General features: G+C 35.6%; 1 protein-coding gene across 1 annotated transcript; it reads right to left on the bottom strand.

The window, feature by feature from the left end:
• Window positions 1–61,948: 61,948 nt before the first annotated feature.
• Window positions 61,949–65,518, bottom strand: LOC131611900 (VAN3-binding protein-like). Its single transcript, XM_058883736.1, has 7 exons — window positions 65,117–65,518; window positions 64,888–65,004; window positions 63,531–63,942; window positions 63,223–63,444; window positions 62,978–63,027; window positions 62,775–62,832; window positions 61,949–62,623 (listed from the first exon to the last, which is right to left on the bottom strand). The coding sequence occupies exons 1-7, from the start codon at window positions 65,390–65,392 to the stop codon at window positions 62,409–62,411; spliced, it is 1,350 nt and encodes a 449-aa protein (XP_058739719.1). The 5' UTR covers window positions 65,393–65,518; the 3' UTR covers window positions 61,949–62,408.
• Window positions 65,519–72,089: the final 6,571 nt, after the last annotated feature.

Below are 72,089 nucleotides of genomic sequence, written 5' to 3'. Positions count from 1 at the left end.
TAGTTATGGAAGGAGAGTTACCAATACTTATGATTCCAGAGCCAATAATCTTGCCCTTCTGATCTCCTCCAAACTTGACTTCTCCACCAGATTTAAGCACCAGGTCTTGGAACATAGACCTTCTTCCCGTCATGTGTCGCGAGCACCCAGAGTCCAGGTACCATGACATTTTGTGCTTTGTCTTCTTTGCTGCTAAGGATATATGCAACAAAAATTATCTTCTCCTTAGGTACCCACAGTTTCTTGGGTCCTTTCTTGTTAGTTTTCCTCAAGTTCTGATTGAACTTCGGTTTAGCATGATAAGTAACAGGAGGAACAACATGATATTCTTTAGGTTTGGCAGCCTGATATTTTTAGGTTGTGTCACATGCTTCTTGGTGTGTGTGGACCGTCCTTTCGGGCCATACCCCTCCGTGGGTGGGATACGTGAACTGACTCTTTTTTGTCGATCGGACGCTTTCGCGTCACTTTTGAAAAAGTTTACAGAGTCGCCACCGACCTTTTATTTTATCCAATGAAGGAAAGGTTTATAAAAGAAACAGAAAAAAGACCTTTGAGAGATTCTGGGTAAGGGGGTAGGTTATACAAAGGGAAGGTGTTAGCACCCTTTGTATCCATGGTTATCCATGGGCTCTTTAGTTTGCTTAGCTCATTTGCTTTACTTTTCAATTGATTCGGAATGCTTTACCTGTGTTTTTGAAATACCTTTGCAAATAGAATTTGTAATGATCCTTGTGCGGATATATACAAATGCTTGTTTATCTTTCGAAAGATGTTTTGAAAAGATCGTTAATTTTGTAATGATCCGTGTTTGGATGTATACAAAATATTGTCTTTTGGAAAATTCGTTTTAAAAAAACAACAGTGTATGAGAATTTTGTTTGTTTTGATTTTGAGCAAGCAAACTAGGAGGTCTACCCTGAGTTAGGAGGTCTTTATCCTTGTTCCCTTTAAAAATCTATCCATTCGTCGGATATAAACAAAAGGTTCGATTTTGTACTCGAAACAGTAGAAATGTAACTTTGATTTTGAAAAGAGTGAAAAGGGGTTACCCTAGGAGGTGCAAATGTGATTGTGATTGAATTCAGATATTTATCTTTGAAGTTAATGATCTGACGGTTCAGTTTTATCTTTGACATACACGCAGTTTATAGGTGTGCTGGAAATTAAAATGCGGAAATGTAAAGTGCGGAAAGTAAATCTACGCTATTACATCGATTGTGCGGGAAATGTAAACTAGCCTATTTACATGAATTTGACATCCTATACATTTATCTAGGAATTTTAAATTGCAAGAAATAAAAGGCATATTTTTTGGATTTTTATGATTTATTTTAAATATAATTAATGCATGATTAATTAATTTTAAAATAAAGAAAAGATGAAAAAAAAGATCAAACTTAGAAAATAAGTTTAGAATATGTACAAAATGTTTGTTAATTGATTTTAGAACAAAACTAATTTTTTTGGAATTTTTGAAATTGTTTTTGGATTTTTTAAGTTAATTAAAACATAATTATATAAATAATTACACAAATAATTAAGACTTAATGATAAAATTATCCTAAATATGTACAAAATTAGTTTATGATATATAAACAATATTTAACACAAAGAACAATTTTTTTATGATTTTTTGACTAATTAAAATAATTAATAAGCAAATATATAAATACATACTAATTAATTATGAAAAATATTGAAATTTTGAAGAAAAATAAAATATTTTTATTTCAGAAAATAATATATTATTTTAGAAGTTTAAAATATTTTTTGGGGAATTTTTTGAATTTTTAAACTATTTTTAATTAATTTATCAAAGAAATTAAAATAAAATAGAAAATAAAAAAGGATACTTATTCAGTGTGGAAGTTGACTGAGGGAGCATGGTGTAGCTGCGTGTGTGAGGCGTTGGATTGGGGATTGAATTGATCCAAGGGTTCAGATCTGAGGTCACATGAAGCACATGATTAAAGCAAGGCATGGGATTAGTGGGAGACCAAAGTCAGACTGGTCCCCACCCTCGCCTGCATGGACCAATGGAAACAGAGGAGAGAAGGTTGAAAAGTTGACTGACGAACCACGCTCGGACGCGTGGTCGTCTTCAACCTCCGTCCCATGCACTTTTTCAGACAGATAGCGGGGGTTTTTAACCCCCTCTATTTTACAATAAGAAAACGTTATTTTTGGTAGCTTCCCAAACCTGCAAGAACACACGTTAGCAACACATGAAAGCAACCCAGATCCACTAAACATGATGCCCTGAATCCAAATATGTCATTAGTTTCGTGATTTGAGGCTCGTAGCTATAGGTTCGAAGATGTTAAAGTATGAACACTCATAAGCTTATGTTAATGGCATATGGCTATCCTCACGTGGGAGTTGGCATGTTAAGACCCAGATCACTTATGTAGGACCTCATAAACATGTTAGGGTGGTTAGTTCATATGGAAATTAATTGCAAATATGAAAACGAAAGTTAATGCATATATACATGAAGAACACTTGTATGCACTATACGACTCTCATGGGCCTATATTTAGAGTTCAATCTTACTCTATGATGTTTGATAAGATGATTAGAAAGCTTGGTATGTATTAATATTGATTGGAGAATTGAATTTGAAATTTTACAAAGTTATGGAAATTTGAGAGAATTTTTGATATTTCTTGGCTATACTCTTGCTATATTTTGTGTGTCCCCTATTGTGGATGTATGATGCTTCTTTTATAGCCCAAAGGCTGCTTGGAAGTGAAGCAAGAAGCCTTGTTGCCTTTGTTGAAAGTTTGGTTCTTAAAATATTAAAAACCTTGAATTTTTGACCAATCCTTGACTCCATTCAATGCTCTTGCCTTGGGCATCAATTTTCTGCAGAAAAATGAAGACTTTGGAGGTGTGTCATACTTGGAGATCAAGCCATCAATTATCCATGCAATTTCCTTTAATTTTAATCTTAAAATAAGATAAAATTATGTCAAAAATGGATAATATAGATGTGGGCTTTGTCTTGGTCGTGGGAGGCCCATAGTAACATGGCAAAGATGTTTGGACCACAAAAACTTGGCATCTTTTGGAAAAAAAACATTTTTGAGCAATGTTGATTTCATGCATTTTCCCAAAATTTAGCCAACTTCAACAAGGTGTAAATCCTTCAATTTTTGTCATATGAAGGAGATCTTGCACTTTTTGGAAACCTCAAAGAGTCCTCTAACCAATGTCTTTGGTCTCATATCAAAATGATTTTTGGTTCTCCTTGTGTGTCCATTTGAAAAAAGTGTCTTTTTGTTGACTTTGAAAATGACCTGTAATGTCTTTGGCCATATTTTTCAAATGGTGAATGCTATGACCATGGGATCAATTGCATTTGAAAGATAATTGAATTTCCTTCAAAATGAGCTTTGGTTGACATTTTTTTGGATGAAGGATGAGAGAGTTATGATCAGTCAAAGTTGAGTTGACTTTTCAGGCAAAAACCCTAATTTTGAATCTTAGGGTTTTGTTGATTTTTGATCTTTCCTTGATGAATTGTGATCATCCAATGATCAAATGTTGAATCCTTTGACAAAATATGGACTTTGACAAAAAATTTCATTTTTGACTGTCAGTTGACTTTTTTGGTCAAACGGGTCGTCTGTTGACTGTTTGAGCTGCTGACGGTGCGTCTGAGTGAATTGAAGTTTGAAAATTTGTATGATGGTACTTTGAGATGTATGGATGTATATGAAATCCATTTGAGCTCTCAAAACTTGTTGCTCCTGTTAAAACAAGAAAAACCCTGATTAGGGACTGTCTGTATAGGAGGCAGTTAAGCGTACCTGATTTTTGTGCAGTGCTGAGTTTCTGCTAATCGTGTGATATTCAGAAGACTTCTAACACAAAAATCTTTGAAAATTTGAATTGTGAATGATTGATTTGATTGATTGTACAAAACACTGAGAGTTGTACTGTCTGTAGTTTGTCTGTCAACTGACTGTTCGTGTACTGAAGCAGCAGTTAAAGTGAAAAAGTCAACTGTCAAAGTTAATTTTCTTTTCTTTTTTGTTGTTATTTTTGTCTTTGTTTTGTGTGAAGCATGAAAATTTATTTACATGACTTGTTAGAAACAGAAACATAATAAATAACTGATATTTACGGTATGCGGGCAAAATTACCGATAATAACCTGAAAATTGTTTACTGCACAGAAATAGAAATATTTGACTGGCAGAAAACACACAAGTTAAGATTTGATTTTTGAAAAAGAGATTTGAAAAGATTTTGAAAATAATGGAATATAGTACAAAAGTTAGTGGGAAACCAAAAACAATTGTTACCAGTATAGTGTGAGTTTCCTGCTTCTGCGCCTGCAAAAAGAGTTAACTCTGCATGATTGTGTTAGTACTATTTATCTGTAAATAAATAAATAGTATTTGTGATGTAATGAACAGTATTTGGCGTTTGCGTAAGAATAAATTCCTCTGTAAGCCAAGCTACTGTATAAGAAAAGTTTCTGAAATTTAAGTACTTCATATGCTAGGATATTTGAAATAAAAATCCATGATTATATGAAACTCTTAATTTTCAGATTGGAGTTTTCTTGAAAAAAGATGTGGGCAAATTTTGGGGTATAACAGTTGCCCCTATTCAATCTTCTTAAACCTGAAGAGATTGTCTGAAATCTGAAGGTAGAAGATGATTGAATAATTAGATGCCCTGAAAATTTGCACTTACCTTGATCAGAAGAGATGTTGGAAGCTGCATTTGAATGTTGTCTGCGAAATGTTGTTGGCAGATTGAAACATTACCTGAGATGGGCTTTTCAGATGCCATCTGGAAAATGTGTTGAGGGTTTGTTCATCAGAATGAATCCATTGATTATATCTTGATGAAGGACTTGAAAGTTGATCATTGTGGAACCGTCTGAGGTATCACTTTAGATCTGCAAGATTAGATCGTTCTGGAACCGTCAGAGGTATCGCCTTAGATCTGAAATGCTAGATCGTTCTGGAACCGTCGGAGGTATCGCCTTAGATCTGAAATGCTAGATCGTTCTGGAACCGTCTGAGGTATCGCCTTAGACTAGCAATGTTAGATGATAAATGAGTTGAGAATGAGAGTTCTTCAGAGTGAATCTTTGGTTTGATTGTATCTGAAAGGACTGCTTGTCTGAATAAGATTCAGGATGAACACTGCATGTGAGTGAGAACATCTTTGCTGAAGACATCTGTCTACCTGAAAAATCAAGTTAATAATATGCGATGTCTATGATGCATGTATGATATGAGATCCTCGAGCTAGAGGAGAAATATGCAAGTTATGTTGTGTATGAATATGCGTATGATGCATGATTGTGAATGTGAATATGAGTGTGAATGTGATGCATGGTTTATGCAGCTTAGAGCGTGTCAAGCTCCTGATTGGGAAAATAAATCCCAGCTTAGTCGTCAAGAAATGAAGGCATTGTGATTGGGAAAATAAATCCCTGCTAGCCATTTGGAAGTGAAGGCATCGTGGTTGTTGATGATCTTCTGTCTCGCTTGAGTACCCTGGGTTGGGGAAATTCTTTGAGAACCAGGATGTTCTATTGAAGGATCTTTGATTACTGCTCGGGGATGAACAGTAGTTTTGAGAGTTCGGACTGTGACGCCCTTTGGAGTGGGAATGAGGAAGATGCATAATCCTCCGATGCACTATCTGACCAAGTTTGGGTGCGGAGATCACACCTTCTGAAGACAGTAATCTGGAACAACCCTGCTGGGGAATAAGACTTCTTTCGAAAGAAAAATCTTTTTGAGGGATTTGTTGAGGAATGTGTCTCCATTGGGGAAACTTCCTTCTGATGCTGGTTTAGGATAATGTCCAAATAATTGGGACATGTCCGGAATGCTATTCCTGTTTTTCCTGGTAAACATCAATCATATTCAAATGCATATGTTCATTCAAAATATCATTGGGATGCTCGCGTATTCAAAACAGAAAAAATGAAAATGTTAGTTATAAGCTGCATTGATTTTTGAAAAGGTGCCGTGATAGGCGGATTAGTATAGGGAGACAACAATCCTAGAAGTAGGAAATTGTCAGATAGTTTTGAAAAGTATTTATGAAAAGAAATAGCTATGTGAGAACGATCCAGTCAAGTTTCAATTCTGCTATTGCCAATCTGTCTTCGAGCATCTCATCCCTCACTTGTTGGAAGAAAGTGATTGGACTGATCGGTGTCTTTGAGGTGTTGAACCTTGTCGGTGAGTAGGCAGCTGAGCGGGACATAGTTGTATGCTTTATTCCCTAATTTTTGCCTAGGCTGCCCTTTCAGGTTTTCAGCCTACCGGGATTGTATTTGTTTTGTCTCTAATTTTTGCCTGGATCGCCCTTTCGGGTTTTCAATCCACCGAGACGCTCATTTTTGCCTAAGTTGCCCTTTCAGGTTTTCAACTTAGCGAGCTGTATTTTTTTTTTTTTTTAAGCAAAGTACTTTTTGACTATGTCCGCATTCACAGGGTGTGGGAAATCCTCGCCATCCATGGTGGTAAGCAACATGGCACCGCCGGAGAATATTTTCTTGATTATGAATGGTCCCTCGTAGGTGGGGGTCCATTTGCCTCTGGGATCACCTTGTGGTAAGATGATGCGTTTGATAACCAAGCCACCAGTTTGGTATGCTTGACTTTTGACTTTCTTGTTGAATGCTTTGATCATGCGCTTTTGGTATAGCTGGCCATGACAGATAGCTGCAAGTCTTTTCTCATCGATCAAGTGTATTTGGTCGAATCGAGTTTGAATCCAATCGTCTTCGTCTAGATCGGCTTCTTTCATGATCCTTAAGGAAGGAATCTGGATTTCGATTGGGAGAACTGCTTCCATACCGTAGACTAACGAGAATGGAGTTGCCCCTGTTGAAGTACGCGCAGATGTGCGATAACCATGAAGAGCAAAAGGTAACATCTCATGCCAGTCTTTGTAGGTTACTGTCATCTTTTGTATGATTTTCTTGATGTTTTTGTTGGCGGCTTCGACAGCGCCGTTCATCTTTGGTCGATATGGAGAAGAATTATGATGTTTGATCTGGAACTGCGTGCAGAGTTCAGTAATCATTTTGTTGTTTAGATTCGTGCCATTGTCAGTGATGATCCTTTCGGGGATGCCGTACCGACAAATGAGATTGTGCTTGATAAACTTGGCTACCACATTCTTGGTGACAGAAGCATATGAAGCTGCCTCTACCCACTTTGTGAAGTAGTCAATAGCGACCAGGATAAAGCGATGTCCGTTGGAAGCAGTAGGTTTGATTTCTCCAATCATATCAATACCCCACATTGCGAAAGGCCAAGGAGCCGTCAGAACGTTTAATGGAACTGGAGGTACATGCACTTTGTCGGCATATATCTGGCATTTGTGACAAGTTTTGGAATGATGATGGCAATCTGTCTCCATGGTAGACCAGTAGTAACCTGCTCTCAAGATCTTTTTAGCCATTGTATGTCCGTTGGAATGAGTACCGAAGGTACCATTGTGTATGTCTTCCATGATTTGTTCTGCTTCCTTCTTGTTTACGCAACGAAGTAAAGTCGAGTCATGGTTGCGCTTGTACAAAGTTCCATTGCTTAGGAAGAATTTGGAGGCAAATCTCCTTAGAAACTTTCTGTCGTTAATAGATGCCCCTTCAGGGTACTCCTGGGTTTCGAGATACCTTTGTATTTCATGGAACCATGATTTGTCTTCCATTTGTTTGGTATCGATCTCATTGCAATAGGCTGGTTCGTCTTGCCTGTAAATGGTGATCATAGGAGCTTCGTCGTCCCAATTGACTTTGAACATGGATGACATGGTAGCTAAGGCATCAGCTAGTTGATTTTCTTCGCGTGGGATGTGTTCGAAAGTGATCTCCTCGAAGTAAGGAATCAAACTCAACACATGTTCTTTGTATGGAATTAGATTTGGGTGCTTTGTGTCCCATTCCCCTTTGACTTGGTAGATTACCAAGGCCGAGTCTCCGTAGACTTCAAGGAATTTGATTTTTAGATCAATTGCAGCTTTGAGACCCAGAATGCATGCTTCGTATTCGGCTATATTGTTGGTGCAATTGAAACACAATCTGGCGGTGAAGGGTGTATGACCTCCTGTGGGGGAAATGATCACAGCTCCGATGCCATTGCCGAGCGCATTAGAAGCTCCGTCAAAAACCATAGTCCACCGGGATCCTGGCCCGGGTCCTTCTTCTGGTCCTGATTGTTTGTAGTCATTGACTAGCATAATGTCTTCGTCTGGGAAGTCAAAGTTCAATGCCTGATAATCATCTACTGCTTGATGAGCTAAATGATCAGCTACCACACTTCCTTTGATTGCTTTTTGCGAAGTGTATTGAATGTCATATTCTGTTAGGATCATTTGCCATCTTGCAATCCTTCCAGAGAGAGCAGGTTTTTCGAACACGTATTTGATTGGATCCATCTTGGAGATCAGGAAAGTGGTGTGATTTAGCATATACTGTCTTAGTCGACGAGCCGCCCATGCTAAGGCACAGCAAGTTTTTTCGAGTAGTGAGTATCTTGTTTCACAATCGGTAAACTTTTTGCTAAGATAGTAGATTGCGTGCTCCTTTCGACCGGAATCGTCATGTTGTCCGAGTACACACCCCATTGAATCTTCTAACACAGTTAGGTACATTATCAGAGGTCTGCCTTCCACAGGAGGTAACAAGATTGGCGGTTTTTGAAGGTATTCTTTGATTTTATCAAAGGCTAACTGGCATTTGTCATTCCATCTTTCCACTTGATCTTTCTTCAGTAATTTGAAGATTGGCACACAAGTAGGAGTCATATGGGCAATGAATCTGGCTATGTAGTTTAGACGTCCCAAGAATCCTCTGACTTGTTTCTCGGTACGGGGTATAGGCATTTCTTGAACGGCTTTGACCTTGGCAGGATCAACCTCAATACCTTTACTGCTGACGATGAAACCTAAGAGTTTACCGGATCTTACTCCAAAGGTACACTTGTTCGGGTTCAGTCGCAATCTGTATTTCTTGAGTCTGTCAAACAGCTTGTGTAAATGACTCAAATGTTCTTCTTCGGTGTTGGATTTTGCGATCATGTCATCGACATACACCTCTATTTCCTGATGAATCATATCATGAAATAGTGTTACCATTGCTCGTTGGTAGGTAGCTCCAGCATTTTTTAGACCAAAGGGCATTACTTTGTAACAAAAGGTTCCCCAGGGAGTTGTGAAGGTTGTTTTTTCCATGTCTTCGGGTGCCATCTTGATTTGATTGTACCCTGAGAATCCGTCCATAAAGGAGAATACCTTGCATTGTGCGGTATTGTCAACTAGTACATCGATGTGCGGTAAAGGGAAATCATCTTTAGGGCTTGCCCGGTTCAGATCTCTGTAGTCTACACACATTCTGACTTTCCCGTCTTTTTTGGGTACAGGCACGATGTTAGCTATCCAAGGAGGATAACTTACAACTTTTAGGAATCCGGCATTGAATTGTTTTTCAACCTCGTCTTTGATCTTTTTTGACATATCAGGCTTACTCCTTCGCAGTCTCTGTTTGACCGGAGTGCTTCCTTCTTTGATTGGCAGGCGATGAACTACAATGTCCGTGTCAAGGCCAGGCATATCTTGATAAGACCAGGCGAATATCTCGGCGTAGTCTTGCAACAATTGAATCAGTCTTTGCTTGACACTGTTTTCTAAGTCAGCCCCAATTCTGACCTCTTTCTTTTCTTCGTCACTGCCCAAGTTGATGACCTCAATCGGCTCCTCATGAGGCTGTATGGCTTTTTCTTCTTGTTCTAGAAGTCTTGCAATTTCTCTTGGCACTTCACAATCTTCCTCACTTTCGTCCTCAGTTTGGTAGATCGGATTTTCAAAGTCATGACGGGCAATAGCAGAGTCGTTATTGACTGGATCCAGCGTGTATGTGAATCTGCATGGTAGATATGTGAGTGTGTATGAAGAGAAAAACATAGCTATTTGAAAGCGAATAAAGAAAGAAAAAGGATCACAAAATTTTGAACATGCAAGCATCCCATGATTTTATTGAATGCACATAATCATGATATGACAAACCCTTTTTATAGAAGGACCGTTGTGCTAAGGCACACGGCTTTCAAGCTCATGGTTCGATTGTTCAGGAACCACTTTTATCTTTGCACAATATACACAAAGAAAACAGGAAATGGCATTTACTCCTGATCAAAGGAGATCACATCCTCTGCTTTCCAGTTGTTCAATCCACCGTTGTTAGCAGGGAGCACCCAGCTGTTCCAGTTGCAGTTGTTCTTTTCGTCTTCCGTAGCATTGATTCCGCTAGTGGGAAAATGCGTAGGTAATTCCTCAGGATAAGTTGGATGATTTGTTGGATATGAGAATCCAGGTGGAGGTCCCTCTATTGGCTGAGCGAGATGCTCGATAAGGCCGTCCCATGCAGTAGGAATGATGTTTTGAATAGAGACTTGTGCATCCTGATAAGGAGTGTACTGTGACAGAAAATAACCTTCGTTGTTTGGCATCTTCCTGGCTTCTTCAAGAGCGAAGTTGTCGTCGTACTGTTCGTCCCATCCAGTCGGGACAATGTCTTTGATGGGAGTTGAAAAGCTCGGAGGAGCGGAATATTTCACCATATAGTCGTATTTGCCGCTGGGTTCTCCTAGCGTGTCCCATACTTCTTTGGGTGGATTTTGATATTGCTGAGTGACGGGACTTGTGATACTTCCGTCATTTTGATTACCCTCTTCTGTTGGAGTAAGATCTTCCAGAGCAATGTAAGAATTCTGAGGTGTGATATACTGGTAGTTGTAACCGTCATTTGGTCCTCCCACAGCATCCCACATTCCCATGGTAATGGGTGGAATTTCGTCTGGATATGGCTGAATGATGTGGTTCAAGTATGTCCCTTCATCATCAATGGCGTTTACTTCTTGGCTGGCGAAGTGTGATATTAACCCTTCAGAGCGAGGATTTTGATCATTCTTTTGATTTTCACCATTATAGCCCAGACCTAGCTTGTCGGACTTGTAGGGTATATCAGGGAGTTGTCCCCATACTGTGCGATCACCCTGTTCAATCATGGCTTTGGCATCTTTGAGAGAAGCCATAGTTGTAGCAGGAATATGCTTGGTGGTAGAGATATCTGGAGATACAACCTCAAAAGCTTGATACGGAGTTTCGATGGATTCGCCCTCCATCTCAACATACTTGTCGTTGCTCAAGTGACTGACCATATATTCTTCTTCGCCATAGACTGTGACAACCTTTCCTTTTACTGGGTATTTTAACTTCTGATGCAGGGTAGAAGTTACAGCGTTTGCCCCATGTATCCAAGGGCGTCCTAGTAAACAGGAGTATGTTGGAAGAACGTCTATTACGGAAAAGATAACATCGAAAGTTTGAGAGCCCACTCTGATTGGGAGCTTAACTTCTCCGTACACCGTTCTTGTTGACCCATCGAAGGCTCTTACAACCACATCACTTGGTTGTAGCACAACTCCTTTGAAGTCAAGTTTTTCCAGTATTACCTTTGGTAACACGTTTAGAGAGGAACCATTGTCTATTAGCACATGAGACAGAGTGGTGCCGTTGCATTCGATAGAGATGTGCAGGGCCTTGTTGTGATTTCTTCCAGCAGGAGTTAGATCCACATCAGAGAAACCAAGACCATTGGGCACTGTAAGACTGGCGACACAATTCTCAAATTGGTCGATTGGGATTTCTTGAGGCACATGCGCAGCTTGAAGGAACTTCATTAGAGCTTTAGCATGAGCTTCTGAATATTTTAGCAGAGATAACATTGAGATTTTTGAAGCAGTATGCCCCAGTTGTTCGACAATATTGTAATCACTTTTGCAGATGATTTTCAATATTTCGTCCATCTCTTGCTTTGATGGATCCTCAGCAGTGATCTCTACCGGATTTTGAACTGGTTCGATCAGTGGCTCTTTGCCTCGAGTGTTGATATCTGGAATAGGAATTGGAACCTGGATTGGACTAGCAGCAATATTTGGAGAAATTTCTGGTGAAAAGATTCTTCCACTTCTCGTGATCTTGCTAGTGCCTGCAATGTTACTTACAGCTGAAGTAGTTAGTGTTGCGTCCTCTTTAGTCGAGGGATCCTGCTTAACTCCATGAATGTAAACATTAGTGTCATATCCCCATGGGACAGCTTTGTCTGAGGAGTATGGAAATGGAGTTGGTCTAGCAATGACTACTGATGCCACTTTGAGTGTAGCAGAAAGTTTGAATGGAGCCTTGGTAGAGATTTTGAATGGTAAGCTGGAGATCACTGAGACGTCTTCCATTCTTATCCCGTTGGCAAAGACTTTGCCCAACATGTCCATAGAAGGGAGCCTCTCAAACATAATGATACGGCGATCCATGTGTTTTTGAATTCCCATCTTTAGATTTTCACAACCATTGGGCAGGCAAGTGCAATAAAAGCAGTCGGGGTCACACCCTGGAAAGTAACCAGCTCGGATTAGCTTTCCTTTGACTTCGCAGAGTGGAGTTGATAATTCGTTCACATCATAGATGTAAACAGTGTCCAGGATAGCGTTGACAGTTTTGTCATGCTTTGGCATAGGTGCTGTGATGACATTTGGAGTTTCTGGAGGATCGAACTCAATTTCTCCAGCATCTATCATGTCTTGGATTTTATTTTTCAGGGCCCAGCAGTGATCTGCGTCATGTCCTGGACAGTTTGAATGATAGGCACATGTTGCATCAGGGCGATAATTCAGAGAAGAAGTATTGACATTCTTCGGAGGACCCCTTAATGTGATCAGATCCGCTTTAAGCAAGTGCTGCAATGCCTGAGAGATTGGCATGTTGATTTTGGTGAAAGTTCTTCTTGGTGCATCTGGTCGATGCGTATATTTTGGCTGTTGATCTTTTTGAGGTGCAGATGCGGAGATCATAACTGCCCCTACAGATTGATGCTGATCACTTTTGTGACTTGTCTGAATTTGCGCTGTATTGACCTCATTTCTGATGGGCCTTTTTGTAGTACCAGAGGAGGATCCTACTTGAATTTTTCCATTTCGAATGCCACTTTCGACACGTTCTCCGGTCAGTATTAGGTCAGTGAAACCTGATGATGAACTTCCCAGCAAATGGCTATAGAATGGGCCAGTTAAAGTGCCCATGAACATGTCGACTAGTTCGCGATCAGATAAGGGTGGTTGAACCCTTCCAGCCATATCTCTCCACTTTTGTGCATACTCTTTGAAACTTTCTTTTGGTCCCATAGACATGCCTCGCAATTGAGTACGAGTGGGTGTAAGATCAGCATTGTATTGGTACTGTTTGTAAAAAGCAGCAGCTAATTCTTCCCAAGTATGAACCTTGGTATTTTCTAGCTGGTAGTACCATTCGAGTTGTGTACCTGACAGACTTTCTTGGAAAAAGTGAATCCACAATTTGTTATCTGTTGTATGAGGTTGTATCTTCCTCACATAAGATCTCAAATGTAGTTTTGGACAAGAAACTCCATCATACTTTGCAAAGGTTGGAACTTTGAATTTTGGAGGGATGACAACATCCGACCCAGATCATTGAAATCTAAGCCAGGTATTTTTTGTATTTCCATAGCTTTCATACGATCCTCCAACTGTTGGTATTTGTCATCATCCTGTTCGTCTCCAGAATGATCTTCTTCTTCATTTGAAGAGAGAGAGGGTTTAGCAGAACCCTGGTTGCTTTGATTGTCTTCTTGTTCATCATCACCGACTGTTTCAGGGATTGGTGGCTTTTTGATCTTTTTGACAGGGATCTTGATCTTCCTTCTCAGGTAACTCAAGCCTGCAGATTCTTTGGGCTTCTTCTTCTTCTTGAGTATCAGGGCTTTCAGCTCTTGTTGCCCCTTTGCCAGTTCCAGAATTGCCACTTGAACTTGGGCATTCTGTACTTCGAGATTCTTGATGCTTGCCTCAGATTCCATCTCTTCTGACTGAAATAAACAGCGAAGAGATGAGAAACCCGTCATGAGAACCTGTTATGAAATGTGTATGACTGGATGCCATGTATGCAATGTGTATGCAATGTATATGAATGCAATGTATGAAATGCAATGTATGAAATGCAATGTGTATGCAATGCATGTGAATGCATGTGTGCAATGTTTTCAAGGATCATAGAGTCTAGATTTGTTAAAGAAGCAACAAACGTTAGTTAATCAATTTATTCTTTTTTCTTTTTTCTTTGCCTCATTTGGGCTTACAAGACAGAAAATAAAATAAATGATCTTTCAGGTCTCCCGTGGGCGCTTTTTCTTTGTCCCCAGGAATGCGTTGATTCTTTGTTCTTCTTGAAGCTGTCTGGTGAGCTCGAATAGCCTTCTCTCATAGTCCTGACAGTGTTCTTTGAAGGTGTCTCTTTCCTCTTTGAGTTGAACCCAGGATTTTTGCAACTCTTCCAAGTCAGTTGGCATATCCGGGTGTAAAGTAACTTGAGGTTCGTATCCTTCGACCTCTGGCTCAATAGTCACAGGTAGAACAGCAGGATATGGCATAAGGAGTTTCTGAGCATGAATACGGACCCATCTGAGGTAGGGTTCCATAGGAATAGAATTCCATTGCCCCAGAGTTTTGCTTTCTATTCTATAGACACTGCCCCATGCATGTATGAACCTTCGTCGGTGTCTATGAGAATCATTCTCGTAATCAAACACAATGCTACGGATAATCATGTCATGAGGACCATTGCTCCTTGCATATCCGAATTGGCGTAGAGCTAAAGAGGGATTGTAAGTGATGCCTCCTTTGATGCCAAGGAGTGGCACATTAGGGTACTCTCCACAATGATCAATGATAGTAATGTCTCTTTGAAAGAAGTTGTTCCACCGGATATCTGAATGAGACAAAGACATAATCCTGTGAGACCATTGCATTCTTTGTTCATTTCTCAACACTGATCGGGGAAGATGAAATGTAAACCACCTAGCCAGTAGTGGTATACAGCACATGAGAGTTCCTCGCTTCTTCGTGGTACGAGTGTGTAGAGAGTGTAGGATGTCTCCCAGCAATGTTGGTACCGGGTTGCGAATTAGGAAAAGGTTGATGATGTGTACACTTATGAACTGGTCGGAATTAGGGAACAAAACCAACCCATAGATCAAAAGAGCCATAACTTCTTCAAAAGCTGGATAACTTTTGTTTTCTAGCAGTAGTCGAGCCTTTTCCAGTAAGAATTTGGCAAGCAAACCCTCAACTCCACTCTTTGTTTCCCAATTGGATTTGATTTCTGACTTTTGCAGATGTAAAGCAGCAGCAATGACTTCAGGTTTTGGTTTTCTTTCTAAACCAGTGAAAGGTAATTGATCTCGGATTGGTAATCCAATTAATTCAGAGAATTCTTCCAAAGTGGGTACCAACTGGTAATCAGGAAATGTGAAGCAATGATGTTCAGGGTCGAAGAACTGGAACAGGACCCGTATCATGTCTTCTTCAAACTTTGAGGTAACCAAATGGAGTAGGTGACCATGCTTTTCAGTGAATTGAGCATTCCTGGGGAATTCTGCTACCAAGACTTTGAGTTCAGATGGCACCGTTGAGATATTGATTCGGATGTAATCTCTGGTGGCGGGAGCCATTACCTGCAAAAACAAAAGTAAACTCTTTGATCCTTGAAATGTGTAGTGAAAAATGATGTGTTTATGATGCAAACATGTGGCACACAAAAACAAATCAAACAATAGCCTTAGGTTTAAAGGCTTGCATGAGGTTGATAGGTGATACCCTCCCCTCTGAAGTTGAGTTGGTTGAAAACCTGTCCTAGAATAGTATTCGGGTTCTATGATCCTTGGAGACAACATCTCAATACGGCGCTCGGACGGCCGATCAAGAATATTCCTCGAGGATAACTAGCTTCGATCAATTTCAAAGCTAGCCACTTAATAGGCCACAAGTCAAGTTCAACTAAAAGGTTCTAAGACAAATTAGTGTTAATGACACTTCGGAAGCCTAATATACTCCTTGATCGCTTTCAAGGGACATCAGTATAAACCAAAGTATCACACTAACGATGACTACCAGATCAACCGTATCGGTACATGCCGTACAGTTTCCTTGGTCTATTGTCATATACTTAAGGTATCTCGAGATTCGGGTTAGAATCTTTCACACAAGCAAAGTACCCAAGCAAACCTGTGAAAAGTAAAGCAATCAGATCAAACAATTGAAAACATCGAAATGATCTATACTCTAAAGGTAACCCCTTTTGAAAACATTTTGAATTTTGAAAGTATCTCCCCAGCAGAGTCGCCAGTTCTGTGGACCGTCCTTTCGGGCCATACCCCTCCGTGGGTGGGATACGTGAACTGACTCTTTTTTGTCGATCGGACGCTTTCGCGTCACTTTTGAAAAAGTTTACAGAGTCGCCACCGACCTTTTATTTTATCCAATGAAGGAAAGGTTTATAAAAGAAACAGAAAAAAGACCTTTGAGAGATTCTGGGTAAGGGGGTAGGTTATACAAAGGGAAGGTGTTAGCACCCTTTGTATCCATGGTTATCCATGGGCTCTTTAGTTTGCTTAGCTCATTTGCTTTACTTTTCAATTGATTCGGAATGCTTTACCTGTGTTTTTGAAATACCTTTGCAAATAGAATTTGTAATGATCCTTGTGCGGATATATACAAATGCTTGTTTATCTTTCGAAAGATGTTTTGAAAAGATCGTTAATTTTGTAATGATCCGTGTTTGGATGTATACAAAATATTGTCTTTTGGAAAATTCGTTTTAAAAAAACAACAGTGTATGAGAATTTTGTTTGTTTTGATTTTGAGCAAGCAAACTAGGAGGTCTACCCTGAGTTAGGAGGTCTTTATCCTTGTTCCCTTTAAAAATCTATCCATTCGTCGGATATAAACAAAAGGTTCGATTTTGTACTCGAAACAGTAGAAATGTAACTTTGATTTTGAAAAGAGTGAAAAGGGGTTACCCTAGGAGGTGCAAATGTGATTGTGATTGAATTCAGATATTTATCTTTGAAGTTAATGATCTGACGGTTCAGTTTTATCTTTGACATACACGCAGTTTATAGGTGTGCTGGAAATTAAAATGCGGAAATGTAAAGTGCGGAAAGTAAATCTACGCTATTACATCGATTGTGCGGGAAATGTAAACTAGCCTATTTACATGAATTTGACATCCTATACATTTATCTAGGAATTTTAAATTGCAAGAAATAAAAGGCATATTTTTTGGATTTTTATGATTTATTTTAAATATAATTAATGCATGATTAATTAATTTTAAAATAAAGAAAAGATGAAAAAAAAGATCAAACTTAGAAAATAAGTTTAGAATATGTACAAAATGTTTGTTAATTGATTTTAGAACAAAACTAATTTTTTTGGAATTTTTGAAATTGTTTTTGGATTTTTTAAGTTAATTAAAACATAATTATATAAATAATTACACAAATAATTAAGACTTAATGATAAAATTATCCTAAATATGTACAAAATTAGTTTATGATATATAAACAATATTTAACACAAAGAACAATTTTTTTATGATTTTTTGACTAATTAAAATAATTAATAAGCAAATATATAAATACATACTAATTAATTATGAAAAATATTGAAATTTTGAAGAAAAATAAAATATTTTTATTTCAGAAAATAATATATTATTTTAGAAGTTTAAAATATTTTTTGGGGAATTTTTTGAATTTTTAAACTATTTTTAATTAATTTATCAAAGAAATTAAAATAAAATAGAAAATAAAAAAGGATACTTATTCAGTGTGGAAGTTGACTGAGGGAGCATGGTGTAGCTGCGTGTGTGAGGCGTTGGATTGGGGATTGAATTGATCCAAGGGTTCAGATCTGAGGTCACATGAAGCACATGATTAAAGCAAGGCATGGGATTAGTGGGAGACCAAAGTCAGACTGGTCCCCACCCTCGCCTGCATGGACCAATGGAAACAGAGGAGAGAAGGTTGAAAAGTTGACTGACGAACCACGCTCGGACGCGTGGTCGTCTTCAACCTCCGTCCCATGCACTTTTTCAGACAGATAGCGGGGGTTTTTAACCCCCTCTATTTTACAATAAGAAAACGTTATTTTTGGTAGCTTCCCAAACCTGCAAGAACACACGTTAGCAACACATGAAAGCAACCCAGATCCACTAAACATGATGCCCTGAATCCAAATATGTCATTAGTTTCGTGATTTGAGGCTCGTAGCTATAGGTTCGAAGATGTTAAAGTATGAACACTCATAAGCTTATGTTAATGGCATATGGCTATCCTCACGTGGGAGTTGGCATGTTAAGACCCAGATCACTTATGTAGGACCTCATAAACATGTTAGGGTGGTTAGTTCATATGGAAATTAATTGCAAATATGAAAACGAAAGTTAATGCATATATACATGAAGAACACTTGTATGCACTATACGACTCTCATGGGCCTATATTTAGAGTTCAATCTTACTCTATGATGTTTGATAAGATGATTAGAAAGCTTGGTATGTATTAATATTGATTGGAGAATTGAATTTGAAATTTTACAAAGTTATGGAAATTTGAGAGAATTTTTGATATTTCTTGGCTATACTCTTGCTATATTTTGTGTGTCCCCTATTGTGGATGTATGATGCTTCTTTTATAGCCCAAAGGCTGCTTGGAAGTGAAGCAAGAAGCCTTGTTGCCTTTGTTGAAAGTTTGGTTCTTAAAATATTAAAAACCTTGAATTTTTGACCAATCCTTGACTCCATTCAATGCTCTTGCCTTGGGCATCAATTTTCTGCAGAAAAATGAAGACTTTGGAGGTGTGTCATACTTGGAGATCAAGCCATCAATTATCCATGCAATTTCCTTTAATTTTAATCTTAAAATAAGATAAAATTATGTCAAAAATGGATAATATAGATGTGGGCTTTGTCTTGGTCGTGGGAGGCCCATAGTAACATGGCAAAGATGTTTGGACCACAAAAACTTGGCATCTTTTGGAAAAAAAACATTTTTGAGCAATGTTGATTTCATGCATTTTCCCAAAATTTAGCCAACTTCAACAAGGTGTAAATCCTTCAATTTTTGTCATATGAAGGAGATCTTGCACTTTTTGGAAACCTCAAAGAGTCCTCTAACCAATGTCTTTGGTCTCATATCAAAATGATTTTTGGTTCTCCTTGTGTGTCCATTTGAAAAAAGTGTCTTTTTGTTGACTTTGAAAATGACCTGTAATGTCTTTGGCCATATTTTTCAAATGGTGAATGCTATGACCATGGGATCAATTGCATTTGAAAGATAATTGAATTTCCTTCAAAATGAGCTTTGGTTGACATTTTTTTGGATGAAGGATGAGAGAGTTATGATCAGTCAAAGTTGAGTTGACTTTTCAGGCAAAAACCCTAATTTTGAATCTTAGGGTTTTGTTGATTTTTGATCTTTCCTTGATGAATTGTGATCATCCAATGATCAAATGTTGAATCCTTTGACAAAATATGGACTTTGACAAAAAATTTCATTTTTGACTGTCAGTTGACTTTTTTGGTCAAACGGGTCGTCTGTTGACTGTTTGAGCTGCTGACGGTGCGTCTGAGTGAATTGAAGTTTGAAAATTTGTATGATGGTACTTTGAGATGTATGGATGTATATGAAATCCATTTGAGCTCTCAAAACTTGTTGCTCCTGTTAAAACAAGAAAAACCCTGATTAGGGACTGTCTGTATAGGAGGCAGTTAAGCGTACCTGATTTTTGTGCAGTGCTGAGTTTCTGCTAATCGTGTGATATTCAGAAGACTTCTAACACAAAAATCTTTGAAAATTTGAATTGTGAATGATTGATTTGATTGATTGTACAAAACACTGAGAGTTGTACTGTCTGTAGTTTGTCTGTCAACTGACTGTTCGTGTACTGAAGCAGCAGTTAAAGTGAAAAAGTCAACTGTCAAAGTTAATTTTCTTTTCTTTTTTGTTGTTATTTTTGTCTTTGTTTTGTGTGAAGCATGAAAATTTATTTACATGACTTGTTAGAAACAGAAACATAATAAATAACTGATATTTACGGTATGCGGGCAAAATTACCGATAATAACCTGAAAATTGTTTACTGCACAGAAATAGAAATATTTGACTGGCAGAAAACACACAAGTTAAGATTTGATTTTTGAAAAAGAGATTTGAAAAGATTTTGAAAATAATGGAATATAGTACAAAAGTTAGTGGGAAACCAAAAACAATTGTTACCAGTATAGTGTGAGTTTCCTGCTTCTGCGCCTGCAAAAAGAGTTAACTCTGCATGATTGTGTTAGTACTATTTATCTGTAAATAAATAAATAGTATTTGTGATGTAATGAACAGTATTTGGCGTTTGCGTAAGAATAAATTCCTCTGTAAGCCAAGCTACTGTATAAGAAAAGTTTCTGAAATTTAAGTACTTCATATGCTAGGATATTTGAAATAAAAATCCATGATTATATGAAACTCTTAATTTTCAGATTGGAGTTTTCTTGAAAAAAGATGTGGGCAAATTTTGGGGTATAACAGTGTGTGTAGTGTTAAAGCTTTTGGCATGTGAAGTGAGCCTAATATCATGTGAGTGGCCATATTTGAACTGATCATACAATGGCTTGTATGTGATTTTCAAATCATCTACAGGTTCAAATTTACGTGGATATCACCCTCATAGCCAATGCCAATCCTTTTGTTTCCAGAAACACCATATATTATAGAAGCAAGATGACTTCTGCCAATACTTCTAGATAGAAACTTTCTGAAGCTCGAGTCATATTCTTTCAGAATATGATTGAGACTAGGAATGGATTTTTCTGATTCAGAAGGGGACCCAATATCTTTGGATAATTTTAAAACTTTTTCCTTCAGTTCAGAATTTTCCACTTCCAGCTTCTTAGTTTCAAATTCAAATAGCTTTTTCAGCTTTTTGTATTTGATACTAAGATGAGCCTTGAGTTCCAGAAGTTCAGTTAAACTGGAAACTAACTCTTCTCTAGATAGTTCAGAAAATACCTCTTCAGAATCTGATTCTGATGTAGATTCTGATCCGTCATCCACTGTGGCCATCAGTGCAAGGTTTGCCTGCTCGCCTTCAGAGTCTGATTCTGATTCTGAATCATCCCATGTTGCCATAAGACCTTTCTTCTTATGAAACTTCTTCTTGGGATTTTCCTTCTGAAGTTTTGGACATTCATTCTTGAAGTGTCCTAGCTCATTGCATTCATAGTAGATGACCTTCTTCTTGTCAGATCTGCTGCTTCCAAAAGATTCTCCTCTTTCAGGCTTCTTTGAACTTCTGAAGCTCTTGAACTTTCTTTGCTTGCTCTTCCAGAGTTGGTTTACCCTTCTGGAGATCATGGACAGTTCATCTTCTTCTTCTGAATCTGATTCTTCAGAATCTACTTCTTCAGCCTGAAAAGCGTTAGTGCATTTTTTATAATTAGATTTTAATGCAATAGACTTACCTTTCTTCTGAGGTTCATTAGCATCCAGCTCAATTTCATGACTCCTCAGAGCACTGATCAATTCTTCAAGAGAGACTTCATTCAGATTCTTGGCAATTTTGAAAGCAGTCATCATAGGACACCATCTTCTTGGCAAGCTTCTGATGATCTTCTTGACATGATCAGCCCTTGTGTATCCCTTGTCAAGAACTCTCAATCCAGCAGCTAGCGTTTGAAATCTTGAGAACATCTTCTCAATATTTTCATCATCCTCCATCTTGAAGGCTTCATATTTCTGGATCAAGGCAAGAGCTTTAGTCTCCTTGACTTGGGCATTTCCTTCATGGGTCATTTTCAATGACTCATATATATCATAGGCAGTTTCCCTGTTAGATATCTTCTCATATTCAGCATGAGAGATAGCATTCAGCAAAACAGTCCTACACTTATGATGATTTTTGAATTGCTTCTTTTGATCATCATTCATTTCTTGTCTTGTAAGCTTTACAACAGTAGCTTTCACTGGATGTTTGTAACCATCCATCAGCAGATCCCATAAGTCACCATCTAGACCAAGGAAGTAACTTTCAAGTTTATCTTTCCAGCATTCAAAGTTTTCACCATCAAATACTGGTGGTCTAGTATAACCATTGTTACCATTTCCATTGTATTGCTCAGCAGAGCCAGATGTAGATGTATTTGTTGGATTTTCACCAGCCATCTTGACTTAAGCGTTTTTCTCTTCCTGAATCTTTTCTAAACACGGTTAAGTGCTTGCACCTTAGAACCGGCGATCTGATGCCAATTAAAGGATAGAAAAACACTTAGAAAGGGGGGGGGGGGGGGTTGAATAAGTGTAGCTTTTAAAACTTGTAAGATAAAAACAATTTGCACAATGATTTTTATCTTGGTTCGTTGTTAACTAAACTACTCCAGTCCACCCCCTTGGAGTGATTTACCTCACCTGAGGATTTAATCCACTAACCACACAAGATTACAATAGTTTTCCACTTAGACAACTTCTAAGTCTTCTAGAGTATACTGATCAAAATCTGGTCACTCTAGGAACAAACTGCTTAAATACCCTCTAAGACTTTCTAGAGTATTCTGATCAACAACCTGATCACTCTAGTTCTTACAAATAAATGTAAACAAATTCTTTTAAGAGTTACAATGCTTCTTATAAAGCTATTATTGTGATTTTCTCTTAAGTTTAAGCTTAATCTCACTAATATATTACAATAGCAATGTAGTGAGGTTGAAGATGAAGTTTGAGAGCTTTTTGAATTTGACAGTGTTTCTGTATATTTGCGAAAGTGTTGTATTCAGCTTCTCATCAGAACTTCTATTTATAGGCGTTTGAGAAGATGACCGTTGGGAGCATTTAGTGCTTTGCGTGATCCGTACAGCATTGCATTTAATGTTTCACTCTTTTGTCAACTACCTCGAGCCTTGCTTTCGCTGTGTCTACTAACGTTGCCTTTAATAGCTACTAACGTTCCTTTTGTCAGTCAGTGTAGCCTGCCATCTTGTACTTGCTTCTGATCTGATGTTTGTGTAAACAATGTTTGAATATCATCAGAGTCAAACAGCTTGGTGCAGAGCATCTTCTTGTCTTCTGACCTTGAAGTGCTTCTTAGCGTGATACCATGAGAACTTCAGTGCTTCTGCTTCTGATCTCAAGTCCTTCTGATGCTTCCATAGACCATGTTCTGATTCTGCTTGACCATCTTCTGATGTCTTGCCAGACCATGTTCTGATGTTGCATGCTGAACCTTCTGAGTTACTGCTTCTTGCGCTGATTTTGTGCATACTCTTTATGTGATTCCTGAAATGGAAATTGCATAGGATTAGAGTACCACATTATCTCATACAAAATTCATATACATTGTTATCATCAAAACTAAGAATATTGATCAGAACAAATCTTGTTCTAACAGACTTAAGCAGGAACTGCGTCAATGGTACAAGAAATTTGACTCCTTCTGGAGATTTAGAAGAAAAATTTACATGGAGCAACCATAGGGATTAAAAGTCAAAGACAAAGAAGACTTAATGTGTCAAGTGAAAAAAGAGTTTGTATGGACTTGAGCAGGAACTGCGTCAATGGTACAAGAAATTTGACTCCTTCATGATTTATCAAGGATATCAAAGGACTACTTCTGATCATTGTGTTTTTATGAAGAGATTTGTTTATATTGATTTCATCATACTACTCTTGTATGTTGATGATATGTTGACGGTGGGACAAAATAGTGAGAAGATAAGTAAGTTGAAAAATGAAATGAAGAAGTATTTTTCAGTGAAAGATTTCGGACCAAACACCGGTTGTGGTTATCACAAGAAAAATATATCGAAAAGGTATTGGAGCAGTTTCATATGGAAAAGGCAAAGTCTGTTAATACTCCACTTGCTAGTCACTTTAATCTTAGTTCAAAGCAGAGTCCTAAAGGTGAAATTTAAAAAGGAGATATGCACAAGGTGTCATATGCTTCAGTTGTTGGTAGCTTAATGTATGTGACGATATGCACACGAGCAGATATAATACATGCAAATAGTGTTGTTAGCAAATCCAGGAAAGGAGCACTGGAATGTTGTGAAGTGGATCTTGTGATATCTCAAAGTAACTTCCAAAATGTGTTTGTTCTTTGGAAGTAGAAAATCTGAACTCATTGGCTACATAGATGCAGATATGGTAAGAGATATTTGAAGGATAGAAAAACACAATAAGGACTTAAATCCACTAAATCAAACTTGATAACAACTTAATAACACGTTTGATTATCCTGGTTCGTTTGAACTCAAACTACTCCAGTCCATCCGCCAAGGTGATTTTGCCTCTCTCTTATGAGGACTTAATCCACTAAATCAAACTTGATTACAACTTTCACAATGACAACCGTCAATGTCTTCTTGAGACTCAAACCACAACCCGGTTTCTCAAGGAACAACAATTATAAACTTAAAACTAGAAAGTGTTTAAGAATTGCTTCTAGAAAGCTATATCACAACTATGATGTATACACAATGTTCAAGAACAATGCATAAAAAATAAAATAATGAATAATAATTTGAGAGCTCTTCGTAATTGTTTGTGCGTGAGAATTCTTGTTTCAAACTTCAGTAGTGTCTTCAATATATAGTGAAGCTTTGGATCCGTTGAGAGACACACTTCTTCGTTTTTGGAAGGTTGATATAATTTGTTTTAAGTTCTTTCCAAAAATAAGGATTGTGTCCATAGAATTAAAGTTCCAGTCGTTACAAGAAGATCTTGAATTATGACTTGTAACGGAACAAAGTATCAGATTATTATGTATCAGAGCATTACGTCAGCGTTTGGTGCAATAAGCGTTTTTCTTATCAGAGCTTGATCAGAATTTCTGCTTCTGAGAAATCACAGTCAAAACCTGAGCAATCGACAAACTCATTACTTTGATCTTGGAGAGCTTGTTGTAGTGACTTTTAGAACATGATCTTCTTAGAACGGAGATCAAGTGGCAAATACTTCTTGTTCTTGTGCTTCTTTCAGAATTTGTTTCTTATTCTTTGATCTGGGTAAGCATAAGAGCTTCTGTAACATAAATAAAGGATTAGGGATCATATATTTTCTTATTAAAATTATGTGTTTGTTATCATCAAAATGACTTCAAAGATGTAGAACCAAACTTTGTTCTAACAATATTGATTCTAGAAAATCAACTTCTGGATTTTTGATTACATTTTCAAGGGGAGCTATATCATGGCAGTCTAATCTACAAAAGTGTGTTGCTTTGTCTACCACATAGGCAGAATTCATTGCAATAACATAAGCTTGCAAGGAAGTGTTATGGATGAAGTGGTTCTTGCATGAATTAGAGCACGAATAACTAAAGTACGTCGTGCATTGTGATAGTCAGAGGGTTATCCACTTGATCAAGAATTTGAGTTTTCACTCGAGATCAAAACATATCAATGTGAGATATAATTGGATACATGATATGTTGGATTCCAAGCAATTAGAGCTTGAGAAAATTCATATTGATGACAATTGCTCATATATGATGACCAAGTCCTTGTCGAAGGATAAGTACAGGTTCTACAAGAGAAGTGATGGACTGATGGAGCCCTCCACCTAAATCGGAAGGGAGATTGAAAGGATTTCCTCTTTAGGTTGAGAGAAAGAAAAAAAAGGAGTAATCAATAACAAATATAGAAAATGAATTATAGTACGAGAGAATTTTTTTGAATTGATGGAAGGAAGAAAGGGAAAATGTATGCTTATGTTATATCCGTCAATTGTATGCATGCATTCGCTATAAATCATTTCTTGTGTTTTCAACACTATATCATCAATAACATCATCAGTAGGGATGGCAGAATAGGCGGTGGCCCGTCGGATCGGCCCGTGCACCCGCCTTAAAATGGCGGGTTGGGTTGGGATTTTGGGCCCGCCGCCCATCAAAGCTCGCCCCGCCAAAACCCGCTGCCCGCCTAAGCTCGCCCCGCTAAAGCCCGCATCACCTATTTGTTAAACTCGTTTCGCCTTAAGTCCGTCATTTTTTAGTTATTTCTAGTAATTCAAATTTTTTATGGTTTTGTTTTATACATTTATTAGTAAATATATGCAATTTTTTTTAGGTAAAATTTATTTAAAAGATGCTTTATAAAAAATTGTTATAAAAAATAAGTGAAAAATTTAATTGAAAGGTTAAAAAAGACTATTAATCTATTAAAAAAATGAAAGATAAATAAATTAAAAAATAGGCGGGTAAGCCCGCCGCCCGCCAACCCGCCACCTTAGCGGGGCGGACATGATTTTTATGCCCATTTAACTTGGCGGACATTAGGCGGGGCGAGCGCGGGACGGACGGCCCGTTTTGCCACCCCTAATCATCAGAGTATAATTCATTTAAGAGATAAAAAACCATAAGAGTGTGTAAACCACCATTTGTGTTGGTGAGAATTGTGATAATAATATTTGTATTCTCATTCATTTTTTACAAAGAAGCTATTATTGTTACTCCATTTTTACTATTGTTATTATAGTGTGGGAAAACTTTGATCCTGGGATAATCATCCGCTGGCCTTGTATTAAGCGTTTTAAGTGTTATCTTTCCCAAAAAAAATCAACAAAACTAAGGATTTGACTCCATGCATGACTTCTACATATACATATTTTAATATTCATATTTATGAAACTAAATGTAATATAAAGTGAACAGCTTATTCCATTTTGTTACTATACTTGTATGATAAACATATCAGCTTCTTTCATTTCAAATCCAAAAAAAAAAGTTTGTTGAGTTTAAACATATCATCATCACCTACATCATTTCACTATACTAACTAATGAAACTTTATACCAGTAAAATATAGACATGTGAATAAAAATTAAATTCGATGAAATTTACTTCCATAATATTGACATATTCGATACAAAAATTAATTTCAATGAAATTTACTTTTTTTTTTTTTGATAAGCAAAGAAGGTATATTAAAAAAGCACAAGGGGTGCTAACCCATGGTTACACAAGAGAAAGGTCTAGACCCTTCCACAAAACAACAAAACGAAACAAAAGAAAAGCCGGAGCCAAAACTACAACCGACCCTTACCACCATCAAAAGCAAAGTGTCGGGTTTGCACACCAATCATCCCAACTAGAGGCATCTTTCACATTATAAGATGAGAGAAACCATTCCCACGAAACAAATTTCAACAACCCCATCATATCAAAACTACTCACTACCCCTCTATTAAAAACAACCTCATTTCTACAAATCCAAATTCCCCAACAAAAAGCCATACCGAAAAGCCACCTAGTGTGGATTGTAAACTTTAATCTACAAATAGATTCTAAGCAACAAAGGCGAGTAAAAATATTACCCGAAGAGGAGGGGATGTCAATGCGAAGCCAATCACAAAAGATAGTCCACCAACGGAGAGAGACCGTGCATGAAGCAAAAAGATGGTCCGCATTCTCTTCGTCTAAGCCACACAACGGACACAATAAAAGAGTCGGATCGACCAAAATATTCCTCCTAGCCAAGTTCATCTTTGTGGGAATTCTATTCAATAAAAGCCTCCAACCAAAGATTAACACCTTACTCGGTATTTTGGTTTTCCAAAGACCCATCAAAGCCTTCACAAGATTTTCATCCATAATTGGCTCACGAACCTTACCCTCCACAATCATTTGATAAGCGGCCTTAACCGAATATCCCGATGAGTTCCTCCACCAAACGAAAGAGTCTTCCTCCTCCTCCACCGGCGCTTTCCCTTCTAGAACCGACAAAAGAGACCCGACGGTAACATCCTCCGCTTCCCTACTAAAAGCTTCGGAAAAATTGATGCGCCATTCCCACTTTCCGGAAATCCAAAAACCATTATCATTCACTTTTGAACAACCATAATCGGCCAAGAGAAAAAGAGAAGGGAACCGATCACAAAGTGGAATTCCACCCAACCAACGATCTTGCCAAAAATCAATATTATCTCCGTTACCAAGCTTGCACAAAATTGAAGACGGGAACCAATTATCCAAGGGGCTATCTCCACCGGAACCAATCATACAAATGTCTTTCCACCAAAGAGAGACCTTTTTCCTTCCGTGATGCACCGTATTTGAAAGCATTATCCTAATTATGTCACCGTACCTGCAAGAAAGAAGGTTAGTCCATAAAGAATGTTTCTCACTCAAAATCCTCCATCTCCATTTACTAAGCAGAGCTTCATTAAATAACCCACAATGTTTCACCCCTAATCCTCCCTCCTTCTTCGGACGACACACCGTCTTCCACCCGATCCAACTCACCTTCTTCTCCCCATTCAACCCACCCCAATGAAATTTACTTAATTATTGTTGACATGTCCAACACAAAGTTTCTCACTTTAATAAAATTAAACACCACCATGAACTAACACAAAATACACTTTTTATTTTATTTTAATAAAGATCAATTATATTGAAAAATATAAAGGAATACAAAAAGAAGAAGGGGCTAGGCCAAGATCCTCTCAAGAAATACAAATCCAGTCACAAAATCACTTATAATAGCCAAAGGAATGGAGTCATAAAAAGTTATAGAAGTGGAGGTGCAGTCTATAGAAGTAAAAAAATTCACATAAGAGTTGTCTTTCTTGTAAATGTGAGTAATAGAAATGAAATATTTGCAACGATATTTTATAATTGATCTATTTGTTTCTTAGTTGGCAAGGCACCATATATTCCTTCGGTAAAGCTTGGACTATAAGTAACGAGTCATTTTCTATCCAAAGCTTAAGTCATGCTTTGTCCCTAACAATTTCAATAGCTCAAAAAACTTCTGAGAATTTTGCATGTAAGGAATTGACATTGAAAGTTGGTTCCGCAAAGGCAAGAATAAAGCTACATGTAGAATCTCTAAATATACCATTAGAACCACTAGATTGAGAAGTTAAGGTACATTCACAGTTTCATTTGAACCAATTAGTTTAAGAGGGTTGCCAAATGACTTCAACAATATCAAGAGGCTTCGGGGGATGAATATTGAAATTTACAGATTTAGGAGGATTGAAGTTTGCCAATTGCCATATAAGAAGTGGACACGTGTCGGACACCTTGTTTTAAATAAATGACACACCTAGCTCAAAAAAATTTAGATTTTTTTTATAAAGAAAAAAAAGCCCAACTCAATAATTATCAAATTTTAATTTATAAAAATAATAGAATTTTTTTACCTTTCATATTTCACTTCTCCACTATAAAAATAACACAATTAGGTTTTCTTATTTTTTTTCTTATTCCATGATTTAGAGGCTAGTTTTATCAATATGGAGTGACTATGATATGATTTGTATTATTTTGTTTTGGTAGATTTATGTCTTTTTTTTTAATTAAAAGTACTAAGTCCAAATATATATAAATTTTGCATCTCGTTTTAAACTCTATAAATTGTGCTCATATATTACATTATTATATTAATATATAAAATATATATAGCCATGTCTGTGTTCTATGTTTTTTATATTAGCGGTGTCCTTGTATCCGTATCCGTGTCATGTCTCGTGTCGTGTCCCGTGTCCCGTGTTCGGGCTTCATAGCTTGGTCGGAATGAGATTGTATTCATATTTGATGTTATACCAAATGGTTGAAAAAAATATGGTGTTTGATTGCCTCGTGCTTCCTTAATACTCTACTCCATCCAAATTATAGCTGCTTTGATGAGACACCATTTTTTTTTATTTTTCGCAACGTTAAGGCATTATAGTATTTCATTATTCTGATATATCTCTCTATTTCATCATTAACATAATTGTAAATGGACTCACCATTCTTGCACCAGTGGACTCTCCAAGCACAGATGGAATAAATCTCGGTAACATAAGCAGAATTTCACAATATTTTTATGGAAAAGAGAGCATGAACAATTGATGATTTTTCTAAACAGATTAGGATTGAAAACAAATTGTATCTGGTGAGGATTGTATTGAGATAAAAAGTGGATTGGAAGAGTATTTTTTTTTTATAATCAATGAATATATATTAACAGAGCACAGAACATGCTCTTAAACATTTAAGTTACATATTTCAGCCACCATATCCTCTGGCCTTCACCCCCTCATATTACATATATTACATATATTCTATAGGTCTATGTGACCATTCATAGAAATTACACAAAACCTTCCGATTGTTTCCAATCTCCAGCCACCACCACGATAACATTTTCACACTGTGCAGAATTTCATCCATGTCCGCCACCGCGTTATTGAAAATTATGTCATTCCGCTGCTTCCATATGATAAGTAGCCATCCATATGCACCCCACTCTTTTCCTAGAGCACTTGAACCTCAATGAATTCAGCATATGCAGAAAGTTAGAGATGCAGTCAGATCCAACCGGGTATGCAATTCCTAACCAGTCATATATGCTTCCCCACAGCCTCCTTAAAACATCACAATTAGTATATAGATGTTGGATGTCTTCAATTTGACTGCAACCAAAAACACAGCAGGCTGCATCATTTTGTTCTAAAATTCCTCTTTTGATCAGTTGAGATTTAGTGGCCAGTCTGTCTTGAATTAATCTCCACCCGAAAATTTTAACTTTTGTTGGCATCCTTAATTCCCAAAGGAGTTGCACCGCTTCTAGGCTTCTAGCTCCCATCCTCCGTGGTTCTGCAACTCTATCAGCCCGCCCTTGCATCAACTTCTTATAGCATGAAGAGACATTGAAAACACCATCTTCGTTTAAAGGCCAGACAAAGCTATCATGCTCATTTTTCCTTGGCTCTATCCCCAACAGTATTTCCTTCAATTCTTCCAGTTCCACACTTGCCTCCAAGCTTAGCTCTAATTCCGTTTCTGCTAAATTCCAGACCCACCTATTGTTGTCCCACCTCCCCATTGATTTCACAGAGACTTCGTTGCCCTCCAATACCTGAAAAAGAAGAGGAAATAATAAACAGAACGGTCTGCTCCCCAGCCATCTTTGCGTCCAAAACGGTACGCACGCTCCATCTCCCAATTTAATTGCCAAATTCTGGACAAAACCTGCATCTTCGTTGTCATCACCAAACTTCATTATATCTCTCCACCATAGAGATTCTAATGATTTACTTCCCTTGATTCTTTTGAAAAGAATCCTGTCAGAAAGTCTACCATATCGATCCTCCATAATTCCTCTCCATATAGCATTCTCATCAGTTAAAAAACGCCATAGCCATTTAGAGAGTAGTGCCCTGTTAAAAACCCCCCATTTCCTTTACCCCCTAACCCTCCCTCTCTCTTTGGTAAACATATTTGGTTCCACCCTATCCAGTCGATCCCTTTTTTCTCAGCCGCATTATGCCATAGGAATCTCCTCTGTATTTTAATCATCTATGCCTTCACCTTGCTTGGTAGCTTGAAAAAGGACAAGAAGAAGACAGGGAGATTGACAATAACTGAATTTAAAAGTGTGAGTCTCCCCCCAATTGACAATAATCTCCCTATCCAGGGCGAAAGTTTTGCTCTCATTTTGACGAGGATCGGATTCCAGAAAATAGCCCTTCTATGATTGCCTCCAACAGTAATGCCTAGAAACTTAAATGGGATTTTGTCCAATTTGCAACATAAGAATTGACTTCTATGCCTATACCGTAAAGCTTACTCTTCCACATATTGACCCGCAATCCAGACACCATTTCGAAGCCTCGTAGCATTACTTTGATTTCCCACAGATTACTCCACGATCCCTCACCTACAAGAATTGTATCATCGGCAAATTGTAACAGGTCATAAGACAATTCCTCGTTAATGCTGAATCCTTTGAATAATCCGCTCGAAGTAGCTTGACGCATCAACCCAGCAAAACCCTCGGCCACAATTGTGAATAAGAAAGGGGATTAGAGGGTCCCCTTGCCTCAATCCTCTAAATGCTTTGAATTCTTCAGTCGGACTTCCATTAACCAAAATAGACAAGTTGCTGTTGAAAACCCCAGCCTCCATCCACTTCATCCACCTCCTACCAAATCCCATTTTTATCATCATCTCTTTCAAGAAAGCCCAATCCACACAGTCGTATGCTTTAGCAAAATCAACTTTGAACAATAAACAGCTCCTTTTCTTTCTTTTGGCTAGGTCAAGAAGTTCATTGGTAACTAAGACGCCATCAAGGATCTGCCTACCAGGTACAAAAGCTGTTTGGGATTTAGAAATCGGCTTTCCAATAACTTTCCCTAACCTTGCTGCTAACAGTTTTGCTATTATTTTGTAAACGCAACCTATAAGGCATATAGGTCTGTATTCCTCCTGGCATTGAGGGTTCTCTACCTTCGGTATAATTGCAATAAATGCCGCCGTCATTGCTCTCGGTAAGGTTCCTTTAAGGTAAAAGTCTTGTATGCACTGAATAATGTCTTCCCCAACCACATCCCAACAGTCTTGTATGAAATCCAAGTTAAAACCGTCCGACCCTGGGCTTCTATCGCCTTCGCAACTGAAAATCACCTCTTTTATCTCTTCCACTGTAAATACTTCCTCTAGACCACTACATTCTTCAGGGGACAGTTTGTTGAATTCTATTCCACCAAGCGACGGCCTCGGAGATAACTTCGCCTGAAAACTCTTCTCAAAAAATTCCTTAACCTTCGATTTTACCTCTACCACTCCTTCCAGAAAACCTTGCTCAGTTTTGATCCCCACCACAGTGTTTCTTCTAATTCTATCTTTCATCATTGAGTGGAAATATCTAGAATTACTATCTCCTTCCATGATCCATTTTGCTCTAGATTTTTGTTTTATCATGCTTTCTTTTTGGTACAGCTTACTCCATATGTTGGCTTGAATTTGTTTTCTGCTAGCAGCTATATCATCACTTTGTTGAGAATGGGAAGATTCATCTACTGCCTCCTCGTCTTCTATTCTATTAAGCTCCACCACTTCTTCTTCCAGCCTCAAGTCCAGTAAGCCAAATACACTATGGTTGCACCACCTCAATCTATCTCTCAATCTTTTGAACTTTTCTTTTAGGATAAAAGCACTAGTTCCCTTCACTTCCATTGAGTTCCATTCTCTCTTTACAAAGCTAAGGAACTCTTCATGATCATACCAACACCGAAAAACCTTAAATGGTTTGGGTCCCCAGTCCAGTTTACTGGTTTTAATCGAAATAGGTCTATGATCAGAAATATCTATGTTCCCTGCCACTTGAGCCACTGCATTCCACGAGTCAATGATCCCCTCTGACAATAAAAATCTATCTATCATGCTCCTTGCTTTACCACTAGAGTTGATCCAAGTGAATTTGTTCCCCAATAATGGTAAATCCACTAGCTCCATCAGCTCAATAAACTTTGAAAACTCCTCCAATTCAATTCTGTTTGCCTGCACCTTCCCCTTCCTTTCCTCCCTTAATTTAATAGCATTAAAGTCACCCCCTATAACCCACTCCCCTCCTGGCATACTGTATTTCCAGTCTAATAGTTGTTTCCACAGAATTCTCTTTTCCACTAGATTGCAAGGAGAATACACATTTATGAAGTAACAGTTTATTCCTGCCCACTCTGCATTGACACCCAAGATCCCTTTGGCACTGAAGTTGTACACAGGTCTGATGCTCCCCTTTCTCCAGATAGTAACCATCCCCCCCGGTTGTCCCACCGAATTAGCCGCAGACCACTCACATTCATCTTGACCCCACAGACTTCGAGCTAGACCATCTTCCATCCTTTTCAATTTTGTTTCCTGGATAAAGCAGATGTCGGCCTTCTCCCTTGAAATTACCTGGCAAACTCTTCTTCTCTTCATAGAGTTGCCACCCCCTCTTATATTAAAGGAAACTAGATTCATGGTGCACAGAATTTTGTTTCCCTCCCTGCTTCAAAACAGCCATGTTCCCTATCTTCAATATCTCGGACAATCCTTTCAAAAACTTCATCATCTTCTTCGCCTTCAATTCCTAATGCTTTAATTGATCTCCACACTTTGGCCGGTAATCTTTCTATGTTCTTCCACACTCTATTGTTTCCTTGATTGATCCCTGAATCTGCTACAGAATCCCCACCAAGAACCGATCCAATTGAGCACCTAAAATTATCCCCTTTCAGAATTTCCGCTGAATTTTGTAAAAGATGAAGATTAGGGTTCCCTTGGGATTGCAAGAGAGATGAAAAATACGAAGGTTCGAACGGGATTTTTGTGTTCTCATAAACTTCCACAATTGGTTTCCTCTTTTTGGGCTTTACAATTGGGATTGGAAGAGTATGGAATCAAAGCCAGAAAGCCATCTCAACACATTATTATAAGAAGGTTAACATGTATATCGCCCGATAGTGCTATAATTATGTTAGGAAGTGAAATGTCAGGTGGAATCCAAGATGTAAGAGCTGAAGACATAAATGCTATTACAACAGAATCAGCTGTTAGAGTCAAAATCGTTATCGGTAAAGGCACATTTGTGAATGACATATTAGTTAAAGGAATGAAACTGAACACAATGAAGTATGTGTTTTGGATGACAGGGAGTCCCTGTCAGGAACTTATGGACAACACCTTGATAAAGGTTTTGATCCAAAGGCACTGCCTAAAGTTAGTGGAATAAATTAGAGATTTTACTGCTAAGAATGTGACAATTGCAAATAAACTTAAAGTAATTTCTAGTGATCCTTTTACTAGAATATGTGTTTCTAATGTGACTATTGAAATGAGTGAAAAAAAAGTCAAAGAAGAAACTTCCATGGAGTTGTACTAAAGTTGCTGGAATTTCAAGCAACGTGAGTCCTTAGAATTGCTGCAAGAAAAGAAAGAAAAATTGGATTGTCGTTATCCAAGTGACAAATTGCCTATTGAAAATTTTCAGTTCAAGACTTGTTCTTTTTAAGAGTAGTGTGTTTTGATAGTATTATGGATGATGTATTTAAACTTTATCACTATTATAGTGTTATATATTGTTATGAAAGAAAATGTTGTTTTCTTTCAAAAGATATGTTTGCAAGGAAATGTTTAAAAAGAATGAATAATATAAATAAGGATAAAGCTAATGTGTCCTTAGGACATATGTTAGAAAACACATTAATAGAAGGTTTTTCTTGAATCAAAATAATGAAAATAATAATTATAAATTTTTAATAAAAATATTACACAATTTTTAATAAAAATATAAACTATTCCCTTTCTCAATGATAAGTCTTTTTGCCCAAGGTGTTTTATCAAGATAAAAAAAATATTCTCGATTAAAACGTCTTTTGCAACAAGATCAGTCTTCAAGAGAGACACTATCAATTTTAATTTGTTTATGGAAAAACGGAAAAAGATCTAATATAGTTTATCTCGATTCAGAAATTAGATTCGTCCGTCAATTATGAATAGTCGTGTTCACATGAAGAACACTAGTTGAATAACTCCTTCTATGCTAGTTAGATAAGGCCTTGATGTCTAATCAACAAAGTTTATAGGAGATAGTCCTTCTTGTAGATGATAGTGATACCATGGATATGATTAACTCAAATGGTCAGAATTATGATAACATAACGTGTATTTCCCGTCAAGCTCATGTTAGTCCCGCTTAAACATATACTTAGTACAGTATATGACTTGTTATTTAATAACTTGTTGTTTGATTATATATAGATATATAGTTGGTTTGATGTATTGGAACAAATTTTATTTTATTATTTGTTTTCCAAAATTTTCATAACATATATAACATAAACATAATCATGAAATTACCAACATCAACAGACATAATATTCACAAATATAACATTGACAAAATATAAAATAAATGACATAGTTTAAATATGACATAACATGAAGAAGATATTTCTAACAAATGCTAGTTATAATTTCAACATCAGTAAAAATGTTAGGATGTTTCATCATTTTAAGAATATCGTTTGTCGATATTGCAATTATTGTATCAACCTTTATCAAATCCTTAGTAACGATGAAATTTGTGAACCATAATTTTTTTACATTTTCACATGTCTAAAGATGAAAATTATTGGTCAATTTTTTTCCATCAACATCAATTAAGATGACTGATACTCGATCTTAACCATCTTTCTATTGTCATTGAGGTAAGAAATTTTTGAATTTGAAATTCATATATAGTAAAGTGGTACTCTCACTAACCTTAAAATTAAATGGAGGACAAACATTATTATAAACAAATGAAAGGTAAAAATATTGACCATATAAAAGTGCAATCTCGATCATATAAAAATTTTATTTTAATTTTGACCATATAAAGGTGTCAGTTCAATCTTGACCATACAAAAGTGTTAGTCACAATTAAGTCCTACTATTGATTCTTGTTGATCTACATATGGCCTCGATGGTGCGTGTACTCGGACTGCGTGTTCATAATTCTTATACAACATATATATGCTACTTCCCATTTTCTTGCACTGTATATACCATTCTCTCTCCAACAGACAGGGACTAGAGGAAATGGATAGTTTGGCTCTAACTTCAACTGAACTCAGTGACAATTTTTAACAAAGGTTATTTCAAGGAAATCGAAAAATACTTTACCCATAAAATATGTTTGTCAAGTAACTATTTTAATCTTAATATGAGAATTATTTTCCTTAGAATATTATTCGATTATTTCTAACGTAAAATACAAAGATACATACAACTACTTAGTACATATGAGTCTAAACTTTCCATTATTCAAGATTCAGCTACTTGAAATCCATATATTTATTTTGTCTCGTCATCATTCTTTTTGTCCTCGTAAGAAGCCTATTTAATTAGATATGTACCCTTTTAGTCTTGGATAAACCAGATCCTCTAAATGTTTCTGGCCTTACCTTAAATATTAGTCTTTGCACCTTAAAGTTTGCCACATCACCCTCCTTTTGCAAATTCTTACTCCTCTTGGCCTTTCATTTGGACATTAATTTTACAGTTGATGAACACATTAAAGTTGTACAAGGATATATAAGCTCACTGCTCACATACATTTTTCTTTATCACCCTCTAAGCAACAATACTTAAGGTGTTGAATCATTTCACCAAATCTTCACATTCTTTATTCAAGTTCAATTGTGCCCTAGATTCTTCTTTAAAAAATGCATGCTCTTTAATATTTATTTTTCTCCAAAATATATGAATGACAACTAATGGAATAGAATTACCTTGTACTTAAAATATGCGAGTTCACATGCACAAGGAAAACAATGAGTTGTTCTAATGTAGCATGCATCCACATGCAACATTATTAATGCCTACTCGTTTCATTCTTTCAAACACTTTGCAATGTAATGTTTGCATTTTCTTGACTCTAAACCATGCAATCTTTCATAAAAATGAGTATTAAGTTTAGGCTCAATATTAATGGTATTTTTATGAAATGAGACTGTGACGCAACTGTTGAAGAATGCCTTAAAATTTTTGCTGATGAAGAGAAAGAAAACATAGTTTGAGATTTCTAGAAATCATAAAACCGAAAAGTAATCTGGTTCGAGCGATTTACGGGTATCGGGTTTGGTCGGTTCGGTTCATTGATTCATTCATTAATGTTAGAATATTTTATATTAATTTGGAGATCATATAAATTAATATAAAAAGATATTATAAGATATTTATAATATTCTAAAAGATATTATAAGATATATATTTATGATATTCTAAAAGATATTATAAGATATATATTTATAATAGTCTAGATATTATAAGATATTTATAATATTTGAGAGAAATTATAAGATTTAATAATATCTTTTATTCTTACAATTAAAGAGACGTGTTTTAGGATTTGTTATGGATTTGTTGGATTTTGACTATTATAAATATGTATCCCTTCTATTATTATAGTGTGACAATCTTAGAGCTTATAGCAATAAGGGAGAATAAGGGTTTAGGGAATTCCAAGGGAAAACCTAGAAAGACTAAGGTTTTTGGGAAACCTTTTGGAGTTATCTAAGGGGATTGAGAAATACTTCTAAACACCTTGGGTTTGAGTGATTCTTATATTGTGAGTTGGAGAGGTTGAGAAACACTTGGGTAGAAAATAGGGTTTGTTCTTTGGGAATTGTGAAGGCTATTTTCTTGTAACTCATCTGTAATCTCTTGTAACAACATTCTGAGTATAGTGAATTGGAGAGTTGCTCTCTCCCCTAAAGTATATCGTTTGATCGAACTGGGTAAACAAACCTTCGTCTTTTTCTCGCCTTATTCTTTTATATTATTTGTGTACGAATTATTAGTGTTGTATATCATTTATTTTGGTTGCTACTATTCTTTGCCTCACAAATTGATATTGAATTTTGTCGCAATTCACAACAAGATTCACAACAAGTGGTGCAGTGATCATGGAGCAAAGAGGTATTGTTTACAAGTGAGCACCATGGTTAGATGGGAGATCGAGAAATTTTCCGGTAACAACGACTTCGGGTTGTGGTAAATTAAGATGCAAGCAATTTTAATTCAAGAGAAGTGTATCTATGCTTTGAAGAGTGAAGCATGGATGCCTGCAAGACTTACACATGTACAGAAGACCGAGATGGTGGATAAGGCCAGGAGTGCCATTATCTTGTGCCTTGGGGATAAAGTTCTAAGAGAACTCGCAAGGGAGCAAACTGCGGTTGCTATCTGGGCAAAACTTGAATCATTGTATATGACAAAGTCTTTGGCTCACAGGTTGTGTTTGAAACAAAAACTCTATTCATTCTGAATGCTGGAGTACAAATCCATAGTTGAACAACTTATAGAATTTCACAAGATTATCGATGATCTTGAGAATATTGAAGTGAAGATTGATGATGAGGACAAAGTTTTGCTCCTGTTGAGTTCATTACCGAAATTCTTTGAGCACTTTAAGGATTCCCTTATTTATTGTAAGAAAGGTACTATTACTTTGGATGAAGTCCAGACGGCGGTGAAATCCAAAGAATTTTCAAAGTCGAAAGATTTGAAAATTAAAGATAGTGGTGAAGGCTTAAATGTGTCAAGAGGAGGAGATGAGCATAAAGGGATGTCCAAATCAAAGAGGTCTGACAAGTCAAAGGTAAAATGTTTTAATTTTCAGAAAATCGGTCACTTTAAAAGGAATTGTCCTGAGATAAAGGGCAATGAAGATTCTGTTCAAGCTGTTGTTGCCTTGGGTGAGGAAAGTTAAGAGGATGCCGGTGTACTAGTAGTTTTGAGTTTGGAAACTGGAGATAGTTGGATCATTGACTCAGGTTTCTCTTATCACATGTGTCCAAGAATAGAATACTTTGAAACTTTGAAGATGGTGCAAGGTGGAATTGTTTGCCTTGGTGATAATAAGGCTTGCAAGGTTCATGGTATTGGTACGGTCAAACTTAAAATGTTTGATGATCGTGAACTTCTTATTCACAATGTGAGGTATGTTCCAGAACTCAAGTGAAATTTGTTATCTATAAGTATGGTTGATGATCTAGGCTATTGTATTAGAGTTGAACAAGGAGTGTTAAAGATTTCACGTGATGAATTGATTATTGCTAAAGGGTCTAAAATATGTGGTCTATATATTTTAGAAGGTTCAAATGTTGTTATTCATTCATCATTAACTAGTGGAGGCTTTTATGACAAGGAAGAACTAAGGGATTTGAGTTTAAGGCGTTATGAATGCCTTGAGAAAGTTTCAAAGGAGTATAATGAATTTTGCAGAAATCAAGGGATAAAAATGCATGTTACTGCTGAGTTGTTATTGAGTTTTTGGGGAAGAGTTGAGGTTAAAACAGCTTACTTGGTTGGTAGAGAAGTTCTTCAGAGGGAGAATAGTGAAAACCAAGGGAGAAATCTGGTAAAAACTATAATGGAGAAAACTCAGTTTGAGGTGGAGTTTCCTACTATGGATACTAGTAGTAGTAAGGAAACAATTACAGAGATCTCTGATTATCATTTGACTCATGATAAGGTAAGTAGGGTTATTGTAACATCTCAAATGGATGGTTATGCTAGCCTCAGATATTATGTTTTTAATGTGGTTGAAGGACTGCAAAATAAAAGAAGAAAAACCTTCAGGGATGCATTTGAAAATAGGTGGAGTCAAGGGTGGTTGAAAAATCATACTTGTATGCTTGTTAAATTACATAAGAAGAAAAGGATAATTGGAAACAAGTGGATGCAAGTGGCAAGATCAAGATTCAAGGGTTGTTTGAATTTGATCAAGGTTATTTATTATAGTTTTAACTTGGTAGAGAGAAACAATGTTGTTGATTGTTAAATTGGTATCAACACAGTTTAAAGTCAAGGTGGAGATTGTTGAAGTATGCCTTAAAACCTTAGTTGAAAAAGATAAAGAAAACATATTTTGAGATTTCCAGAAATCAAAAAGCCGAAAAGTAATATGGTTCGAGCGATTTACGGGTATCGAGTTCGGTCGGTTTGGTTCATTGATCCATTCATTAATGTTAGAATATTTTGTATTAATTTGTAGATCATATAAGTTAATATAAAAAGATATTATAAGATATTTATAATATTCTAAAAGATATTGTAAGATATATATTAATGATATTCTAAAAGATATTTTATATATATATATATATATATATATATATATATATATATATATATATATATATATATATATATATATATATATATATATATAGTCTAGATATTATAAGATTATAATAATATATTTTATTCTAACAATAAAGGAGATATGTTTTGGGATTTGTTATGAATTTGTTATTTTGACAATTATAAATATGTATCTCTTCTATTATTACAGTGTGACAATCTTAGAGCTTATAGCAATAAGGGAGAATAAGGGTTTAGGAAATTACAATGGTAAACTTAGAAAGACAAAGGTTTTTTAGAAACCTTTTGGAGTTATCTAAGGGGATTGAGAAATACTTCTAAACACCTTGGGTTTTAGTGATTCTTATGCTAGTAATGAGAATGTTTCTGTAGAATCAACATCTATTAACTTAAGTAATGTAAACATTTGTTAAATAATTACTTTTTTGTTGTTGCATTCCCTAATGTCATGACTTAATTGGTCCATGAATCAATAAATCTTTATGTGGGGGAGAAAAGCGTGTTTGAATAACAATAATAAAAAAGTAGGGATTTCACCACATGCTTATTTAAAATATTTTTTTGTGTCTCTCATACTTAACCGCACGATGGGAATACATTACCTTACTCAACAAACTAGTAACAAACCCGTGCATTCGCACGGGTTCGGGTTTGGTACGCGCATTTCTTAAGATAAATTTTTAAATACATACTTTATAAAAAAAACAATTGTGAAAAATAAAAAATAAAATTATTTAGGTTTAATTGAGTTGTAATAATAAAAAGGCTTATAAAGTTTAATAAATTAGAATTAATTGAAAAACAATTGTGAAAATGGAAAGAAAAAACAAATTTTAAGGTTGATAGAGTTGTAATAATAAAAGGGTTTATAAAGTTTAATAAATGAGGCAAATAAAAATATAAAATTAGTTGAAAATAGTAGAAAATAATTATACATAAAAGTCCAAAAAGAGAATGGTGGGTTACCTGTGCGTTCACGGTGCTTTACCCGTGCTATTGCACGGGTACTGATATGTTATCCGTACATTTGTATGGTACTGGTGTGTTACCCGTACGCTGACACAGATAAAATTATTTGATACAATAGAAAATATATTTAAATACAAATATAAATTCAATTATATTAAATAATTATAACTCATAAAATAAATCAATAATAATTAAATATATTATGAAAACAAAATTTTTGAAGGCCATTGTAATTAATATTTTTCTAATACGTTCATTCTTTTCATCTCCCTTTAAAGTCTAAGTGGAAAGATGCCCTTAGGCTACCACCATGTACAATTTTGAGAGAACGTGAAACATAGAAGTGGTCATTGTGTTTTAGCCAATGCAACTAAAAAATGATTTATGGTTCAGGAATTAACGAAGTTGAGTTGCAGCTTGTAAGAACCAATTAGCTTAGCATTTGCAAATGAACTGAAATATCTAGAGGCTACTTATTATCATTTTATTAGAGAAAACATACATATGTAACAAATAACATGTGTTTGACATTTTTTAAAGGCAAAACTAACTTATTACCGAATAATTGCAAGCACAAGCAGTGTTGCAACTAAGCCAAAAGTACACCAGTCAAGAAATACACCAAAACAAACTACAAAGATAACACCAGAGCTACTAATGAAAATACAAGGAACTGTTGTCTAAAAAGTACATCCATCCCTCTCTTTTCAGCACCCCAACTGAGACACAATGCCAACCAAAACAGCTTTGCCCGCCTCCAAAATTACCGAAAATCATATCAGAAACATATTAAAAGCGACAGAATACGGCTGCAGAAAAACTACAACTCCTTGACTGCGATACTACTTCACTAAAGCTGACTGCCAACACTCGCTTAGGACTAATTTCCATGCCGATGAAGTGCTGCTACTCTCCACATTCCAAGAGATATGCTGAATTTCTTGAGATATGATTCTACTTGGAAGTGCGACTGTAAATATAATATTTGCATTATTAAATATATATTTGAGAAAAGAAATCAATATTACTATAAGTTAACTTATCAAGTTAATTGAGGTACATCAATACTCAAATCATAATATTAGCATGAGTGATGTTAATAATGGCAACCAAAATTTAAACTAAAAACACATGTCCGACGTAAACAAATAGAAGCATTGAGTGTGAGCGTCGTCTGAGCATAATGAGTAGACAAAATCGACGGCGAAAATGCACTATAATTATTTTAAAAAAATCCAATCAACAGTGTTTCGAGTTTTAGCAGCGTCTTAGCATCATATACAATCATAATGGTGTTGAATTCAAAAAGAACAATAAAGTTTTTATCACTATATCTATTGCCAGACTTTTACTATTCTTTGATACACCAATAAGGTGTCTATTTAAGTCTTTGTATAATTATTTCTTACTTAGTGGTACTCAACAACAAAAAATAGGGTCCCCAAACAACCTAGAAGACATTATTAGAGCTAATTCAGCCAGACCTTCTGTAATGTTTGTAAGCCACAACAACAGCCGCCACATCTTCAAGCACACCAAGGGCTGTGAGAACATCACTCTCTTTCAATGTAGGGCTAATTCTAGCTGATTTTTCTCTCTTTAGTCTTGTTGTTTTGTGTAGGACTTGAAAATATGCAACAACAAACCCCATTAACACCCTGGCAACATCCAGTCACATTTTCTTCCCTGTCACACTATCACTTTCAATACTCTTCTCGATCTTGTTGGCGAGTTATCCATTAGAAAGTTTCTGGTTAGTTGCTCCCTTCGTTAGAAAGTTTCAAGTATCAAATTTGTAAACAATGCTTTATAAAAAATTCTAAACACTCACTATTACTATTACAATTTTTTCATAACTCACGGTTTCGTTGAATAGAAAACCAGACATCACAGTGTGAAAAATTAAAATGCCACAAAAAATAATGCTAAGTATTAACATACCTCAATAGAAAAGGGATAAGCTCAAAACTGTACCTTTTCAATATTCTCTCTAATGGCATACTTGCATGCACGCTGGCAAATCTCAGTAATATCAGCACCACTAAAGCCTTGGGTGTAATTTGCAAGAGCTCTAATATCGACATCTTTTGAGATGGGGGATTTTCTCAAGCAAGCTTTAATTATGTGACTACGGGAATTTTCATCTGGGAGAGGGATATAAATCAACTGGTCTAAACGCCCTGGACGCAGAAGAGCTAGATCTATAATGTCAGGTCGGTTAGTAGCGCCAATGATGAACACAGTTTTCTTTGCTGACATCCCATCCATTTCTGTTAGCAGCTGGTTCAAAACCCTGTCAGCTGCACCCCTAGCATCTCCTACACTACTACCTCTCTGCAGGATAAAGAAAAGCAGAGGTTAAGTAACCATGGTTAATGTTCTCTATTTGAAATAGTTGAAATGAATGAAGATTTTTAAAGTTTGACAATAAATTTGCCCGAATTCAAAATCAAAGCTTAGTGACCCGGACTGGTACCAACCTGAGTTGCAATGAAGTCAAGCTCGTCAAAGAATAGGACACATGGAGCAGAACCACGAGCCTTGTCAAAAATTTCCCTCACGTTTGCCTCACTTTCTCCAAACCACATTGTGAGCATCTCAGGACCTTTGATACTGATGAAGTTTGCCTGGCATTCATTGGCAATAGCTTTTGCCAAAAGTGTTTTACCACAACCAGGAGGACCATTGAAAAGAACTCCCTTTGAAGGCGACGTGCCAAATTTCTCAAACTTTTCAGGGTGTTCCACTGGATATTGAACAGTCTGCAAAAACGAACAAAAAAGAAAAACAAAAATATTCAGATGCAGATAAAAGTAAACATATCAATGTCATTATGTAAGAGCTTCACTCACCTCTTAGAGTTCCCTCTTAACATTTTCGAGACCACCGATATCTTCCCAGCTGCAATTAGGCACTTCAACAACCTGTTTTAATAGAGAAGTTTAGATTATACATACCCAATAAAGTGGGAATAGGAGGACAAGTATATTAATGAAGGATTCATTTCGTAACAGTAGAAGGATTCATTTCGTAGTTAATACCATATTCTTTCATATCATTACTTTTGAAACTTATAGACTGTTTGTGAACTACCTGAATCATATCATATCCAACAACAAAAAATTGTTCCAAACCGAAAACAAATAATAATCAACTCTTTCACATACCCTGATACACTTGTTTTTCACAATCCCTGCAATTATTAAAAGACAAAAAAAATCAATTTTTTTTATGAAGGTTTACACTTTATGGAATTATGAAAATGAAACCAGAAATAACAATTAATACCACATATGAGATTCCCATCGACATGTTCTTCTGTAAAAAGTAACTCCTCTATACTATGAATTTCTTGACCTTGGTCCTCTACAACTGTTCTTCATAGGTTGGGAAGAAGATGAAACTTCCATTAATTTTCCACTTCCAAGTATTTCACAAACTTTCACACCTAAAATCTGCAAATATACGAATGGATAAGAAACCCTAAAAACTGAACGTATAAAATACCAATTAATATATACATAAAATATATGCAAATTTTTTGGAGCTTTACAATAGATCCATCATCGTGAAACCAGACACCGCCGTAAAATCGCTGAATACGACAGATCTGCGGCCGTATTCCCTATTCCGATTGGTACCCCGTTTATCATTCTTTGATTTCTTTAGAGAAGAAGAAATGCAGAAGGAAGAAATGAAGAGAGAAAAATAGGGTTTTGAAATCAAAGGTAGCAGAAGAGATAAAAAAAAGAAGAAAAGGAAAAGATGGAAGAGAGAAGAAGAAAGATTGTGTGGGAATAGTAGAAAATTGAAAATGAAAAGGGAGGGGGTGGCGTGTTTGGTTGGTCTGTAAAAGAGCACGCTTTCTCCATAAGTTATTGTTGTTGGCCTACTGAAAACATTAAATGATTGTAAAAAATCAGCAAAAGACAAATTTTGCCCTAAAATTATTATTTTAGACTAAAGTTAATCAAAGGGTATTTTGGTGAAATCCAGAACAGTTTATTTTCTTATAGGGAGGGGGTGGCGTGTTTGGTTGGTCTGTAAAAGAGCACGCTTTCTCCATAAGTTATTGTTGTTGGCCTACTGAAAACATTAAATGATTGTAAAAAATCAGCAAAAGACAAATTTTGCCCTAAAATTATTATTTTAGACTAAAGTTAATCAAAGGGTATTTTGGTGAAATCCAGAACAGTTTATTTTCTTATATTATAGATACATGACTGGATGTTGCCTCTTCAACTCAACATGAAACTTTCGTTTTACCCCAACATTATTAACAATGTGAAATGTACATAACATGTTAACTAATGTTGAAAAAACAACTTCAATTTCATTCATCAAGGTAAGTTCTAAATCAACCATCATGACATTGAAAATTAACTTCTGAAATGTAAACAAGTTTTTAAGCTTCTCCAATGCCCACATAAAATCGTCTTGTCATTCATGTTCTAAATCCAATAAAGAAAGTCAACTTCGTCAACATCATGTATGTCTTTCACCACCTTTTAAACAATTGAGGATATCATGTCCGTCTAACGTCTTTGTTAGATCATGGTTTTAAATATCACATCCAACCTGAACACCCCAATCACTACCACTTGACATTGATCCCATCCAAAAAAGACACTTGACCCTTTTTCTACATGTGACAACTGGATTTTTATTATTCTTGTAATTTTTATCTCTCTCACAACCGAGCACTAGTTTGTTGCACCTGCCTATTGTCATGTTGGTCGTATCATAATTAATAGTAACTATAATAATAACAACATGTTATCGTCCAATACTTTATTCTAGTATTAACAAATCTTCCCAGTTCAAAAATATCCACACAACATAACAAAATCAATGCTAATAATATAAAATTCAAGTGATCAAAATATCAATTTTAATTTAACAGTAACACACCTATGTAGTAGTGAAAAACTCACTAAAATCCTCAAGAGCTCCATAATTTCTCAATTGCATTCATTTTTTGCAGCTAAAAAAACAAAAACAAAAAATTGTTAGCCTACCTTTAAGGGGTAGGAGAAATGCAGCACTATAGTTTTATTAAATACGAAAAATACCACATTTATCCAAACAAAAAAAACTCTTAAAATTGAAAGATAAAATATAAGAAATAAAATTGATTGATTGAAAAATTGTAGAGATGTAAGGTATTGATATAGGGGTGTCTGATAAAATGGAATTTTCTTTATTGACCTCCCTACTTTCTTGGCCATCCTCGCTGAAATTCCGTGAATTTCCTTTTACTTCGGAAATGCATCTCCGAAGTTAAAAAAAAGTGATTTCGGAGATACATTTTCGAAATCACCTTTTTTTTTACGTAAAAAAAATACGGAAATACATTTCCGAAATAATGCGTGTTTTACTGTTTAAACAAAACAGCCTCCCCCCATTTCCATTTACCCTAAATCTTTCAAACACCCCAAATTTCTTCTCAAGCATTTACATAAACACCAAAGGCAACTTCAAAGATCATCAAAGGTTACTCCAAAGGCTCATACAACACCTCTAAAACACCTCCAACAACACCTCAAATTTGTAAGTTTTTCAAACTTTCAATTTATGATTGAAATTGATATTAGGGGTGTTATAAATTAGTATAATGTAGTACATTTAAGTTACTATATGGCACTAGATAATTTTAGATAGGAAAAATTGAATTTTGATGCATTTAGGGCAAGGTTTTGAAGTTCTGCAAAAATGGTGTCGCAGGGGGTTTCGGAAGTGCATTTTCGAAAACACCACCCTCGCCAGTTTCGGAAATGTACTTCCAAAATATACCCAGAAATGCTTTTTTTATTTTCTTGATTGTTTCGCATTCTTATGGAATTCTATTTTTTTAGGAAAATAGCTGACAACTCCGCACGACTCAGACAGGGCAGAGAGACCCAGACAGCGTCGACTAGACGCGAGCGGGCGTCACAGTTGGCAGTGACACAGGGACGGGATAGAGTACGAGTACCCGTCCAGATGGATGAGACTGGTTCCTCATCTGGATCGAGGAGTCGGCTGGCTCGGGTGTCTTCTTCCCGGCAGGAGGAGGTACGGGAGGAGGAGGAGGAGGTGAGATACCAGGAGGATGAGGAGATACCTGATGCCGACCCTCCACACGGGGAGGAGGAGGATAGCTTCCGGGGGTTCCCAGGGACACTTCGGTGCTGATTTCCTACCACGAGCACGTCGCTCAACGTGTCTGGTGTTAGACGTTGGCCTAAGGATCTAGACGGGGGTGAATAGATCTCACAGAGTTTTTCGGAATTATTTCAAACTAATGCGAAAGCGGTTCTGAATCGACTTGCGTCTATTCCGGACCGTTATTGCAAGGGTCGTATATGTTCCAAAACCACAAGATAATTGAGATTAACGATGAAGTGATATGTTATCGAATCAATACGTTTCACAGCTGAAAATCGATTAACTTCTAAATTGATAAACTTTGGTTTGCAATGCAGTAATAGTGAAAGAAGCAAAAACACAAACACTTGGTGATAATGATCAAATTGATGGTGATTCAATGTGTGATGAATTGTGATGTTTATGCAAGTCCTTAATTCACAATTTTAACACTCGAATCGTTGATCAATTTGCAATTATAACCAAATATGAACAGAACGTAAATGAAAAGATAAAAGCGACAAGAACACGATATTTGTTTAGGCAGTTCGTCGATCGTCCTCGCTACGACTACGTCTGCCCCCAATTCCAAACTGAAATTGGGAAATCTTCCATTAATGTTGAAAGCAGTTTATACAAAGAAGATAACAAAGCGATAAACAATAAACCAAATTTGTCGATCCTTTGAATCTTCTTCCCCCTTAATCTTGAGCCAGATCAAGGTCTTTCAAGAGCTTTACTTTGATCCCTTTCTGCAGTGTCTTGAATTGCTTGAACACTTGTTCTTCAATCTTCACACTCAGCTGGATCCTTGATGAAGCCTCTTGATAAAAACCCCCAAAATTCCCCAATCTTGGAGGACAAAAACCTCAGATTTTATTCACCAAAAACCCCACAAATCTTCACCCACTAGGAATCTTCAATTCCGTTCCATGGACGTTATCGAACTCGATCACTAACCCTCAACGCAAGAATGATTATGTGTAATTGTGTTGGAGATGATGAAGAACGAAGATGAGAAGCATTTGTGTATCTTTCAGTTGTTGGTGTTCATGAATAATTAACATGGAATGATATATATAGTTGCTGGTATGTTGGAGCAGAGTGAACACATGATTTGGGAAGTTTTCAGCAGATAGGTCGACCTACCTTAGTGCTTAGGTCGACCTAACAGAAGTAAAATGAGCCAAGTTGAATTTGTTGCCAGTTGGGTCGACCTATTGGTAGGTTAGGTCGACCTAGAATCAGTTAATTCAGCTTCTTGAAGGTTTCTTCAGTTTGGGTTGACCTGTGGATGTGAGTAGGTCGACCTAACAGTGATATGTGTAAAAATCATCAGTTTAGGTCGACCTGGGAGTGTGGGTAGGTCGACCTACTTGTGGCATTTCTGAATCTTTCTTGTTTTCTTTGTTTTGAGTCGACCTAGATACAGAGCAGGTCGACCTATTTTGCTTTGAATAGCCAACCTAGATTTTTCTCGAGTTCTTCTGCTTGAGCCTTGTTGCTTGTTTGCTTATGGAGTTTGCCATGGATCAAAAACTTCTTTGTGAGTGTGACCTTGTATTTACATTCTCCCCCTTTTTGATGATGGCAAACAAGCAGTGACAGCTCCGGCAAACAAGTGGTGATGGCTCCCCCATACTCTTCAGCACCTATAACTTCATACTGAGCTCCCTTGTACTCTCAGCACCTATCTCCCCCTTTGACAACATCAAAAAAAATACAACAAGGAGTAGTAGAAGAAAGAGACAGTATAAAGTAGATATGGCAAGAACATTGCATAGCATAATAGTTAACAGAATCAAGTAGAGGTGTCATAATATCCAAACAACTTTAAACATACAACCAAGCACATAATACTCAGACAAATTTAAATGGAAACTAGACTAAGTACTTAGAAAGCTTTAGCAAATTTTCATGATAATGATGGAATGAGATGTAATGATATGATGAGATGGAAAGAGATGCATCCTAACGCCTGCCCCGTCTTCCTCTTCCTCTTTGAAATGTTTGAGGACGATCTTCTTCAACTTGTTCCAACAGATCAAGCACAGAGTGGTTTAGAGTATTGAAGCTTTGACTTAGATTTGCATGACGGTTCAATGCAGTCTCCTCAAGCTGATTCTGTCTTAAGGTAGAGTTTGATGCAAACGTTTCAATGTCGTTTTTGTGGTCTTGAACCAGGCTGTATAGTGATTGATATTGACGTTGTTGTTCGTCATATCGGTCTTGTTGAATTTGTTTCATGTTCTGGAACTGAAGCTGCTGTCTGTCGAAGTGTTGTTGTTGTAGAAGTTGCATATTTTCAAGCATGGAGATGATGTTGGACTGATCCGGCTGAGTTAGAGCAGGATGATTCCAAGGAATTTCCTCTTCTTGAGGTGGAACATATTGCCAATTCTGATTCGCATCATGAGTAACATCTTCCATTGTATGATCATCATCATTCGGTATGTCTTGGTCATTTCCTTCTTCTTCATTTCCTGCAATGTGCCCAAATTTTGTGGGATCGTCATAGTTGTATATGACTTTTCCGGTTCCTTTCTGAATGAGATAGTAAGTTTTCTTATCTGGATCCCAATGATATCCCATGAGGGTTAAGGTTGTTTGGGAGAAGTCCTGATGCTGCTTCATGTGAATGTAGTTCAATCCATCAAGTTTCATGCCGAAATGATTCACAATCGTTTGAATGATTGAGCCATAGCATAGAGAAGTAGTTTTCTGTTGAATTTCATGGAACTTAGCTGCGAGGAAATTTGGCCAGTGTACACGCGTCCTGTTTTGAAGCAGATACATTAACACAATTTCATTTCGCTCAATTCTTGAGAAACCTCCTGCTCGTGGTCTAATGACTCTTGATATGACCCAATTTAGGAGCCTAGGATCTCTCTTCAAGTGCCCTGCTGTGATTGTTTCATTTGGCCTGTCCAGGATGGATGGATCTTTGAGGATTGATTTCATGTATCCCACATGATCATAGACCCCCGGGATTTCACCGTCTTCTATACGAAGTTCATCTCCCACAATTGTAAGACCAAAGATGCTTATCCATGTCCTTTTGTCAACAACATGTGATCTCGACCCCATCTTGAATCGAAAATTGCAGTCGTCCTCCTTTTGAAACCCTGCATAGAATGCCCTAACAGTGTTCTCACAGTACGGAGTGTCACATGACACCAATGGATGAATTTTTTGATGCTCAATCAGATTAACAACATCAGGTATGTGCATACGTTTGGCAACATGTGGGTTATAGATGTATTGCTTAGCTATTTTTCTCTTCATTTGCCACTTTTCAAAATTTTCTTGATAATCAGGATGAACAAGAGCGACAGCACTTACCGGTCGAGAAGATGAACCAGATGCAATCTCCTTTCCCTTTCGTGATTTTGGAGGCATTTTTGGTGATGATTTGTGTGAGAGGGATGGTCTTTGACAATCTTTGAACTTGAGGAATTAGGGTTGGCCGTACACAATGATATGAGAATGAGTGGGAATGAAAAGAGGAAAGATTAGTTATGTATGGGGATGGGTCGGGTCGACCAACAGACCCAATTTTGGGAATTTTTATAGCAGTGAGTCGACCTAAATGGAGGCTGGGTCGACCTAGCAGAAGAACCAAAAACAATTTTCAAATTAGGTCGACCTAAAAGAGGGGTAGGTCGACGTAACTGAGTGTTTTTGTTTTCTGTGGAAAAATAACTTCTGTAGATCGACTCAGATGCAAAGTAGGTCGACCTAGATTGCTTCAAATGTTTGATATGCCATGGTGATGTGCATATGTGATGGATTTATGCTTAGTTACTAGCTTGTATTCCCAAAAACATGCTATGTTATGACTGATGATGAAGGACATATATATGTAAGTGAGAAAAGCGAATAATCATACATGGAGTCACTATAAACATGTTAATTGATAGCATATTATAGTATCAATAAAATTTTTGGAAGTGAACAATAAACATGTTACCGCTTTCTCAATGTGTAGGTGTCTTGTCATCATTGTGTGGAATCCTCTTGTCAGTGTGCCACAATCCTAGATTTGATGATGAATTGTCTTGATGGAAGGTTTCATGACTTGGTTGCTTGATTTTTGCGAAAAACCCATCTAGTGTCGATTACTTGATGTTCTCCCGGATGCGGGACAGGGTCCCAAACATTATCCTGCTTAGAATAGGTTTAAATTTTCTTGCAATGCAATTTTCCAATTGCTCATCAAGTAATGCGTCCTTTGCGTTTTTCGAGTTAGCTTGTCTTGGTAATATATCATATACAGTTGTGGTGGCTAGGTCACCTACATTTCCTTTGCCAAGTATAGTTCTTCGATTGTTGTCTTCATAGATGACATACCAGAAGTGATATGTCTCCCTTTATGTGTCTTGAGCATCAGCTATCAAGGGACCACCACCTTTCAGCAATGTCAAGACATTTTTCCTGCAAAATTAATTTAGAATGGAAGGTCCCCAATCTTCATTGGGCCCTTGATAGTGAGTACATAAATTGTTGCATTTTGGCAACCATTGGAACACTCCTTTAGGAACTAGAACCCTCCTAAAATTGCATTTTTCAATGGTGTGACCCTTTTTGCAACAATAGTGGCAGGTAATATGATGAGAATATGTTGTTTTCCTAGTTGATACTTTTGGTACAAAAGTGTACTTACTGTATAAGGGAGTATAAGATCTCTTGAACTTATTCGGATCAACTGCGAAAGTCACTTTTGGTTGTAGAGCCTTATCTAATTTGGCCTTTAGATCTCTTACTTCTTTTTGCCAAATATGACATGTCTCACAACCAAACCATGATGTAGGATCTTCCTCAATTTTATCCTTTTGAATATCTAGCATAGATTGTTTCAAAGCTTCCATGTCCTTTTCGGTCTTCTCAACTTTTGATTCAAGATATGAAAAGATTTTCTTATTTGAGGCCAAAAGTTTGAAAGCTTCAATTGCATCTCTATGTAGTTCTTCAAAAGCTAATTTTAATTGAGCATGAGATACCTTATCTACAAGTTCAGGTTTAAGATGACTTACACGTTTCTTTTTCTTGTGTTGATGAGCCGTAAGGCATAAGTTTGTCGATTCTTCTTCATCGCTTGATGAGTCTTCACTTGAAGAATCACTTTCCCATGCTATATAAGCTTTTCTAGACTTGTTGTGACTTTTTCTTTGATTCTTGTCTTTCTCCTTCTTGAGATATGGACAATCCGGTTTGTAATGACCATTTTTGTCGCAATTGAAGCAAGTACCTTTGGATTTTCTTTTATTGTTATCATCTTGTTTGGACTTGTCGAATTGCTTCCTATGATTAATCAAGCTTTTGCCGGAGTGTTTTGCTCTATTTTTCTTTATGTACTTGTTGTATCTTCGCACGAACAGTCTCATTTCCTCATCATCCGAATCTTCCTCATCACTAGTATCACTATCCTCTAGCTCTTATCTTGAGGTCTTGGAGCTTGAAGCTTTTAGAGCTATTGACTTCTTCTCTACCTCTTTCTACATGTTCTTCTCTTTCTTTGCCCTTTTCTCATGCATGTCAAGGCATTTAAGATGTTGTTCATGTTCCTCTAGTTTACCAAAGAGAGTGGTGATGTCTAAGGTGTTTAGATCATTTGCTTCCTTTATTGCTGTAACCTTGGGTTGCCATTCCCTGTTCAAACATCTTAAGATTTTGTTAGTAGCAACTGCATTGGAAACAGGTCTATCAAGAGAGTTTAAACGATTTTTCAAGTGAACGAATCTCTTCTGCATGTTTTCGATGGATTCACCATCTTCCATGTGAAAGAGTTCGAACTCTTGAGTTAACGTATTGATTCTAGCTAGTTTGACATCATCCGTTCCCTCATGGGCAACTTGCAATGTGTCCCACATAGCTTTAGCGGATCTACAATGGGAAACGCGATAGTATTCATCAACTCCTAGAGCTGAGATTAGAATGTTTCTCGCTTTCCAATCGTATCCATATCTCTTTTCATCTTCAGCATCCCAAGTATTTTCTGGTTTTGGAACAACTGCACCAGCTGCATTTGTCATGGTGATCTGAAAGGGACCATTGACAATAGCTGTCCAGATGTTCCTATCAATTGCATTGATGTGGACACACATACAATCCTTCCAATAGCCATAGTTTTCACCGTTGAAAACTGGAGCTCTATTGTGAGCCCCTTTAGGTCCGGAAGCCATCTTTCCAATAAGTGTTTCACGTAGCACGGAATAAACCAGAGCTCTGATACCACTTGTTAGACGCTGGCCTAAGGATCTAGAGGGGGGGTGAATAGATCTCACAGAGTTTTTCGGAATTATTTCGAACTAATGCGAAAGCGGTTCTGAATCGACTTGCGTCTATTCCGGACCGTTATTGCAAGGGTCGTATATGTGCCAAAACCACAAGATAATTGAGATTAACGATGAAGTGATATGTTATCGAATCAATACGTTTCACAGCTGAAAATCGATTAACTTCTAAATTGATAAACTTGGGTTTGCAATGCAGTAATAGTGAAAGAAGCAAAAACACAAACACTTGGTGATAATGATCAAATTGATGGTGATTCAATGTGTGATGAATTGTGATGTTTATGCAAGTCCTTAATTCACAATTTTAACACTCGAATCGTTGATCAATTTGCAATTATAACCAAATATGAACAGAACGTAAATGAAAAGATGAAAGCGACAAGAACACGATATTTGTTTAGGCAGTTCGTCGATCGTCCTCGCTACGACTACGTCTGCCCCCAATTCCAAACTGAAATTGGGAAATCTTCCATTAATGTTGAAAGCAGTTTATACAAAGAAGATAACAAAGCGATAAACAATAAACCAAATTTGTCGATCCTTTGAATCTTCTTCCCCCTTAATCTTGAGCCAGATCAAGGTCTTCCAAGAGCTTCACTTTGATCCCTTTCTGCAATGTCTTGAATTGCTTGAACACTTGTTCTTCAATCTTCACACTCAGCTGGATCCTTGATGAAGCCTCTTGATAAAAACCCCCAAAATTCACCAATCTTGGAGGACAAAACCCTCACATTTTATTCACCAAAAACCCCACAAATCTTCACCCACTAGGAATCTTCAATTCCGTTCCATGGACGTTATCGAACTCGATCACTAACCCTCAACGCAAGAATGATTATGTGAAATTGTGTTGGAGATGATGAAGAACGAAGATGAGAAGCATTTGTGTATCTTTCAGTTGTTGGTGTTCATGAATAATTAACATGGAATGATATATATAGTTGCTGGTATGTTGGAGCAGAGTGAACACATGATTTGGGAAGTTTTCAGCAGATAGGTCGACCTACCTTAGTGCTTAGGTCGACCTAACAGAAGTAAAATGAGCCAAGTTGAATTTGTTGCCAGTTGGGTCGACCTATTAGTAGGTTAGGTCGACCTAGAATCAGTTAATTCAGCTTCTTGAAGGTTTCTTCAGTTTGGGTCGACCTGTGGATGTGAGTAGGTCGACCTAACAGTGATATGTGTAAAAATCATCAGTTTAGGTCGACCTGGGAGTGTGGGTAGGTCGACCTACTTGTGGCATTTCTGAATCTTTCTTGTTTTCTTTGTTTTGAGTCGACCTAGTTACAGAGCAGGTCGACCTATTTTGCTTTGAATAGCCAACCTAGCTTTTTCTTGAGTTCTTATGCTTGAGCCTTGTTGCTTGTTTGCTCATGGAGTTTGCCATGGATCAAAAACTTCTTTGTGAGTGTGACCTTGTATTTACATCTGGGAGGGAGAGGTATTTTTTTAATTTAACCGAATTTATTATTTCTCCATTTTTTATTTCATATTTTCTTCACGGTCTAATTAACAATCTTTTTGTTTTTGTTTTTGTTTGTGTTATAACAGGAAAGGGTGACGCTAAAAATGGTGAACCACGCGTGAAAGATATTTGATCTGTTTAAACCAGAGGCGCAGTGGTTTAATGATGTGGTGACTTCTTCCGGGCTCGGTGGGTTGTGCATGACCGGGTATACCACTATCAGCCACGGTATGCAGGGGGATTTCGTGGAGCGGTGGCATAGGGAGACGTCTTCTTTCCACTTACCGGTTGGGGAGTTGACGATCGCCTTGCACGATGTTCACTGTCTGCTCCACCTGCCAATCAGAGGGAGACTGCTGCACCATTTTCAGATACAGAGGGTTGAGGCGATCGAGTGGATGGTCGACTATCTGGGTATGGACCCACATATGGATGATTTTGAGTGCCGGACGACGAATGGGGCCCATATCTGATTCTCCAGCTTGAGAGAGCTGTATGAGAACCACTTGGTGGCGGCGGTCGAGTCCGAGCAGGAGGGCGCGAGCTTTTTAGGGAGTATCATTGTGCCTGCGCTCTCCGTTGCTGGTTCATGTTTTTGGTAGGCACTGCACTCTTTGTGGAAAAGAGTGCAACCTACATGGACGTGACTTATCTCCGCTACTTCATGGACCTGACTACCATTCACCAGTGGAACTGGGGGTCAGCTATTCTGGTATACCTATACCAGAAGCTGAATGAAGCCTCTAACTAGAGGACCAGGCAGTTGACTGGATCTACCACACTCCTAACGGTACGTTTATTTTTAATTATTTCATATTTATTTATGGTTCGTATTTATTTTTAACATGTTATCGTATTTGTGTTTCAGGGCTGGATCATCTCCTACTTCCCCCTCATCCACGGCTTCGTCATTGATCCTGCGTATGATGACGCAATGCCCAGGGTCGCGCGATATGTTCTCCAAAGGGGGAACAACGCAGTGGGACCATATCGCGGGTACTTCGACCGCATAACTCGCGATGACATTCGTTGGACGCCATTCAGTGACTACACTGATGTTGTCCCATTTGACCGCATCGCGTTATACTATGGATGGTTGGCATGCGGGGCCAATACTATGGTAAGGTATCTGCCGGAGCGGTGCATGCGGCACTTTGGACGTGTGCAGATGATACCGATGTCACCGTTTGAGGCTGCTCCTGACACAGTTACCCGAGTGGAGCTCACTGCCATATTTGAGGACTAGGCGCATCATTTGGTCTCGGAGGAGTATCGGCGTATGCCGGCCACCCAGGAGTGGCATTGTGTAGAGGGGTACGTGACATGGTTCTATCGTTTGTCACGTCCTCTGATGACACCCGACGCTCCCGGAGCTCTGAGGCCAGCATATGAGGAGATCTCGGAGAACCAGCAGGCCGAGGATGACCATGCCACTGATCTCCTGCCGATATGCCAGCGGATAGAGATGCTTGGGCGGGACGCATTGGACCGAGGTATCATTGCGCACGGCGGTCCAGAGGCGGTTGCAGTCGTGGAGAGGATGGTCAGTGACGCAGGCGGCGCGATGACATATACTAGGCAAAGGAGGTCTCAGGGCGTTAGGGTTAGGCATACCTTGTAGGGGTTCCGGTTTATTTTTCTTTGACTTTATTGTATTCGACTTGTATTTATTGACATTTACGTACACTTTCGTACACTATTAGTTGTATATATAATATTAGTATTTTATGCTAATATGTCGCTTATTTTATTCGGGTTATACTTTATTTATATCAAGAACTATTTACTGCAAGCGTTGTCGTTTAATTAAAAATACGGGACTAAATGTTATTTAGAAAAACAAAAACAAAAAAACAATTCCTGCATATTTCGGAGATGTATCTCTGAAATTACCAAAAAATGTGAAAAAGGTATTTTCGGAGATCATCTCCGAAAACATCTCCCATTTGGTGTTTTCGGAGATGCATTTCCGAATTATGAGAAAATTTGGAAAAAAAATTACTTCGGAAATGCATTTCCGAAGTAGGAGTATTTTTGGGTTTTCGCTGGAGTTTCTCCCCATAGGGGTGTCTACAAAGAAAAACTCGATAAAATACTCAATTCTAAGTGTAACTACATTTAGTTAAATGGGCCTACGCTAAAATTTGTAAATTTACTAGCCCAAGAATTGGTCTTGTTTCAAGAATATATTTGCTTCTATATTTTTTAATAAAGATAATTTACTGAATCAAAAAAAGAATGACTCAACATAAAAACTAATCCATTAAAAAACTATAAAAAATGACAGTTAGATATTTCAAATATATATCTAAAAAAAATAAATTAAAATGGAGTAATAAAAAAGACATGATAGAAAGAAATGTTAATTTTTATTAATATTGTAAAGTAATATATAATTTATTTTTACTTTTAATATATAATTTATTTTTACTTTTATTTTGTTAAAATGGAGGGCCTAAGCCCAAGAAAGACTACAAAAGAACACTTCTAACAACAAATTCATCACTACAATTTAAAACAAATAAATTAATTTGAATGATATGTGCTTATAGCAAATATATATACTTCAATTAAATATGTTTTGAAGAATAAATGCATTTCCTTTTAGGTATCGGCTATTCCTTGAAAGTTGAAGACAAGACTTTGAGATGAAGAAAAACTGTAAAAATAGTTATGCGGTGAGCGTAGGAAATAAATTCCACCAAGTATCATAGTTAACAAAAATGAACTGGATTTTCTTATCTGTACATCCATTCCCTATGTGAGATACTATAATATAAGAAAATTAATGGTTGTGGAAAAAACAAAAATACTCTTATTTGATTTTTTGCCACCACATTAAAATTGTGGTTTTTTGGTCTTTGTACTATAAAGTTCTTAATTTTATTATTAAAATAATACAGATCTTATATTTTATCAAACTTATCAAATTTCTCTTCATTCTCTATTTTTTTTTCTCTTATATCACTTTCACACTTCTTTCTTCCACAAAAAAAAAAATATTATTGATATATGTTTTTTTATATACGAAAAAAGGTATTTATGATCGAAATATTTTTTAGTCAAAAATGATATACGAAAAAATTTATCCAAAAAATCTATTATTGATCGAAATATTTTTATATACGAAAATTTAATATTGATCCAAATATTTTTGTAAATGATACCTAAATAAAAATAATATTTGTATACGGAAAAAATCTATTATTTACGAAAAATGGTATTTATGATCCAAATGTTTTTTATTCCAAAATGATATACGTGAAAAAAATCTACTATTGATCTAAATATTTTTATATACGAAATTTACTATTGATCCAAATATTTTTGTAAATACCTAAACAAAAATGAAGTTTGTATACGGGAAAAAAATCTATTATTGATCTAAATATTTTTATATACGAAAAATATTATTTATGATCCAAATATTTTTTTATCAAAAAGAGAATAGGCCAAAAAATCTATTATTGATCTAAATATTTTTATATACAAAAATTTGATATTGATCCAAATATTTTTGTAAATAACACCTAAACAAAAATAATATTTGTATATGAAAACAAATCTATTATTTACAAAAAATGGTATTTATGATCCAAATATTTCTATTCAAAAATAGTATACAGGAAAATAATCTACTATTATCTAAATATTTTTATATATGAGATTTAATATTTATCCAAATATTTTTGTAAATGATACCTAAACAAAAATGAGGTCTGTATACGGGAAAAAGAATCTACTATTGATTTAAATTTTTTTATATAAGAGAAATGGTATTTATGATCAAATATTTTTTATCCAAAAATGGTATCTGGGAAAAAGATTATTATTGATCTAAATATTTTTTTATACGAAAATTTAATATTGATCCAAATATTTTTGTAAATGATACCTAAATAAAAATAATATTTGTATTATTATTTACGAAAAATGTTATTTATGATCCAAATATTTTTTATTCAAAAATGGTATACGGGAAAAAATCTACTATTGATGTAAATATTTTTATATATGAAATTTACTATTGATCCAAATAGTTTTGTAAATGATACCTAAACAAAAATGAAGTCTGTATACGGGAAAAAATATATTATTGATCTAAATATTTTTTTACACGATAAGTGGTATTTGTGATCAAATATTTTTTATCCAAAAATGGTATACGGAAAAAATCTAATATTGATCTAAATATTTTTTTCTAGGAAAATTTAATATTGATCCAAATACTTTTGTAAATGATACCTAAATAAAATTAATATTTGTATTATTGTTTACGAAAAATGTTATTTATGATCCAAATATTTTTGTAAATGATACTTGAACAAAAATAATATTTGTATACGAAAAAAATCTATTATTTTCGAAAAATGGTATTTATGACCCAAATATTTTTTGTTCAAAAATGGTATACGAGAAAAAATTTATTATTGATCTAAATATTTTTATATACGAAATTTACTATTGATCCAAATATTTTTTTAAATGATACCTAAACAAAAATGAAGTCTGTATACGGAAAAAAAATCTATTATTGATCTAAATATTTTTATATACGAGAAATGATATTTATGATTAAATATTTTTAATCCAAAAATGGTATACGGGAAAAAAATCTATTTTTGATCTAAATATTTTTATATACGAAATAATCAATTATTTATCTAATTTTTTTAAAACATTTTTATTTAAAATAAATGATATCTCCAAATTTGCATAACCGAACAGAACCCGTGTGTATGCACGGGTTTGTTACTAGTTTTGAATTTAAAACAGTATATAGTATGTAAAGTATTCTTTCATTTAATTAAAAGATATCTGTAAACAATATTCAAATTAAAAAATGCACGAAGAACCAACATTAAGTAAGTTATAAGCTAAAAATTTCTTCAATTCTTCTTGTTAGGATATTCACTAGCCAACATAATTTTATACAATTCAGCTCAAAAAGAAGTGCAAACTTCAATCTTAATTGAGATTTTAATACTATATTAATAGTATGAAAAAAATATATTAAATATTTATTTTAATTCTTGAAAAAAAATATATTAATCATTCCATAAAAAAAAAAGTTTTATTAGTCTCTACCTTTTATTAGTTGATAAAAGAAAATAAAAGTAAAAATGTTTTTTAAAAATAAGAAGAGAAAAATGAGATGATTATTTAATAGTTTGCTAAAAATTTAAAAATTAAAGATCATAAAAAGATAGTGATATAAACATTCCTATATAAAAATAATACAAAATAAATTAAAATAGATATTTCATAATAATTTATAAATAATCAACTGAGAATACTTGAATGAAATAACAATAATATATTTCCTCTTAATCAGAATTTTGAATTGTCATCCGTGCAAAGATATTTGGTTCATTAAAATTTTCAATTTATATATAATTAACAAAATACTATATATGTAATATCCTCATTTTTAACCCTTTAAATAAAAAAGGTAACAAATTAATGAAAATTTTAAAAATAATTCTTAACAACAAAAAGAAAAGTGTAACAAAAGAGCTCTTATATCTCATCTAATAAATCTATTCTCTCTCATCATCATGCATTTTTTCGAACTAACTAATGATCACTCTTTCTTTTTCTCCCAATAAGTCATTCAAATGAATTTCAATAGTATCATCTCAATTATCAATGAGGACCCAAGACATATGTTATGTAGAGTCATCTAATCAACTTTTAATACACGAGTGGTAGGGCCAAAAATCATCAAAGAAAGTCACACTCCATATTCTTAATCAATTGCAATAGACTTATGGAGAAGACGTAATATTCGAGAGTGTACATAACATAAAGAAGTAATTGATGAGTGGTATAGAGGTTTTGAGGGATTAATGATTATTTTGATATTTTTGGATCATGTATGTATCACAAATCAATGAAATGAGTGTCTGGCCCATTCTATCACTATACGAGATGTGGGCCAACAGGTTGGCCCATTGGTCCAAATGTTTAAAAGAAATTTCCTTAGATTAGGAAGAATCCTATTTTTATTTAGTTGCTCCCCAAATAAAAATCACCCTTATTTGAATTTTTTTTGGTAGAGGTTATTTGACCCGACTTTTTTATATATAAATCGGGGAGGATGAGTAAGGGATGTGTTTGAACTTAAGGCTCTTAGTAAAAAACGAAAGAGATGTTTTATTTAGGAATGACAAACAAACATGTCTGCCCCGTTTAGATCTCGTTCCTAAAAGCTTATAAAAACCGGACGGTGTTGCACAAACATAATTGAGGGTGCGGCATTAAATATTCACTCGTCCTAAAAAAAAAGAAGTGAGACAAACATATAAAAATTTATAGGGCTAAAAATTTTGGTCGCCTCGAAAATAAACATGACCGAACCGTTTTCTCACACCTAATTCTATCATATCATCCTAGTTGTTTTATTAAATTTCATATAAGTCACCTAAAGAATACCAAAAACAGAAATATTAACCCATTCGAAATTTGTCAGGTACCAAACTATTTGAATTTTTTTTAATCCATAATGCTCTATTAGTCATAATTTGTTCCATTTCCATTGTATCATGTTTCATTTCTCTCTCTAGTTTTTGGTAGTTTATTATTTTAAAAATAATACTCATAGGACATGTTTACAATAGTTTAATTTTATTGCTACTATTTAAATAAAATATTACTCCTATGTTGAAGCACTTGATTAAAGATAAAGCACACGAAGTAGACAATGATGGCTAACAATGTGCAAAAATAGTTCCAAAGATCCAATCTAAGAGCCAAACCTCATAATTTTTTATTGTATTAATCACATGAAAATCTAAACTTTTTGACCACCTTTGTTATAATATCCCAAACCTTAATGTACAAACAACACATAAAGGATAAGAATATGTTTTGTCTTAACATTATACTTTCCTTCTAATATGATTCTTTCCCCATTCTTTTTTCACTATTCCCTAGTCCAAGATCTTCTTTCCATAATAGTGATAAAAAAAAAGAACAAAACAACATTGGTTCACATTGAGTTCACTTCATTTCAAAATATACATCTAAAATTCTAAATACCCCAATGCATTTTTTTCCAATGATTAAAGTAACCCCAATTGGCATAACTTTTGCCTTTAGTTTTTTATATTACACCCCCTTTTTTCAATTATAAACCCCACCATGTATCAAAAAGATCTTAACTAAGGGCACCATAGATCCTTCCTTATGTCTCCCCAAATAACCTTAAAATCTATTTCTGTTGTTCTTCTCAGCAGCAATAGAAAGAAGCCTTGAAACACCTTGAGTCCACACATCATATTCTCTTTGATTCATGCATTCGAATTCAACGACACCGCGCATTAGTGTTTTCAACCCAAAGTAACGACGATTCTCACCGCCTTGTAGCAAGTGGCGCCCCGGCCAAGCAGGCATATCTTTGATTAGTTCAACCACCACATCTAAAGATTCAAAAAAGGAATGGAATTAAAGAACAACACTTTTGATCTTTTGATCTTGCCTTTCACAAATCCCTAAATGAAACAAGACCCACTTCCAAATCTATACTCAAATTAAATTATAGAGCAAGACAAAAAAGTTATAAGAACTCACTCTTTTTCTTTTTGGTTATGGTCCCAGCAACGTGCCTACTCTTCATTTTTAGAGTAACCTTCACCAAAAGAATTATCATAAGTTGTTACATTCAACTTTTCATAATCACATTAACACTCATGATTAACACTATTGATGCTCAAATAATGAAGTGATTGATTATTGATTACTCGCTACAATCAAAAGCAGAGAAAATAACACACCTGATTCATTCGGTTTATATATACAGATACAACTTTCCAGTGAAGATCACCTGTGCACACAACTCAGGAATCAAATCACTTTTCAAATAACATAAGATTGTAGCTTTTGCCTCAAATAGTTATTTTTACACTCAAAGTTATCCATTAACTTAAACAAACTTTAAAAAATTAAGTTAATTAAGTTAATAATCAATTAAATCAAAAATTTGTTACTCCGATACCAAACATGGTAACAAAAAATTTACCTTTCCTTGTACGCTTAAGAAGCTCACAACCCCTGGCAAGTAATTCTCTATTGCATATACCCAAAAAATTCTCTTCTGGAACAAGCTCGCCGCTGAAGCTACTATTCGAACCTCCATTACTACCACCAGAACCCCCCAAATTTCTCTCCACCGGAATCACTGCTGCAATATTCCAAACTTCCTTCAAAGCCCTTGCTTTCAAGGTCGCAGCCCCACGCAATGCTACGACAAAACCAACAAAAAAAACATCAACATACAAACTTTATCAACAAAAAATTAGCATTATCATAAATCACAATCAAATATACCTGTTGCCGCAGCAGCTGTTAATGTCATGATATCACCAGCCGATCTAACATTCACCGCAGAGGCAACCACGGCTGCAAGATGTTCCCTGTCCGCCCCCAGAGACTCGGCCGCTTCAACGCATTGAGCCGCAACCAACGTTGCTGCAGACGCTACAGCCGAGTCTGTCTTCGCAATCTGCTCGTCATCGCCAGAGCCAGAGGTGGCAGCGGTGGCGGCTGCAATAGCAGCAACCGCAGCGGCAACAGCAGCCACGGAAACCGCAGCATGAAGCTGAGCATTATGGGCCCTCGCTTCTTCTTTCTTCTTCTCCTTCCTATCCTTCAACCACCTTCCAACCGTCTTCCCACCACCGCCGCCCGGAGGCCTCAAATAACCATTCAAACTCACACCGGAATTATTGGCACGGCCGTACTGTAAAGAAGAAGAACGCATAGAAGCCATTTTTTGGAGGTTAAAATAGAACACGACAAAAACCTTAACAGCTAATTATTTCCATTATTATATACTCATTCATTGGTTTGTATTGCATAGCACCCATTTCCTCGTTCATAACAAGAACAAAAACACAACAAAAAAAACAACACTTTTGCACACAATTGAATAAAAACAAAAAAATCACAATAGCATTGTTATGCCTTGGCAAAAGCCTTCATCTGCAAAAGCCTTCAACCATTAATACAGAGAAAGAGAAAACGACAAAATTGAACGGTTTTCTCTGTAAATTTAGGATTCTAAAGGACAGGTTTTGGGTGGTACTCTAACCAATTTGACGATGTTCTGTTACTTTGTGGGGACCAGATAAATTAACCAATAGATAAAACAAAACAAAACAATAAAACAAAACAAAATAAAATTAAAAAAACACAGTTGTCTAAAAATAGAGGATCTAAATCTAATCTATACACCTATAATTAATAATTTCACACGCATTCTGTTAGTAATAATCATGAACAAACTGTTACTCCCTCCGTCTCATAATAAATGTCCTATTTGGGCAATGCGCGGTTTTTAAGAAAATGATTGGATGTGTTGGTTTTAGTAAAAAAGTTAATGTCATTTACTAGAATACCCCTATTAATAGTAGTTGAATAACGTGAAAGTTAATAAATAGGGGTATAATAGTGGAAAAATAATAATGATTGATGCATTGGAATTGTAAATGGACAATTAATTTGAGACAAGGAAAAAATGCAAATGAGACACTTATTATGAGACGGAGGGAGTAAATATTAATTTAATAATTTTAATTCTGTTTGAATGTGAAAATACTAGTAGTGTACACTGTACTATAGTTACTATTGTCATTGGATGCATCAAATGAAAAAGTAAAGTTAAAAAACTATACAAAGAAATTACCTTGATATCGTCGATTTCAGAAGGTGAAACCGGTGAACTATCGGTTAAAGGTCCGCTACTATGAGAGAGTCTCCCTGAGGTTCGAGGAGAAACAGATACAGACACAGAAACATCTTCCTGGTTAACAAAAAAAAGTGTTTTTGTTTTTATGTTACGATGTTGGAAGAAAAAGACAAAGCTAAAAACCAAATAAACTTTTTTTTCAGGTGATTCTTTCGGATGGACTTACGGATTGTGACATGATACGTTCCATTATCATTTGAGATGTTTCTGAGGAGGCAAAGGAGAACGGATTTAAGGAAGGTGACTCTTGGGATTCTCCGGTGATGTTTTCCGGTATGGTGGTATTTGAGGGAGAAGCATTGAGAGCTTTGGAGATTTCTTGAGCGGAGACGCTCCATGAACGGGAGAGAAACTCCATTGGTTCACGTGGTGTTTCCGGTGGACGGAAAATGGAGCAGTGGTGGGAGTTGGGTTTGTAGAAATCGGGTCGGGTTTTATCCATTTAGGAGAGATAATGGAGAGGGAAAAGATGGGAGTGGGTGGTTTTATAGAGAGAGAGGATTTGAGAGAGAGAGTGAAAAGAGAGACAAAGCAGTGGATTTTATTGTGTGTCAGTTTTCAGTCTTGTTAAAAAGGTCAATATTTTTGCAGCAAATAACTAGCCAACAAAATTTTAATACTAGTAGTGAACTAGAAATACTATAGGAACAGGATGATATGACATGATAGATACTACTGAATATTTTTATTTATTATGCACTCTATTTATATTATTTTCAAACAATATATATTTTTATTTGATTTTATTTTATTGAAATTTTGTTTTCACTTTAGTTCATTCATGTGCAAAATTTTAATTTATCTAAGTTTAAATATATTTTTTATCATTAATTTCTTTTAAAAAAATGAAACTTTATTTTTCCATTGAAACTTTATGAAGACTTTGATATACTAAATTAATTAAGGTTTGAAAGATACAAGTAAAAATAGTATTAATGAATACACTATTCAATGTTTTTTTTACTCAACATTCAATGTATTAACAACACCACAAAATAATTTTCTTTGGGAAATATGAGGTTAATATTAATAAAAAAATATCTTAACAATAGAGTATGTAAGTCTTTTTTACTCAAAAAAAATATTGTATAAGATAATACATAAATAGTTATTAACTTCAAGTCATTACAAGAAATTAGAAAAATATCTTCACACTCTTTTTAGTATAAAAAAATCAAATAATAATAATAAATAAATTTATAATTAATAGTTTATAAATTAGATTTATAATAAATAAACAGGCCTAGCCTTGTGGCTGCGCAGTCCTGTGCTACAGCACAAGGTTTCACAATTTTTTGGCCCTCATAATATTATCCTTAAAGTATTGTTTATGCAGGATATATATATACATAGAGCATTATGATTTGGCACAAGATTGATGCAACACAAGTTTTAACTTTTTCACTATACTAATAACAAACTTGTGCATACGCACGAGTTATAATATGGTACACGAAATTTTTTTACTGATTATAAATTCATGACAATGTCAATTTTATTATAGAAATGGGTCTATATATATATATATATTTTTTTTTTTGAATATAATGGATAATATAATAAAGATATTGTGACAATAATGAAAAGGGAAAAATGTAATACATAAATTGGTAGTTAGAATAATTGGGAACTAATAAATAAAGAAGAAACTTATGTGAAAAGAAAATTGAAAAAATGGGCCCTATAGAGGAAAGGTGAATGGCCCATTTTTGTGGAAGGTCCACTGAAAGAATGAAGAGGGATCTGTTATATAATGGAAAATAGTGTAAGGTCATAATGTAAACGTTTCATTTCCTTCACGCTTCTTAAAGTATACTGCCATTTTGGAAAACGAAAAATGCAAGGTTCAAGATTCCATGGTTGTTCATCTGGGAAGCTCCTCTGCAACTGGGTGTGTTGTTTTATGTGTTATAACTTTAATCGTTTGCATTTTTAAGATTCATAATGTTGATCATTTGTGTTTAATTGTTTGCATTTTTAAATCGATGCATTTTAAAATAGGAATAGTTTAATCGTTTGTATGTTTGATTTGGTTTTAGTTTTATTTTTTTGCAAGACGAAGGTGATATCGTGAAACGCAGTGCTCATGATTTATTTCCAGAGGCTTTTAAAGAAAAACAATGTTTTGGGTAAAAAGAAGCAACCAGTCAAAATGGAAGACGATGATGGTGACCATGTTAATGGCGAGGCTGAAGTCGCAAAGACTGCTTATCGTACTGGTTTAGGTGAAGATGAAGTTAGGGTTGGTATGGTTCATCAGAAGAGGCAAAGAGGAAGGAAAGCCTAGATGTGTCAGATATCAATTTCATCAGACGCTAGCAAGTAAAGTAACTGTTGCAGATACATTGATGTTAAGAAAATGAAAATTGATAGATTTCCCTGAATGCATGTAAGCAACATATATGACACGGTTCATTAAGCGTATTATTTATGGAATCTTATGATGTATTATTTGCAGCTCTGATTCTGATGAGCCATAAATTCTTGTACACAGATGGGTAAAGGAAATATCTTTCGGTTTTGTCTCTAGAAAACATGTTTTGGTATGGTAAATTATTTCATAATTGTTATTTTTCTATCGGATTATAACATGAGATGTAGTTTTCATTAATTTTTTTATTGTGTTGTTGTTTTGCAGCATTTTCCCAGGCATGTTACAAAGAAATGGTTGAAATTGAACTAGAAGTCAATTGTTTTTGTTGATGAAGATAGTGGGGAGACTTGCAATGCAAAAATAAAATGTGCCAAGAGAGAATGACAAGTTATGAAGTTGGAGAAGTTCATTGGTCATGGGTGGTATGAATATGCAAAGAAGAAGATCAGAAGGTGTGACATCGTTCGGTTTAGGATCACTCAGCATGCGGATCGTCTTTATGTTAAAGTGTTGAAGCATTCTGTTTAGGACATGGTTGTTGAAGTGTAGTTAAAGTTGATATCATGGTTGAATCATTTTGGTATTATGAAGGAGATTATGTTAAAAGTTGTTTTTTTTAAAAAAGTAGGTTGCATTGTATAAGTTTAAGGTTGGATGTTATTATTTGGTTATCATAAACTAATGTTGATGTAGGTTAAGGGAAGTTATGTAATTATTTAAGTTACAACGTAAACTATTCTAATGTTAATTGTTCTATTGTTTATGTTAGATTAAGTTCAATATTAATGCATGACTTCAATGGTAATGTAATGGTTAATATGGTTTACAATATTGTGAGGTTGTAGTATAATTTTTTTTGAAAGCAGAGATAGGTATGTATAAAATGTAAACAGAAATGGTATATAAAAGATAAAACATGAAAGAAAGTCAGAAAATATCTTTTGTTTCGAAAAAGGTTAAAGTTGAAAGAAAGATAAAAGATAGCAGAGAATTTATTTTATATAATCATAAAGATAAAAGATGAAACCAAAGTTTGGGGTTTGTTCTAATAAAAGACAAAATCAAAATGTGTAAAGAAGTATATGTATGAGTTGTACAATAGGTCAAAAGGTTTCCCGTGGATAGGCAAATGGCAGATGAATAGAACATCTTGCAAGGTTATTCCTAACCTTAGGCCATTTATAAAAAATGTGGAAGAATTTGCCTCAAAGTGTTTCAATAACTTTTCTACAACCGGCTATAAAATATTAGCTTCCGGTACAAAAAGAAATTGATAGAAGCCTCCTTCGGCACGGAGTTCCTTTTCAAAATCATCATCTAAGGATTTACATAGCGTGGACACCGTCTCAAGACGCCCACCCATCATTTCGCTACCAATTGCTGGAAATCCCGCTTCTTGCATACTGTTTCATAAATAATAAGTGTACCAATCATTGCTGGATTCAGACTAAACAATTCGCAGAATATAAAAAAAATTAGGTGTAGAAGTACCACCATGATCTATACGAGAAAACTCATAAATTCCCTCACTCAATAGCTTGCCAATCACTCTCGCAGTGAAGACTCATAAATTCCCTCACTCATAGTTGTTAGAACAAAAATGTTTTCTATTATTAAACTGCAACACCGAGACTTATAAAGTCTTACAAATAAAAAGTGGAATGTGAAATTCATATGAAATTTGATATCTATTTTTAAATATTTTCCATTTAAAATTAATAATTATTACAATATATGAATTGCATTTTTAATAAAACACATATAAGGGACATATATATAGTTCATATATTTTTATTAAAAAAGCAATTCATGTATTGTAATAATTATTAATTTTATATGGAAAATATTTTTAAAAAAATATCAAATTTCATATGAATTTTAAATTCCATTTTTCATTTGTAAGGCTTTATAAGTCCCAGTGTTGCGATATAATAATAGAAAAAAATTTAACCCTAACAGTTATGAGTGAGGGAATTTATGAGTCTGCACAGCGAGAGTGATTGGCAAGCTATTGAGTGAGAGAATTTATGAGTTTTCTCATGTAGAACGTGGTGGTACTTCTACACCTAAATTTTCTTTATATTCTGCGAATTGTTTAATCTGAATCCAACAATGATCGATACACTTATTATTTATGAAACAATATGCTAGAAGCGGGATTTCCTTCAATTGGTAGCGGAATGATGGGTGGGCGTCTTGAGACGCTGTCCATACTATGTAAATCCTTAGATGATGATTTTGAAAAGGAACTATGTGCCGAAGGAGGCCTCTATCAATTTCTTTTTGTACTGGAAGCTAATATTTTAAAGCCGGTTGTCGAAAAGTTATTGAAATACTTTGAGGCAAATTCTTCCACATTTTTTTATAAATGGCCTAAGGTTAGAAATAACCTTGCAAGATGTTCTGTTCATCTGCCATTTGCCTATCCATAAGAAACCTGATTTATATAAGTTTATTGTATTTTATCGTATGTTAAACTTTTGTAACTCCTACTAGAATGTATAACCCCTATAAATTTCTAACTTATAAAATATATAACTTTTGGGGTTTAATAAGCATAAACTTGCATAACTTTTATTTGTTTGTATGTTTTTATCAATTTTTTTAGTAGTATTAAATTATTTCCAAATTTTAAATTTCAACCGTTAGTGCTATTAAAGTAACATGTTAAGGTAACTTTTTTTATTGAAGAAAGGGCTAAACACCCGGAAAAAGCAATCTACAAGCAAAATATTTTAGGAATATTGATTCTATTCTCATCAACTCGAAGAATATGCTCAAAATCCTCCGGGAAATCCACGAACAAACTATAATTTTTCTTCAAGGAGAAACTGTAGTTGGCCAATGCATTAGCCTGTTGATTTGCTTCCTTGTGCCCATGAGTGATTTCCATCTCCCAGTCTGGATCCCACATACTAATGAACTTGAATACTAAATTATAAGCACCTAACCCCTACTAAGCATCTACCTTCTACTAAGCACTCATACTAAAACAATCTATGAATAAAATATCCAAGATGAATTGTAGTTGTTTTCTAGTGAAGGTTTAATTAGTGTAGGAGTGTTACTATTGTACTCATTTTTATGTTTCTATTATCTCTATACTGACTCTTCTTAACATGTCATATGTTATGTTTATATCAATTTTATAGTGGCTTCATGAAGAGATATGAAGATCGAAAAATTGATAGTGGCTTCATCAATTTTATTGTTGCTTTACCAGTGATATGAAGATCGAAAACACACATTTCTTCCTATGTACAATAATATTGATGTAAGTACACTTTTGTGTCCAAATGTCAATGCTAATGAGATAAATGATGAAGCCAATTCAATATCCACCACCAAGGAAGCCAACTCCTTTAGAATAAATTATGAATCAATTCATAAAGATGTCTCAAAGAAACTTTGAGGAAATGAAATATACTCAAGAGAAATCCAACAAGAACTATGAAGCATCCATAAAGAATCATAAAACTTAAATTGGCAAGTTATCTAAAATAATTGGCAGCTCAATCAAGTGAAGTTTTTGTAGGGAGTACGTTGGATAAATCCTAGGAATGGGAGTTGTAAAGCTATTAAGTTGGGAAATAAAGTAGTACACACAGTAGTAAATCCTAGTAGTGAAAAAAGAAAAAGAATATGAGTTAAAAATCATAGATGAGAGATAAGTGAAAAAAGAAAAAGAAGAAAAAATAAAAATAAATTGAGGGAAAAAGTTAGATTGGTGTGAGAAAAACCATTGATGGAGAAAAAAGTGAGAAGTTAATTGATAATGACTACGTTTTGAGGAGAAACATAAGCAAATTTTCATGGATGATGACAAGTAGCAAAAAACTATATCTTATGTCAAACTACCTTATCCACGAGTGAAGAAGATGAAGACAAAAAAGGAAAAGGGCAATTTAAGAGATTTATGTAGGTTTTTACCAAGCTTCAAGCGAATATTCTCTTTGGTGAAACTTTAAAGAGAATTTAGATTTATGCAAAATTCATGAAATACTTGTTAACCAGACAAACAAAGTTGAGAGATGATAAAAACATATCATTCTTAGAAGAATGCAGTGCAGTTATCCAAACAAAACTTCCATCAAAGCTAAAAGATACTGGTAGTTTTACCATCCCATGTTAGATTGGTAATATAAATATTGGGAAAACACTTTGTGATTTAGGGGACAGCGTCAAATAACTTCTATATTGAAAATATCTCATTCAGTCCCTTATTAAGTTTTTCAAGTGCAAAGATTTACTTAGAGAAATTTAATGCAAGAATCGATTTTGATACAATTAAGATTACAAAAGGCGTTAAAAGGAACTAGATTTGAGAGCTTTGAGAATAATATGCATGTCTTTGGCTAAGAATATTCTTACGAATGTTCTTGGTACATCGTTAGCCAAAGAACTTTGGAGGAAATTTGAAGGACTATATCAAGGAAATGGTATATCAAATCGATTGTTGTTGAATGAGCAGTTTCATAACTTGCTTATAGATAAACATACGAAAGTATATGATCATTTAAGTGTTCTCTATTTTTTAATTAGAAATTATTGAAGTCAGAATTGATGATGAAGATAAAACTTTAAGGCTTATATGGCAACTTCCATCTCCCTATAAACATATTAAGTCTGTTTTGATATATGGGAAAGAATCTTTGAATTTTCAAGAAGTTACTTCATCAAACTCAATGTTGCTTGTTATAGGAAACCCTTATGTGAAGAAAAACAATGAAACATGTGTGAGATGTTGAAAATGTAGAAATATTAA

This window comes from Vicia villosa, linkage group LG1 (genome assembly GCF_029867415.1).
Source record: "Vicia villosa cultivar HV-30 ecotype Madison, WI linkage group LG1, Vvil1.0, whole genome shotgun sequence".
Lineage (NCBI taxonomy): Eukaryota > Viridiplantae > Streptophyta > Magnoliopsida > Fabales > Fabaceae > Vicia > Vicia villosa.
Note: the sequence above shows the minus strand (reverse complement) of the source record. Positions and strands in the feature narration are given on the sequence as shown.

Coding starts and splice junctions, on each gene's coding strand:
- LOC131611900 (XM_058883736.1), bottom strand. CDS start 65,392: ATGGATAAAACCCGACCCGATTTCTACAAACCCAACTCCCACCACTGC. Junction 63,943..64,887: donor CTGAAATCGACGATATCAAG/GTAATTTCTTTG, acceptor TCTTCTTTACAG/TACGGCCGTGCCAATAATTC. Junction 63,028..63,222: donor TCTTAAGCGTACAAGGAAAG/GTAAATTTTTTG, acceptor TTGTGTGCACAG/GTGATCTTCACTGGAAAGTT.